This window comes from Prionailurus bengalensis, chromosome B3 (assembly GCF_016509475.1).
Source record: "Prionailurus bengalensis isolate Pbe53 chromosome B3, Fcat_Pben_1.1_paternal_pri, whole genome shotgun sequence".
NCBI classification, from domain to species: Eukaryota; Metazoa; Chordata; class Mammalia; order Carnivora; family Felidae; genus Prionailurus; species Prionailurus bengalensis.
Window position 1 is genome coordinate 145589788 of NC_057355.1, and position 69063 is coordinate 145658850.

At 55.6% G+C, this 69063-nt stretch overlaps 2 protein-coding genes and 1 long non-coding RNA gene across 4 annotated transcripts; 2 read left to right on the forward strand and 1 right to left on the reverse strand.

The window, feature by feature from the left end:
* Window positions 1-3526: 3526 nt before the first annotated feature.
* On the forward strand, window positions 3527-13380 carry EXOC3L4 (exocyst complex component 3 like 4). The gene is made up of 12 exons (XM_043557067.1): window positions 3527-3678; window positions 4192-4604; window positions 5518-6169; window positions 6934-7045; window positions 7317-7439; window positions 7805-7905; window positions 8143-8223; window positions 9731-9845; window positions 10404-10523; window positions 10616-10768; window positions 11350-11471; window positions 12792-13380. Exons 2-12 carry the CDS (start codon window positions 4208-4210, stop codon window positions 12982-12984), a joined length of 2169 nt encoding a protein of 722 aa, XP_043413002.1. The 5' UTR covers window positions 3527-3678; window positions 4192-4207; the 3' UTR covers window positions 12985-13380.
* Window positions 13381-19873: 6493 nt separating this feature from the next.
* LOC122469579 lies at window positions 19874-22028 on the reverse strand. Its single transcript, XR_006293540.1, has 3 exons — window positions 21744-22028; window positions 21237-21418; window positions 19874-20460 (listed from the first exon to the last, which is right to left on the reverse strand). It is a non-coding gene; the product is annotated as an uncharacterized LOC122469579 (long non-coding RNA).
* Window positions 22029-22271: 243 nt separating this feature from the next.
* TNFAIP2 (TNF alpha induced protein 2) lies at window positions 22272-35542 on the forward strand. 2 transcript variants are annotated; one of them, XM_043557068.1, is made up of 12 exons: window positions 22272-22375; window positions 25260-25626; window positions 25845-26502; window positions 28435-28549; window positions 28710-28832; window positions 29028-29128; window positions 29717-29815; window positions 30343-30463; window positions 31362-31484; window positions 31723-31878; window positions 32064-32185; window positions 34100-35542. In XM_043557068.1, the coding sequence occupies exons 2-12, from the start codon at window positions 25275-25277 to the stop codon at window positions 34239-34241; spliced, it is 2112 nt and encodes a 703-aa protein (XP_043413003.1). In that variant the 5' UTR covers window positions 22272-22375; window positions 25260-25274; the 3' UTR covers window positions 34242-35542. The 2 variants fall into 2 exon arrangements, with proteins under 2 accessions (XP_043413003.1, XP_043413004.1); XM_043557069.1 differs by lacking the exon at window positions 22272-22375 and adding an exon at window positions 22704-22876.
* Window positions 35543-69063: the final 33521 nt, after the last annotated feature.

Consider the following 69063-nt stretch of genomic DNA (forward strand, 5'->3'; position numbering starts at 1 on the left):
CTCCCCTCCCCCCCCACCTGCTGCCTGGAGCTATGGAGCGCTGCCCCTCCCCTCCCGGACTCTCAGGACTCAGCCCGAGCCAGAGCCACGAGCTGCCAGGGATCAAAGGTGGCAGTGACAGTCTCTGGAATGGGGGGAGAGTAAGAGACTTTCTGAAAGTGAAAGTCTGGGGTCAGGGTGGAGGGTGGGGCCGGGGGTGGGGCTGGTGGGCCCAGGGCAGCGTGGAACAGGCTGGGAAGTCCCAGCTGCTGGTCATTCGCTCTGGCTGACCCAGGGGCCCCACCACAGAGGCCCAGCTCCGAGGGCCCGGCTTCCCCTGGCGGCCCCGACCTGCCTGGGGCCCGATCTACTCGCTCAGCAGGTATGTTCGGGTGCAGGTGGGCACTGGGGTGCTGTGGACAGCGGGCGGGAATTCAAAGGGCCCAGGGTAATTCCGGTTCTGCCAGTGGCTTTCCGGGCCAAGGGCCTCAGCTCGGAGCCCAGGCCCGACTGCCAGCTCCAATCACAGCGTTCGTGCACAAACATGCAGAAAGCAGACAGATGCGGACATCAAGACACGCACGCGGGCACAGACACACGGACGCGGACTCATGGAGAGAGCGGCTTGCACACATACAGGGAAACACACTCAGGTCAACGCACAAAGCCCATACGCACCCCAGTGCGGCAACATACCCCCAGGCTACACTCTCACATTAGATTGCTTATCTTTTTCCCCTGGGTACCGGCCCTGGCCTGGTGGGCTCCTGGTCAAGCGGCAGATGCCCCAGACCGTGCAACTGTCCCTCCGTCAGGGGAGAAGGTACGCCCAGTGCTGGGGCCAAGCCCGGAGAGAGAGGAGCTGACGATGGTCAGGAAAGGCTGCTTGGTACTGAGGCTCGAAGGCGGCTCGAGAAGGTGGGGGTGAGGTCACTGCTGGCAGAAGGAACAGCCTGTACAAAGGTATGGAGGAGAGGCGAGGCGGTGGGCGGGTGGTGAGCGAGGGGGGACGGAGCTGAGGGGTGGGTTAGGAAGGGCCTCGAGTGCCCAGCTAAGGAGGGGTCTGCTTTTCCTGAGGGCGATGGCACCCCAGGAGGGCTATGCTTTGTCGCTACTGAGAAGAGGAAACTTTTTAGTGCCTTTTTCTGGTAGGCTTTCGTAATACACAGGAAAGCCCTTGTAAGCAGGTCTCATATCGCCTATGAATAATGACAAATTTCCCAGGTCCTTCCCAATATTCAAACCTCATTTATTCTCTTGCCTTATTGCCTTGACTAATCCTTCCTGGCAAATGTCAAACAGAATGACTGAACAGACACCAGGCCTGAGCCCCAGGTGCGGCCGCCAGTGCCTCTGAACATTCAGGGCGATGGGGCCAGAGGGCCAGAGAGAGAAAGAGCCAGAGAGAGTCGTCACGGGAATGGGGAGGCAGGTACGGACGGGGCAGGGGCCGAGGTAGAGTCAGCAGGACATCCAGTCCCGCAGGTACCCGTGTGGCGAGGGGCGACCCTGATCCTGACGGTCACTCCTCCTTCAGGCTGGCTCTGGGATGATGGGGAGGAGCAGATGGGCAGAGGCTCCCAGGCCAGTAAGGAAGTGTCCCCATCCCCACCGGGACAGTGGTGCAGCCTGGCCCAAGGACACCTTGGAGGTGGGGGCACCCATGCCCCTGGGCCCCGAAATCCAGGTCAGTTTTGGGGGAGCAGAGACAGGGAGGCTGGGAGCAGAAGCAGCCTGCGAGGAAGCTGGAAAGCTGGACATTCTAGGGACAGGGAGGTGCCCAGGAAGCTGGGTGAGCGCAGGTCAAGGAGGCGAGGCTGGAGAAAGTTCTGTCCCAGACTGGAAGGCTTCCAGTGCGGGGCTATGGGGAGCCATGGAAGGATTTAAAGCAAGGGGGTGACCTGGTTGGCTTGTGCTGTGGGAAAGTCAGTAAGAGCCTTTCTGAAAGTGAAAGTCTGGGAAATGGCTTGGGAAACTGTGGGAGCAGGGTCAAGGGGGCAGCGAGACCGTCCGGGGGCCTCGGTGGGCCTTCGGTACAGGTCTAGTTCTGGACGAGGGTGGTTGAGCAGGCTGGGGGGACCCGTCTGCTTGTGTGGCCTCAATAAGACCCAACTGCCAGCTGCTCCTCCTTCCCCCAGAATCTGCCTCTAGACCCCAGTCCTGGCATCTGAGAGCTGCCCCCACCGCGGGCCCTCGGCCGGGAGAAATGGTTCCTGGGGCAGCGCCTGGCTTCCCGGGGCTGGAAGATGTGGGAGCCCAGCCTCTGCTCGCCTTTCCACACAGGCCTGAGCTGGCTGAGGCTCCCCGTGCGGGGCTGTGTGACTAGAGGCAAGGCCCTGGCCCTTTCTGAGCCTGTTTTCTCATCTATGAAATGGAATGATACCCTACAACTCTGTTGTTACGGGCATCTGATGTATGCCAGGCCGTGGGCTGGGCACACAGTAGGTGCTTACTAAGTGTGAGCTCTACTCAACCAAGGCAGGGCCCACTTGTCCTGTCCCCACGTCCCCCTGGTGATAGAGCTTGAACTGCATCTGGGCACAGCACAGGCCCAGATGATTCTCATCATCACTCAGAGCCTGCTGGATGCTGAGGGGCACCAGGAAGAGGGGAGTCGGGGAGGGGCAGGGTGCAAAGAGCTCTTGCGACAATGTTCTGTGTGTGCATGGGTCAGTCTGAGTCAGGGCAGGAGAGGTGCCGGGAGAGGACAAAGTGAGTCCTGGCACCAGGAGACGACAAAGACCTGTGGCCTGGGCAGGGCAGATAAGGCCTCATCAATCATCTGGGCCTGCCCCTCTCTCGGTGAGGCCTCTGTCCAGCTGTCACATGGCATCTGGGAAGAGGAAGGTAGGCCTCAGCCGACCCCTCAAATGTCTGACCCCTGGACAGACATCGCTGGAGGGCATAGAGGGGTGATTGAGGGTCTGGGCCCTGCCTATCTCAATAGGCAGGCAAAATGGGGGCCTGGGAAGAGGGATTCCACCTGATGTCACCTAAGGGTCAGGTGCCGGCTCCAGCCTGACCTTTGTCCCAGGGATGGGGGCAGCCTGGAGAGGTCTCGGGGTTCTGGCCTCTGGTTGGTCAGTGACTTCAGTAGGTCCAGCCCTCCTCTTGGCTGCTCTCTCCAAGGCTTAAGTAAGATCTTGCTGATCTAACACAGCACCCCCCCCACCCCCACACAACACCCTCACGATGGGGTGGGTGGGAGGTCCCAGCAGGCTATGAAATCTCTCTCCTCTCTCCCACCCCAGCTTAACCTAAAGCCAGAAAATCAAACACCACTGGGCTGTGCTTAAAAGGAGAGTGGGTGCAGCCTGGGGAGGGCCTGGAGCTCAGGGTGGGACCTAAGCAGCCCCTGCTTTGCACCTCCATGCCCTAGGGACCCCCGCCCCACCCCCTACAGGGGAGTGGCCGGAGCCCATGAGGGGTGGGTGGTGGGGAGATGCACCGGTGAGGAACAGCCTCGGGGAGCCCCAGTCCCTGGTTAAATATAGACCTGGGGCCCCTCCCACCACCCCCGCCCACAGGGCTGCAAGGCTGGGATAAGCAGATAAGCCCCTGGGGGCAGCCACGGGTGGCCACAGACCTCAAGCCTGACCCTGCCTCCCTCCAGGTCTAAACAGAAGGAGCCTCTTCCAGGGAGGGATCCCTGAGCCTCCCTCTGAGCAGAAATAGTTGGACCTGATGGGCTGAATGGGGGTGAGCTGAGGGCTTGGCGGGGGTGGGGGGGGCAGTGAATGCTAGGTGGTGTGGAGATTGGGCAGTTAGGCCTCAGGACCTAAAGTCCAGGAAATCCTGGATGTGGTTGCCGGGTCCAGCCCTGGGGACCACGGGCTGCCGTCTCGGCTGTGCCCCCAGAATCTGCCTGTTTAACCCCCCTCTCCAACTGATGATGGCCTGGCAGAGCCAGAGAGGGTGGGCACCTGGGGGTGCCCTTCGGAAGATGGTATCAGGGAAGTTTTCCCAAAGGAAGTACCTGTCTGTCTACATCTCAGTGCCAGCTGCAGTGTGGCACGGAGAGAGCTCCGGCCGTGAGAGCTGCCCGGTGACAGCTTGGGGGTCATCTCTGAGAGAAGCTTCTCTGACCAAGCCGAGCCACTGGGCCCCTCCAGGTCTCACAGGGCTCTCACGAGGTTTCTGTGCCCATTCCCCAGGGCTGCCCCCCCCCCCCCGCCCCACCCCAGGCCTCCCGAGACTCCTTTTCATCCCCAGCTTTCCTGCTCCCAAGATGTCGTTATCACCGACAGTGACCTCCTGGCCAGAACCGCACAGCCCTGAGGAGTCTGATAAGCTGCAGACCCCAGAGCAGGACACTCAGCAGGCAAGCAGTGGGGACGTGCCCAGCACCCACCGTGAGGACACTCGGCCCGGCCTGGGCACCCTTCGGCGAGCCTTCTCCAGGGCAAGCCGGCGGGCCTTGGGCCAGGCCCCCGGGGAGGACACTGGCCTGCTCCGACGCAGCTCCCACTTCCTGCGATCCTTACGGCGCCCCCGCCCCCGGGATGGTGGCCCGGCTCCTGCACCAGGGGGGGACCGCGGCCCAGAGGGGCCCTCAGGCGTCACGGATGGTGGCAGCCGGCCCTCAACCACTGGGGTGGGGCCTGAGGAACCAGGACAGGAGGAAGGTGAGAGCTTCACAAAGGATACCAAGCATGGGAGGAAACTGAGGCCAAAGAGGGAGCAGCACAGCCCAGGCTTCCCAACAGCTCCCCCAAACACCCCCACGCACAACTGCATTTTACATTCGCCCAGCCTTTCAAGCAGGGGAGCATCCACTGGGCAGCTCAGAGAGGCCAGAGTGAGCTAAGTGAGGCTCAGAGAGGTTAGTGATCTGCCTCACATCCCACGGCCAGGAAGTGGATAAATGGGAGTTGAACCCACATCTGTAGGACTCCAGAACCCTCACCTCTCCACAGACTTCCACAGCCTGGCCCCTGGCCAAACTAGAGTGATGGATAAGGCGCTGGTCCTCTCAGAGCACAGGGCCGCAGGGGGTGCGTGGCAGTAATGGGCCTGGAGGGGAGCTCAGGAGGGCTGCGGGCGCAGGATGCATTGGCGCTGGGCTCCAAAGGGGGGGCTGCAGGTGGAAGTAAAGGGCTGCCAGGGGCTGGGGGCTGGCCCAGAGCAGGGAACAGCAAGAAGCGTGGGAGCTGGGCACAGGGACAGGACGCGCCCAGGCTGAGCTCTGACCCCAACAGACCTGCAGTCAAGACAGCAACATGAGGCCACCAGGCCCAGCTCAGCAGAGCTGGGAGCAGGGGAGAAGGTAGGGACCGAAAGCGGGGAGGGCAGGGCCTGATCCCAACTGCTGCTTTCAGCCAGGTTCGGGGCTTGGGGTTACCCCTCTTCCAGAGTGATTCCGAGGGACGATTCCCCGCAGGTGGGGGCCGTTGCTCCTGGAGCAGACCTTAGGGGAGCGCTGGGGCCAGGCGGCCCAGCTCCCGGTGGGCGAGAACGGGGCCCACAGGCCTTGGTTGGGGGCCGAGGTTCCGGCGCGGCACCCCCCCACGGCCCTCTCCCTGCCTGTCCTTGCCAAAGGCAAATCTGTGGCGGACCTCATCACGGAGCGGCAGCTGCTGGCGGCCTTCGAGCAGCTGCGGCAGCTGGAGACGCGGCTCCTGGCGCAGAAAGCCTCGGGCACCTTCGAGCAGGACCCCACCGGCTTCGCGCGGCGCGCCATGGACGTGTGCCTGCTCTACGACGGGCTGGCGGCGGAGATCCGCGCCATCGTGCGCGAGACGCTGGGCCCGGGCGGCGTGGACGCGGCCGCGCTCGCCGAGCTGGCCCGCGTGGTGCGCGCCGAGGAGGAGGCCCACCCGGTGCCCCCGGCCGACGGCGACTTCCTGCTCACGCCGCGCCGCTGGCGGCGGCACTGGGAGGACGCGGTGACGCGGAGCGCGCAGGAGCGCGTGCGGCAGGCGGGCGCCGGGGACGCCGCGGGGGCGGCCGAGGGCGCGTCGGGCCTGGCCCGGCTTCTGGCCGAGCTCGGCGGCTCGGTTCGCCGCGACCTGCGCCAGGTGCGGCTGCAGGTGCAGCCCGCCTACTCGGCCGCCGGCCTCCCGGCGTGGGAGGCCTACCTGCGCGCCTTCCACGGCGCGGTGGCCCAGCGCCTCCAGGAGCTCGCGCGCGACGCCCGGGGCTGCGAGCAGCTCTACGTCCTGCTGGACTGGACCGCCAATGTCTACGGCAGGTGAGGCCCCAGCCAGAGCGCCGAGCCGGGCGAGGGGAGGCCGGTATCGCCCACCTGGCCCTGCCCACCCGGAGGCCTTTGGGCGCCCGCCCCGAGGAGCCCTGGGCACCTTTTCCCTCTTTCTAACCGGGAGAGGGCTGGTGGGTGGGCGGCAGAGATCCCGGGGACTTTGACGTTCTTTTCTTTCCCCTCCTCTGGGCCGCGGTATACTCTGCCACCGGGGGTTCCTACGGTGCTACCCAGGCACCCGGTCCCGCGAGCGGGACAGCATCCTAGGGGAGGTTGCTTCCCTGACAGGGAGCCCAGATGGAGGCCTCTGCTAGTCCCCAGGACGCCGTTGAGCGTTTAGAAAAGGGCCCCCCACCCAGGCAGGACACAACCGTGGCTCACAGATGCCCGGCGCGGGTTGGACTTCACCCGCACTCTTCCCCTTGGATGGGCACCTGGGTATGGGGCCCGGCGGGCTGACAGCTCCCAGCTCCAGCCCCGCGCTGCGGGACGGGGTGGGTTTCCTTCGCTGCTGAGCCCTCCTCAGCTCCGAAGGCCAGAGAGCGGGTGGGAGGAGGGTGCCTAAGCTCCGGGGCTCATTAATTTGCTGTGTGGCCTCGGACAGCTACCTGGGCCTCCCTGGTGCGGCTTGGATAGTGGCAGGTCCCTGAGCTGTGTGGTGCTTGGGTGCCTAGGTTTTGGCCAGGGGGAAACTGGGGCAGCCACTAGTGCATCAGAGCGGGGCCCAGACCCTCAGCCCCTACCCTGCCTTCCAGTCCTGACTTCCTCGGTGCCCCGGACCTGACTCTGTCCACGGAGCCGCTGCCCCCACTCCTGGCACCCAGTGTGTGGGCGCGCCTGGAGAGCGACTACACCAGCTTCCTAGAGGTGAGGCCCTCGAGGGGCAGGGCCTGAGGGGCGCCATCCAGGCTGAATGTGGCTGCCTCGCTGTGGGGAAGTGTGGAGCCCAGAATCACCCTGGGTGTGTGGCCTCGATCAGGGGAGAGCCACTCCTCACCCTGTGGCCTTCAGCATGGGCCTGGGCCCCAGCAGGGTGGGTCAGTTTCCCCCAGGGCCCAGGACAGGGCTCCGAAGGTAGGGGGACCCACGCCTCCCTCTTGGGAGGGGCTCACTGTGCCCCTGTCCCTACCTTGCACAGACCAAGATCACAAGCTGCTTCGAAGGCATCCTGCAGCTGGAACAGAGCCGCTGGGGGGCCACTGAGGCCCCCGATGTGCTCCAGGGCCTCTACCACACGCCTCTGTCCATCGACATCCACATGGTGAGTCTTGGGAGGGGGGACGTATGTTTGGGCCTCAGGTGGTATCTGTCCCCTTCCAGGTGGGGACACCCAGAGCTATACAATCCAGTCCCGACCTCCCTTCCCCAGTAGGCGAGAGCCTGAGGCCCCCACCTGGGTGGAATCAGGGACCCTGGGTCGCCAGCCAGGCTGGGAGTGCCAGGGCACAGCGCCCAGCTTAGCAAGTGGCCCGCGGATGTGGGGGTGCTGGGAGGCTGCTGGAAGCTAAAGCCGAGACCACTGGAGCAGGGCAGGTTGGAGACGTCATTGGGCCACAGGTGAGGGACAGGGGGCATCAGGTGGGATCTGGGCTTCGACGTGGGTTCAGCATGTGGCGTCTCTTACAGCTCGTGGCTGAGCATGTGAAGGCGGCTGGTGCCATCTCTGCAGAACTGGAGGCCACCACCCTGCGCATCTGCGCGCGGGCACTCGGCCTCTTTCTGCCCAGGTGCAGGCATATCCTTGGCCCAGGGTGGGGTGGGTGGAGGGACCAGGGTAAGGATGGTGGTCGTCCCTGGGGAAGGGCCACCCTGTTTGCTCAGAGTCCGAGATCCAGGGACAGATGAGAGAGAGGAGCCTTCTTATAAGGCCCCGGGTCTGGATAGGGACCTGAGGAGGAGGGCAGACCCCAGGTCATCGCGCCACGGGTAAGGGTCCCTAAGGCTTTTGCGTACTTCGCCCCCAGGTTTGAAAAGGCTTTTCTACAGTCGGAGGCGGTGAGCGAACCTCATCTGGGCGCCAGCATCAACGCCTGCGAGGAGCTCAGGTGGGTCTCCACCCTGCTCCTCCGCAGGGAGGTGCCTGGCGCGGCCAGCAGGGGGCGCGCGAGCTCGGGGAACCGGGAAGCCGTAGGCTCCCGTGGCGGCCGGCGCGCACTGAACAGTCTGGACCATGCGCCCGGCGTTGGAGGGACTTCCCGGAAAGCCTCCCAGGAGGGCACCCGCGTCTCAGCTCCCGCCCCCGCTGGAAGGTCCTCCCTCCTCCCCGCAGGGGTGAGGCCCTGGAAGGGATGCAGGGAGTTTCAACGCTGAGCAGAGGCTAACAAATTCCAGCCACCCCAGTTATCGCCTGTTGTCTGCCCAGTGTGTCCCAACCCCCCAACCCCCCCCCCCCCCCCCGCACCCGGCCCACGCCACCCTGGGCTCCTTTCTTTCCTCCCTTTACCCAAGTTGGCCGGCTTCCTTTTTAAAGACCCTCCCTCCTCTTCCCCACTACCCTGGGTCCCTCTGCCCCCAGAAGGCAGATGCAGGCAGTGGCTGCCCCCCTCCTGGGCCTCCGGTGTACCCCACATTATGGATGCACCAGCTGCAGCAGGTACGGCCATGGACTTTGAGCCGCGCAGTCTGGGTTCTGATCCCAGCTCTGCCACCTGCTCCCTGTGTGCCTAGAGATAAGTCCCTTCCCCCTTCTGTGCCTCCTTTTGTCATCTGTCAGAAGGAGCCGTGGGGCTCCACGCCCTAGAGGGAATCATTTCGTATTCACTTTTTGTGAGCGCTTGAGATCCAGGCACTGAGCTGGAGCTTTACCCGCCTGATGTATTTCGTCCCGAGGGCAGTGTCCCCATGTACTGGGACAAGTGGAGGCTCAGAAAAGGAGTGCCACCGGCCCACCATCATGCACCGTCCAGTATGTGCTGGACCTGGGACCTGAACCACACTTGTCTGAATCCAAGCACGACCATGACGAGGACCACTTGTCTAACACTCTCTCAACCCTGATCGATGCCAGGCTGGTCCGTCCCCTTCAGCCCCAGGAAACACTCTCTGCCCCTTGGTAGGGAGCCTCTGACCCAGCCCCTGATGGAACTTTTTAGCCTGCCTTTCTGTGTCCCTGTTCTGAGGACTGGGCATAGCCTGGCCCTCAGTCTCCTTGAAAGTGTGTGACGGGTTTGAAGTGGGGGACATTGTCACCTTCAGAGAGGCAGTTATGAGGCTCAGGGGAGGGCCTCTGTGCCAGTCATGGCTAGGCTGCCCTGTCTCATCACCAAGATGGTTGGAGGTTTGACCCAGAGACACCACAGGGGGGTTCTGCGATGCAGTGGGGACACCACCATCACCCTGCTGACCTACCCTCTGGGATCAGCTCCTGGGGCTTTGGAGCCATCTTCTCACCTGACTGTGCCTTCGGGGCTACTACACTGTACAGCCCCAGGGGCTGCCCTTCACAATATAGTCTAAGTGAATGGCACCTGGCCTCCTCGGCTGTCTACCGGAGCTTGTTCCACAGCCTGCTCCTCCTCGCCCACTCCATCTCCTGTCCTGGCCCCTCCCCAGGACCAGTCTTCTGGCCAGGTTCCCAGGAACCTTTGAAGAGCTGGAGAAACCTCTAGTGGCTGCCATCTGTGCCTTCCAAAAGCGGCTGCTCCAAGGCTTGCAGTATGATGTGCAAGTGAGTGGGACAGGCCCTTCTCTCCCCACTTTCTACACCCAGCAGCTGCTTCCTGTAACCTGGAGCCCGGGGCCCCCAAGTCCCAGCATAACCTCACCTCAGGGGCAGTTTCGGGGGTGGTGTGTTGGGGGGTGGGCAAGGGACCCAGATAAATTCCTAGTTGAGCAGGGAGGTCAGGAAACGCCTACCTACTTGAGACTCTCAGAGAGGGTGTGTTCAAGGAACCAGACCCCTCACCCTGCCCCTCAAGGCCTCCCCAGGCTCCCCTAAGCAGGGCCTGCCTAGAGGCTCAAACTCAAACCCTGTCCCCTGGAGCTCAGGGCTTGGAGGAGTCATCCTTGCAAGAGGCTTAATGACATTCATGGCTGAGAGAGATGTTACTCGGGTGACATTAGAAGGGGGTCAGTCCCCCCAAAGTTTCTTCCTGGCGACAGATTGTCCATCGGCCTGAAACACCTCTGTTAGGAACCACGCACTGGCTCTGAGGAGAGGGTCTAGGGGATGAGGAGGAGACGGTTTGAGGAGTGTTAGAAGACTCCTGTCCCCCTCTGCCCCCAGCCGCTTTTCAGGGTCCTGTGTACCAAGGCCTGGCTGACACACGACGTGCTGCAGCCCCTCATGGACAAAGTGGTGGCCTTCGCCCATCACCTGGAGCACGTGGCCCCACCGCGGGCACAGGTATTTCGGGACAGGGCTCTGGTGGGGCCGTGCCCTGGGCTGGGGCCTGTGACTCTGACTCTGACCCTGGCCCTGATCCCCCGACGGCCCAGGAGACTCTGCAGGAGGCACACCGATACGTGGTCCGTGAATACCTGGCACAGGTGCTGAGGCCTCGTGAGCGGTTCCGCGGTGTCGATCGCGTGACTAGCTCCCAGAAGATGGGCCTCGACGCCCAGGCCATTGGCAACACCTTCCAGGGCTTGGTAGGAGCATTGACTGACTGCCCCCAGTGCTCGCCTCCTCCTAGGGCCTCTGGCGTGAGGAGCCTCCCCTGGCACCCCCTATTCTCATTTCCGGGAGGGGGGGCTCCGCAAGAGCCCCCTGGGGCGGGCTTTGGCAGAGGTGGTTGTCCCCACTCTGCAGCAACCGGGAGAGGGTTTGGGAGCGCTGGCACAGCGGGGGCGGGGCCAGGTGGGATCATTTCCATATATTTGCATACGGCCCTCGCGATGTGAGCAGCCAAGGGGCGGGGCCTCCGGGAGGCCCCTCCAGCATCCAAGACCCAGCCTTTGGAGCCTGGGCACCTGTTGCTTACGCCGGCGCGGATGCGCTGTAGGATTCCCGGCAGGACTTCCGGGCCTGGGTCTCGGTTTACCCACCTGCGCAGAGACCGGAAGACCTCTCTGAAAGTGCTGCGGCTCCGTCCACAGCGCCAAGACCCCCTAACGCCGCCCGTGCAGTCACAGCGGGTGTCGGTGCCTTAGTGTTGGGGCTGCAGGCAGGGGTGGCAAGGGGGCTCCCGCGGGAGGCGGCCCGTGCCCTAGGAGGCTCCCTGTCCCCGCAGGGCTCAGAGGCCACGTGGCTGGGCCAGGCTATCCCATGCGTCGCTGACATTCTCGGCGAGACTTACAAGGACGACATCGGGCGGCACCTGGAGACACTCATCGGGAGCTACCCAGACATCAGGTCCGTTCCCCACCTGCTCCCTCACTGGGCGCCGCCGGCCCCGGGGTCGGGGGACCGGGGCCTTCAGAAGGGTCCCTGTGGCTCTGGCGGGGGGGGGGGGGGCAGGGGAGGAACCAGAGGGAGGTGCAGCGCGTCCCGTACGGAGCGGGGCCGGCACCGGGCGCGGGCTCGTGCGCAGGTGCGTGAGGTCCCGGGCGTGCGGGGTGGCCCTTGACCTTCAGGCGGGGGCGGGGCGTGAGAGCCGGGGCGGCCCCTCCTTCTACCGCTGTTCTCGGATTTGGCGTTCGGTGCCTGGGGTCCCGAGGCCTCTAGAGTGTGAGGGGGTCGGGGCCCCTCCTCATGCGTCCGAGGATGGGGACAAGTACCCGTCCCGGAGTCTGAAGGGGAGACGCCCCCTCTACGAGAAAGCCCTATTGGCAGCCCGGGACTCCTGAGACCTGGCCAAGAGGAAAGAGGCTTTGATTCCGGGGTTTGGAGGGGAGGTGGGGGGGATGGTGAGTCATCGAACCCGTGGAAATTCCAGCCCGAATCTCTCCATAGCCTTGGAGATTCCGGGATGGGGAGGTCGCAGAGAGCCTGGGACAAAGCCCTTTTCCCCAGCTCGGACTGTCTCTGCCTTTGGCCGGGAGTGACTACTTCCCCCACAGTGCTGCGGGGTCCCCCCCGTCCCTGGGGCTTGTCTACTCTTGGCTGCCTGCCCCTGTCTACCTCCCCCCACCCCCTCCCCGCCCCCATTCCTGGAGGCGGCACTTCTAGTGCTGTGCCTGGGCCTCTCTTCTCGCTGCCTGTCGGGATGGGGAGGTCGCAGAGAGCCTGGGACAAAGCCCTTTTCCCCAGCTCGGACTGTCTCCGCCTTTGGCCGGGAGTGACTACTTCCCCCACAGTGCTGCGGGGTCCCCGTCCCCCCCCCCCCCCGTCCCTGGGGCTTGTCTACTCTTGGCTGCCTGCCCCTGTCTACCTCCCCGTCGGTGGCTCCCGGCACAGTGCTCGCAGGAAGAAGCCTCAGACACCTCTGGGCCTGGACCCGCTGTCCTTGAGGCCTTATCACTTCTCTCACTCCACTGATCTTTGAACCTCTGCTTAGACTGTGTTCCCCCACGGGCATGCCCTTTCCCCTCCCCACCCAGCTCAGCCCCCCTCGAGGCCCAGCCACGCTGTCCAGGGCCCTGCCCCTCCCGCTTCCGTCATTCGCAGCCTTTCTCGGGCCAGCTTCCGGGAATGCTGGGGGCACCCGCACTTGGGCCCAGGGGCTCGCCTCGCTCAAGGCTGGAAGTGCCACGGAGATGCGGGGCCTACAGCGATAGGGGCGTGTCTTTGCAGGCGGGACCACGTGCTGGCCATTCTGGCGCTGCGCAGACTGGGCCGCCGTCGGAACCAGCGCCTCTTGCAGCATGCCCAGAGCCTGCTGAGGGCTGCGGCCAAGGCAGAGGGCTCCGAGGCTGCTGGCGGCCATGTGCTCTTCGAGGAGATCCAAGTGCCTACCTCCGTGGACCTGCTGATCACCTGCATCTGATGCTCCAGGTCTCGGAGGGAGCGGGCCTCAGGTGGGGGGCCGCATTAACTGAGGGGTCAGCACCTTCACCCAGGCATCACCCTCACCCAGACGCTAAGCCCCAGGCTGGGAGTCTAGGGAGGCGCTCTCAGCCCTGCCCCCAACCTTGAAGCCCGTGATCACACGACGACGTTCGTCCTCAGCTGTGCGTGGTTGCTTACCAGAAGGAACAGCACGAAGAGAGGCATTTCAGGCATTTGTGGGGGAGTGTTTGGGGGTGGCGGAGGTTCCTTTCAATACTGCCTCCCGGCCTAACGGTCCAGCACCACCCCCAGTCTGAAAGTGAAGCAGAGAGTATTTATTTTTAAAATAAAGGTGAATTAAAACGGTGCCTCCCTAAAGAGGGGGCAGGGCCAAGTTGACGGTCTGAGTCTCCAGGTACCAAGGGGTCGGGATGGAAGGTTCTGTGGTGACTCCATTTGGTAGATGGTCCTTTCCTGTGCATTGCACAAATGGGGAGACTGAGGCAGGCCCAGAGCTGGGAAGGCTTGTGCCTGTGGCTGCAGAGAAAAACGGTCTTCAGCCCTGGGATCCTGGGTGCACTGGCCTCATGTGCCAAGTGCGCCTCACCCAGCAGGAGTTGGCACGGTTCTGTCCTGTTCTAACAGGCCTGGGCCCCTAGGAGACAAGAAAAGGCCGAGGCTTGTTCTGCAGCCTGAAGTATTTGGGTTAGACGTGAGAGGGACTTCCCAGCAGCGAAAGCAGTAGAATTGGTGGAGGGCAAGTGTCAGCCCTGGAGAGTGGGGGTGGGGGTGGGGGTGGGGGGGGTGGGGTCATGATCCTACCGGTCTCAGCTTGGCCGGCAGGGCTGCAAGGAGATTGCCCCACCGTGCACCTGTTATCTACCCCCATCGCCTGGTTCTTCTCTCCCGAAAAGCTGGCACTGAAATCTGACTCTAGCCTCTGGCAAGGCTGCTGAGAAACCCATTTGCATTGGCAGCCTCCAGCTTGCCAGGGAGGCTGAGTGCTGAGATGGTGTGTGCGTGTGGAGGGGGTGGGGTAGACGCCGAGGCAGACAGTGATAGGTGCCTTCCTGGCCCATCCCTCTGCAGCAGACCCCCCATGAGCCTGACCGTGACCTTGGCAGAGGTGGGGAGCAAGGAACTGCAGGTGGGCCAAGGTTCTAAGAACCCAGTGAAGTTGAGCCTCCCAAGGACAAGGTGAGAGGTCTGAAAGGCTGCAGGGCCAGGCCTGTGGGGGATCTGACTCCCCTAGCTCCTTTCAGGCCCATCTCCCTACACTGTGGACAGCCAGGGGCGGGTCTGCCACAATCCCTACACCAAGGCTGGAGAACTGCGTCTTGTTGGGGTGCTGAAGGGAGCGGGAGCAGGTACCAGGGGCAGCCCCCTCCGTGGATACATGGGGGTCAGGGGTGGGCGGGCAGGAGGCCTGGGTGTCCAGCCCTCCCTAAGCAGGTAATGCAGAGGGGTGGGGTGGGGTGGGAGGAGCAGGAGTGAGGATCAGGAGTGGTTGGGGCTCCCGGGCTCCAGGCTAAGGATGGGGACAGTGTGTTCCAGTGTCGACACTGACGAGCAGTCCTGTGTCTTTCCTTTGTGGGGAAACTGAGGCCAGCAGAGGGTAGAGGTTGCTTCACATCAGGCCCCAGCACAGGTAGCCTGAGACCCTCACAGTCAGGAGGAAGGGAGGTATCAGAGGGGTACCTCCTTCCGCAGGAAGGGCAGGGACTGACAGGCCAGCCTGACTCCACATTTGACCTCAGTAGCCATCAGTGGCCTGGGTGAGTCCAAGGCTGGGTGGGGTGGGGCATAGAAGGTTTGATTTGGTCCTGGCCGGGTTCTCCCTAGGGAGCCCATACCCCATGTTTGAGCCCCAGTCTCCTCACAGAAACTGCCCCCCCACCGGCAGCCCCTGCCCTGACCCCGGCCCTAACACGCCTGCCCTGACCCCCGCCCCCCTGAGCCCCTGGCTAGGGTGAGAGCCCTGGGGCTGGGTTCCCAAGGCAGGCTGCAGAGGTGGGGAAGGGTGCAGTCCCAGCCCTGCCACTTTCCCGTCATGAGACTGTAGGCACATTCCTTTACTTCTCCATGCCTCTGTTTTCCTCGCTGTGAAATGGGGGTGCTGTCTGTGCCCCCCAGGCTGGGAAGGGTTACATACGAGCCAGCCAGAAAACCAGATGCCTGGCTCTCTTGTAATGCCATCCCCAGGGCCTGGCCAGGCCATGCTCTGCAAGCAAAACTTAAAAAGGCCCTGGTGCAGGAGTGGGGGCCAGCGAAGCCTGAGGCCGGTGGGGTCGGTGAGTGGGGAAGGCGCCCAGGAGGAGGCTGGGAGGAGGCGCCAAAGTGGGGGAGCCCCTCGCTGACAGGAGCATCCTGTTGCAGTGGAAAGGATTCAGGCTGAGACCCAGGGCCATCTTCCGGAGTGTCTGGGCCTGGAGACAGGAAATCAGATTCTCCTGGAATGCCAGGCGGGTATGTGTGCCTCATGTGTGTTCCTGTGAGCCCAGCAGCGCCTGGAGGCAGGGGCTGGCTTCCCGAGGCCAAGCTGAGATGCACAGGAGGCTGGACAGCAGCTCCTCCGAGGCTGTGGTCAGGACGGTTGGGGCCCAGAGGTGGGCCAGGCCAGGGGCACCGGACTCTGGCCATTGACCATTCTGCCTCAGACCCCCTGGCTCTCCCATCCCGCCAGGTCTTATGAGGCCTTGCAGAGAGCCTGGAGTATTTCGTTGGCCATCCTGTTGTCTGGGCCAAGTGTGGGGGAGGGGCTGGCCCTCAGAGGGCAGCTTCCTGACTTGTAGGCCAGGTTGTCTGGCTGACAAGGAAGCATGTGCGCATGGCTGTTCCTGGAATGTGCCTGGGGACGGAGGGCCCTTGCCCCGTGTCTGCACTCCCCAGGTGGGGCAGGACATCCGATCTGCCCCTAGAACTCGGGTCCTGGGCCCTCCCAGCTGATCCCTGGTTCCGTCCCTGTCTGGCCACCCTCTTTCTCCTGCACGGCTCCCTTCTCTTTCCTCTCCAGCTCAGCCTGGCTTCCTTCAATGCTCACGTTTCTTGGGGTTCCTTCCTGCCTTGGGGGTTGCTTCTGGCCTCTGGCCCCGAGCCTGCGGGCTCTTGAAACAAGGCTTGCTCTGAGAAGTTTTGGGGACCCCAGCCCAACCTGGGGAGGGCAGTGAGAATATGCGGAGGGCCACCCTGCCCAAGGCAGAGTGCCCAGGTCCCAGGACATGGTGAGCCACAGCCTGAGAGTCCTGCTAGCCCCAGGACAATCCTGGGGTGACAGACGGGGACTGGAGTGTCACCTAGGAGCCTCGCCCTAGCTCAGCCTCGGACTCGTGCCTTCTGTGGGCTCCTCTCCCTGCTGGGACTCGTGACTGGGCCCAGCTCCCCTGGAGAGTGTTGTGCCGTACGAGCCCACGGGGCCATACCAGGCAGCAGTGTTTTCGGGTCTCGGCTCTGCCCTCCTCGCTGGTAACCCGGGGCCATCTCCTCCCTGAGGCTCTGTCCCCTCATCTGCAGCACCCCATAGGTGAGGGAGGGCGGGAGTAGATGAGACCGTCCTCAGATCCGGGCACGCTGTGAGTGACAGTGTGTCGCCTCTGTCCCCGTACAGCCTCTCTCTCTCTTCCTTGCTTTCCTGGTGACCCCAGCCCCTTCCTTCCTGGCCCCTGACCACATGGAGCCCCCGTACATAGGGCGGCACCCTCATCGGCCAGCAGGCAGTCCTTACGGGGCCCCCACCCCTTCAGGGGAGGGGAGAGGAGGCTGCAGTGTTCCCAGAGTCACCCTCCAGCCGCATTGTCACTTCCTTCCTTTGCTGCCACCAAGTCCCTTTGGGAACTCCAGCAGGCCAGAGGGGCCCTTCTCCCAGGTCAGGGCCCGCCCTTCCCCTGCTGGCTGTGGAGCCCTGGGTGCTGAGGGGCCCGTAAGGATGCTGCTGATGAGGGCCAGCTCCACAGAGGCCTGGGTCTGGGAGGACCAGGCCCCCCTGGTGGCAGCGCAGGCCCTCTTGTGGGAGAGATGTGCCCGGTGCCGGGAGCTCCCCTGGGCAAGTGCTGCCAGGGTCTCAGCCCGCGCCCCCCCCCCCCCCGCCCCGGGCCCTCCTCTGGTGAAATGGTTCGAGGGGACCAAACCCCAGACAAGTCAAGCCCACCCCTGGGTCCACTCCTCTCCTGGGGCCCGTGGGGCCTGGACTGGTCCATTGCAAAGACTTTCCTCCTCTCAAGATTCCCCTACTCTGCACAGTATAGCTCCCCACCTGTTAGTGGCCTTTAACATTTATTTGTGAAATGTTTTCATTTTTAACTCTCATAATATTTTGGATAGTGACACAATCACACAGCTCAGAATTTTTGTTAATGTTTACTTACTGATTTTGAGAGAGAGAGGGAGAGAGAGAACCCCAAGCAGGCTCGGGGCTGTCCGCACAAAGCCTGACGCGGGGCTCGAACTCACAAACTGTGAGATATGATCTTGATTTCAATCAAGAGTCAGATGCTTAACTGAGCGAGCCACCCAGGCGCCCCCACATAGCTCAGAATTGTAAACGTACAAAAAGGTTATAAGGTGAGATGTCTCCATATTCCCATCCCCTATATCCTTCCCCAGAAGCAACCAGGGGATCCTCACAGGATACTGGCATTTGTAAAAAGCGATGCTCATCCGAGGAATATACGTGAATAACGAAATGTCAGGCATCCATGAAGCCTCTTGCTGGAGGCGGTTGGGGACGCGGGCAGTCGTGTAAACAGAGCAAGCGATAAAGAACCTAACACGTCAGATTGCCAGAGTCCTCAAATCATGGAATCTCAGGATGTTGGAAAAGAGGAATGTCATGAAAAGCCCCGCGGTTTCTGGGGCACCCACTGGGTGCCTGCCTGGCTGTGCTCCGTGACTTACGGCTTCCCCCCTTCCTGTGGATTCGGGGCAGCGGTAAGAGTCAGCTTCTGGATTCAGACACCCCGGGCTGGGACCCCAGCTCTGCACCTTCTTGGCTGTGTGACATTGAGCAAGTTACTCTCCCTCTCTGGGTTCCATCTCCTGGTGTAAAATTGGAAGCATTACATGAGAAAACGCAAATATGGTGCCGGATGAGAGCCTGGCTTGTGGCTTGCACTCACCAAGAGGAGCGTTACTGCTCTGTGCACGCACGTCTCTCGTAAGCCTTTCCTGGCAACCTCCTGAGCGTGTGTCCCCTCCACTTCCAGGAGGGAAGACTGAGGCCTGAGGGATGGAGCCACGTGTCTGAAAATACAGATGTGAGTGACGCAGCTCCCCAGGGGCCAGGTGGTCTTCGCGCCCAAGCCCCCATCATCATGCCTGCCTTCTCCAAAATCCAGAAGCTCGCAGCTTCCGGTGCCCTGTCGGATGAGGGGGAGTTCTCAGCACCCAGGCTCTGAGAGGCTGCGGGGAAGCATCCCTCTCGTCCCCGCCTGGCCAGGCCCGTGCGGTGCTGGGATTCCCAGAGAGCCCCTGCCATGTGACTTGCCTCTGCCGCTGGTGGGGCCTTTGGGGGAGCAAGCCTCCTGGCCGTTTTCCTGGAAATCCTACGGACTCAGAGAAGGGCCCCAGGGCAGCCCCAGGCCAGAAGAGACAGGAGCTGAACTTGACTTGCACTGCCCTGCACTCCTTGGAAGAGTGCTGGGCTGGAGGTGGGCCAGTCTCATGGAACAGCTGCAGGAGCCATTGCCCCTTGCCTCAGTTTCTCCATCAGGCAGACGCTGAAGGGATGGTGCTGCCGGCTTCCTCTGGGGGAGGGGGGAGGGGAGAGGCTTCATGGGTGATGGGAGGGGCACTATCTATTGGTAAACATTTGGCCTGGTGAGTGCGCGCGAGGGCGGGCATGCCCTGTGAGGGAGGTTCCCGGTCAGCTGTCCTGGCCATCCCGTGGTCCCTGGGGAGGTCAGCAGACTCCAGCTGAGGTCTGGTGCAACTTCAGACACCCTTGAACAAGTGACTTCCCCTTTTGGGAAAGGTCAGTGGCAGCAGGGACCACAGACTCAAGGCCTCAAACTCTGTGTCCACTTACACTCTGAGACTCAGTTTCCTCATCTGTCAACAGGGGATACAATGGCTCTGCCCAGTGCCGTTGGTGAGTGGGGTGTCCCCAGGATGAGGGAAGGGTCCCAGGTCGGGTGATGGCCTGAGGCGGACAGGGAGAAGTAGAACTGGAGAGCTGGTTTAGGGTGGTGGTAAATGCATAGTCTTCTCGCAAAAGGAAGTGGCCTGTGCCATGGGGGAAGGGCTCAGTGACATCCTGGAATGCCCTAGACACCCGGTCCTGGGGAGTCCACCACACGGTCAACACTGCCCTTGCGACCAAGGCACTTTGGCCGGGTCTTCCCAGTGAAGCCCAGCCCTTCATTCCTGTGCGATCCCCTCCCTGGGCCTTTGCACCTGCTGACCCTTGCTCCAAGCTGCCCCCTCCTTCTGCACATGACTGGACCTATCTGTGCCTCTGTTTCCCTCGTCTGTGAAGGAGAGGGAAATGCATGTAAAGCACTTAGAACAGAGCTCGGCACCTGTGGAGGCCAACACACGTCAACTGACCACCCTCAGAATTGCAAGCAGGGTCTCGAACAGGTATTTGCACACCCACGTTCAAAGCAGCATCACTCACGACGGCCACAGGGTAGCAGCAATCCAAGCGTCCACCGACAGGCCGTGTTGCATAAACAATGAAATATTCAGTTGGAAAAAGGAAGGAGAGTCTGACCCAGCTACAACACGGGTGACCCTTGGGGGCATCGTGCTGAGTGACATAAGCCAGTTACAAAAGGAATAATAATGCTGTTATGATTCCACTTCTATGAGGTGCTTGGAATAGTCCAGTTTACAAAGAGAAAGTGGAACAGTGATTGCCAGGGGCTCGGGGAAGAAGAAACGGGGAGTTAACGTTTAATAAGTACAGAATTTCATTCTTGCAAGGTGAAAAATGTTCTGGAGAGGGATGGTGGTGAAGTAATAATATTGCATAAGAATGTACACACCACCGAACTGTATACTTAAGATGGTCAAAATGGGAAATTACGTTATGCGTGCTTCATCACAACTTTAAAAACCAACCAGCTGTCATTTCTGAGCAGAGGGGAGGGAGGCCGACTCACTTTGTCCCGGGCTTCTGAGCCCTGGGCTGCCGGTGAGGAGCTGACCGCTACTGCTGGCCGGGGGCTGATACACCTGACTTCCGGGCTAGGCTGGAGGGGTCTGATGCCACTCTGCTCTGCCTGCTGTCCACCCCTCTCTTCCGGGTGGAGCTGGCCTGCTCTCCCCTACCCATCCCTCAGGGAGGTGGCCACTGGGACAGCAGCTGGCAGGAACACCCCCAACCAGCGTCTGATGCTCATTTCCTGCTGAGGGTGGAATCCTTGGCTGGCCTTCTCTGGAAGTGTCTGGCCTCTTGGGGAGGTTTCCTCATCTCTCCAGACGGGATAAAAGCAGCACCTGCCCCACTGGCTGTCGTCCCCTGGCCGTCTATGCAGCCCTGTTTTCAGAGGATTTCCCTTGTGTTGGGGGCTCCGTGTAGGAAGCACTTGACCTCCTATCTCAACTCAGGGAAAGGGGAAGGCAACTTTTCCCAACTCGTGGCTGCTGCCCAGGGTGAGGCCATGGAGAGGGAGCCCAGGCAGCCTGGGCATCCAGGGATGAAGCTGGCTGCCCAGCACCTGCCCGGTGAAGTGTCCATCCTGTCTCTGCTGATCAGGATCTGGGGCTCTGATGGGTGGTGGGGTGTGTGGGCCTGACAACCCCCTCCCCCGGACACACACCCGCAATGACCCAGAAAACTTCAGATTCTCCAGTGATTTCCCAATCTGTTTGGGGAGAGGAGAGGAGGGCTGGCAGGAAAGTGTGGGGATTGCACAATGTGGCCACAGGAGGCAATGAGCCAGGACCCCTAGGCTCCCACCCTCCTGGCCCCTGTCTGGCTGGATGAACTTGGGGGAGTGGCCTTTCATCCCCACAGTCTGTTCACCAGGGAGGAAATGGAATGACCCTCCCAGCCCCGGGGCACTGTGGCTCTGTTGGCTCCTCTGCAATGGTCACCGCCCCCCCGCCCCCCCCCCCCCCAGGGACTTAGGGAAAGAGAGTGTGGAATCCGTCTTACTGCCATTTCCTGAGGTCCCCCCACAAGTGCCCCCCAGGGGCAGGATCTGCAGCCAAGCCCAAGCCTGGTACTTGACCACCACTCCCAAGGAGGAAGAGGAAGTTCTTAGTGCAAAGGGCACCCCCAGCTCCCCTCTACCCCACCTACTCCCTGACCTCAGAGATCTTTGCCCAGCTGGTACGGGGAGCAGGAATCCACACGTTGGGGGAGAGAGACCAAGGGCAGAGGCAAACAAAAGGTTGGAAGGGGCAGAGGCTCTAGCAAGAAGTAAAAGGGAAGCCGGTGCCCAGCTGGGGAATTCCTCAATGACACCACTCTTTCCAGAAGGCAAGAATTCCTAAAACAAGAAATGGGGAAGGGGGTGAGGCGCTAATGGTTGCTCTTCACCAGCAACGCCCCCCCCCCACCCCAGCTCCCCCAGACCCAGAGAGAGGGAGAAACTGGGTTTGGATGAGGAAACTGAGGCCCAGAAAGGGGCCTGGCCTGCCCAAGGCCAGTAAGGACAAGACTGCACTGCGTGAGGATCAAGCCTGAGCTGCAGGGGTCTGGGCCTGGTGCCTCGGAAGACGTCCCGGCCCCACCCCAATCCCAGAAAGGGAAGGTGCCCCCGCGGGAGTCCGCAGCACGGTGTGCAACCTCGGGCGACTTGGAGGTCACGTCACCTTTCTGAGCCGTTACCCCCTTTCGAGCCAGGCTTGTGAACGAGCGGATGCCAAGCCCCCAGCACGGTGCGCCGCGTCAGTAGCTGGCCAGCCCTGCGGCCCCCTTCCCCTCCCCGCCTCCTCCAGCAGCGCCGCCCCCCTGCCTCCCGGACACCCGGAGCGGGGACGCTCTACCCAGAGGGGGCAACCCTCGCGCGGCCCAGGGAGTCAGGGTGGGACGGTCCCCGGGACCCCGCGGGGAGAGAGCTCGGGAGCCGGGGCGGGTGCTGGCTCTGTGACGCGGGACAGAGGTCCCGAGCCCCTTCCAGCCGGCCAATCAGAAGCCGTGGTCGGACAATGCCAGCGCCTGGCGGGTCCCCGTCCGCCCAGGGTGCGGTTCCCGCGCCCCCAAGCCGCGGCGACGCCCGGCCAGCCCCCCCACCCCGCCCGGGCTGGTGCCAAGCAGTGCCGCCCCCACTCCCCTCGGCGGGGCGCGCGCGGCTCGGGACTCGGGGACACTCGGGCCGGGCCCCCGCCCGCGGGGTTTCCGCGCCTGCCGCGGGCGGGGCAGGAGGGCGGGCAGGGGCGGGGTCTGCGACTATTTCAGGCGGCGCCGGGCTCTGCGGGAACAGCGGCGGCCCGGCCCGGACACAGTAAGTGACCTCCACCCGCGCAGCGTCCGTCCCCCGCCGCTCCGCGCGGCTGCCCGCCCGCCTCCGCCCCGGGTTCCCGGCCGATCCCCCCCGACGGAGCGGCCAGGGCACGTCCGGACCGAGGGGGCAGAAGGCTCCGAGGGCCCCAGGCCTCCGGCGGCCGCACTTCTAGGGAAACTGAGGCCCCTGCGCTGAGCGGCGGCGCGTCAGGGTGCAGGGGGCCCGGATTTGGTGCCCCCAGCCAAGAGCTCCGTCCTGCAAGAGGCAGGGGGGAGGAGTGTGGGGGCAAGGCGCAGGGGTCTCTGATCCTTCCGCAGTAGGGAGGCTGAAGGCGGTGGGGCTGGCTGGCTTGTGTGACCTAGACCAAGTCACTCTGCCTGCCTGGGTCTGGGTGTCCTCACTTGGGGGGATGGCTGTGCCCTCCGTCTCTGGGCCAGGACAGAGGAGCCAGGGACAGAGGCCGTGAGAAACTGTGGACCTCAGCCCTGACCCAGAAAGGAGGTAAAGGGGTGTGCGGTGCCTGAGAAGAAGCTGGGAGGCAGGGATGGGGTGGAGGGGGGGTGCTGCTGGGCCACAGGCTGTGGTCACATGATATGACTGAGCCGGTCCCTTGTGTCAGCGTACCTAGCCTAGAGCCCAGGCTTGAAGGGACGCCTTTCCTGCCCTCCTCCGCTCTACCCCAATGCTGAGGTTGGCTTCACAGACAAGGGGACACACGACAGCCTCCCCTTCCTTACAAAGGCTGGCTGGGGGCCAGCACATGGCGGTGGGGTTTTGCCACTTCCTTCAGCAGCCCTGTGAGGTGGGGGTCGTCATCTTCATTTCACAGATGGGGAAACTGAGGCCAATGAAGGGAGTTATTGCCCACATGCTAGTGAGTGGTGCAGCTGATCCCCTATCCCGTTAACTTGCCACTGCACCAGCCGCCTCTGAAAATCGAGTCCCGGGACCCAGCCAAGGGGGCTGCTGCAGGACCTCAAGGTGTGAGAAAGATTTTGTGTCATAGAGGCAAGGAGGCAGCGATGTCGTGTGGGGACCCGCAGGAGCCCGGTCTGGAGGCCAGATAGAGCCTAGCATGTGTGGGGACCGAGGAGGTGTGGGACAAGGAAGGGAGGGCAGAAGTGGGGCCTGGCCACTCAGGGTGGTGCCCAGTAGCCCCGGCCTGCTGGCCAGACCAGCTCCTGAGGGTGTGCAGTGTGACAATGGGACGGATTGGGAGAGGGCTGGGGCAGTGGGTGGGAAGGGCGGGAGAGCCTGGCGGCCTTGCGCCTTGGCTTTGGGGCTCCCCGGAGCACCCCCTGCTTGGTCCTGGAGCGGAACCCTCAGCCCAAATGGCACAGGGAGACAGCTGAAGTCCAGCGGTGTCGGACTCTGCTGAGGGCACTCGGTGAAGCCACTTGGGAGAAACTCAGGCCATCTGCCCCCCAAGCGGCTCTGGCCAAACTCAGGGGTTTGTGATGAGGCCCTGGAGGGATGTGGGGCGAGGGGTAGTTGGGCTGGTGGGGATGCAGCAGGGGCTGTGAAAAGGGTCTGACAGCCCTGATCCATGCCTGCTAAGGGCTTGTGGCAAGCATCTCCCACACCCTTCCTCGCCTCAATTTCTCCTGCATGATGGATCATTCCATCTGCCTTGCGGAGTTGCCGCAGAGGTGAATCAAAGTCATCGTGTTCCATGAGTCACAACTTGTCGTGTTTGCTCTTGGGTGGTGGGGCAGGCACCAGGGTGGTGGATCGCCCCAGTCGTCAGGGAGGCCTGATCCTATCTGCTCCCCATTCCCAGCCCTGCCTTGCTCCTCTCTCCTGGGCTCAGCCATGTTCCCCTCCACCGGCCTTGCTCTGATAATGGTTACGGTGCTGGGGGGGCGGTGGTGCTGGGCACAAGGGGGTCCTGCCTCTCTGAATGCAGCCTGCGAGGCGGTGGGGGACAGGGAGGCAGGAGGACGCAGAACCAGGTGATCTGAGTTCCAGGCCCAGGCTGTTGACCGCAGGCACATTTCCCCGAGTCAGTTCTGTGTGATGAGGACAATAAATCCCCCCCTTGAAGGGAATGAGGAAGAGGCGTGATGGGCACCTGGGGAGGGCGTGGGAAGTGGAGGCTTTTGTGGTGACAATGTCACCAAGTTTGGGACCGGCGGGGTAAAGCAAGAGCCAGGAAGCCTGGCTTCTGGTCTGAGTTGCTGGGTGACCTCAGATAGCTCGGTGCCTCGTCGGGCCTCTGGCCTCTGCTGGCGTGTGAAAGCCTCTCTGAGGTCCCTTCCCACCCCTGGAAGTTTGAGGGGCACTACGCTTCCCAGACCTGAGCCCCAAAGCCAGGATGGCGGGTGGGGCTCTGCTCCCCTCATGGTCCCAGCAGGAGCAGCAGCCATGTTTCTGCTCAGAGCATCCCTCTGGGACGCCACACAGACAAGAAAAGAACCAGGCAAGATGGAGCGGCCGCTGGTGCCGTGACCCTTGTGGACTTCAGTTCTTGCTCTGTGCAGAGGCACAGCAGCCCGGGCTCTGCCTCCTCTCCCAGGGTCTCACGGGATGCAGGATGGCACTCGCACCCTCCGGTCCTTTCTCCTGGCCCAGGAGGATTTGCCGAAATGAAGTGAAGGCCCCCTCTGCCTGGGACACCTGACATGCCCAGATTCCTCCCTGCCTCTGGTGATCTCGGGAGGGACTGGGCAGTACTGGAAGAGAAACCACAGGTGCTGAGAAACTGGTGTCCGGGGAGGGAGCTGAATTGTTCGTGCCGCTCTGGGCCGGGATCACCAGACCCGGAAGGTCACACGGTGAAAACAGGCCAAGCAGGCTCATGGCTGCCCCTGCGGCTGTGTGCTGGGGCCTGTCTGCTGCAGCCGCTCTTACCTTCCCTCTCCCCTTGCCTGTTGCCCGTCTGCAGGCCCGAGTCGGGGTGATGCTGAAGATGATGACCTTCTTCCAAGGCCTACCCGGCCAGCAGACTGTCCCAGGGGTTCCCGACCTCCCCAGAAGCTCCCAGAAGTTGCCCCCCGCCTCAGAGGTGGAATCAGAGGCCTCCATGTCAGAGGCCTCTTCTGAGGACCTGGTGCCACCCCAGGAGGCCAAGGGAGCCCCGGACAGGGATGAGGAGGAGGCTACCAAGAAGAAGAAGAAGAAGAGGCCAAAAGGACTGGCCAACGTGTTCAGCGTCTTCACCAAAGGAAGGAAGAAGAAGGGTCAGCCCAGCTCAGCAGAGCCAGAGGGCCAGCCCGAGTCCCAGCCTGAGCTGAGTGGCCCGCTGCCCACAGGTAGGCCGGGGCCCCGGGCGGCGTGGGTACCCGAGATCGGAGCCGGCGGGGGCGCCCCGGGCAGGGCTGGGGCGCATCCCGGCGAGCGGGGCGCGAGCCCGGGAGAGACGGGCTTGGCCCCGCCGCGCCGGGAGGAGGCCGACCCGCTTCCGCCCGGGCCCGGGGCGCGCGACGCCCCCTCCCGGGCGCCCGCTGACGGCGTGTCCCCGGCCCCGCAGCGGAGGAGCTCAAGGCGGACCTGGAGCGCGGGCGGCTGGAGGCGGCGCGGCCGCTGCTGGTGCTGGAGCGCGAGCTGCAGGCGGCGGCGGCGGCGGCGGCGGCGGGCGGCGAGAGCGCGGAGGAGCTGGTGCGGCGCCAGAGCAAGGTGGAGGCGCTGTACGCGCTGCTGCGCCACCAGGTGCTCGGCCTGCTGCTGCGGCCGCTGGACGTGGCGCCCGAGAGGCTGCGCCAGGCGCTGGCGGTGCTGACGGAGCAGGAGCGCGAGGACCGCCGGGCGGCGACGGCGGCGGCGGCGGCGGCGGCCGGGGGCTCCGGGGCGCTGGTGTCCGCGCGGCCCCGGCGCTGGCTGCAGCTGTGGCGGCGCGGCGTGGAGGAGGCGGCCGAGGAGCGCCTGGGCCGCCGGCCGCCCGCGGGCGCCGAGGGCCTCTCGGAGGCCGAGCGCACCTTTCTGCACATGGGCCGCACCATGAAGGAGGACCTGGAGGCCGTGGTGGAGCGACTGAAGCCGCTGTTCCCCGCCGAGCTGGACGTGGTGGCCGCCTACGCGGAGAGCTACCACCGGCACTTCGCGGCCCAGCTGGCGGCCATGGCGCAGTTCGAGCTGTGCGAGCGCGACACCTACATGCTGCTGGTCTGGGTGCAGAACCTCTACCCCAAGTGAGTGAGGAGGCCGCGCTGGGAGCGGTGCTCGGCGAGTCTCTGCGTCTGTCTGGCCCCAGAGACTCAAAGGAGCAGGGCCCCAGCTGCTTTGCACTCGGAACCCTTCGTTTCCTGGCTTCGGCCACCTTCCACGGCTGGGGAAACTGAGCCGCCGAGAACGGCAGGGACTTCGTCATTCGTTCCTGAGCTCCCATCCTGAGGAGGGGGCCAGGTGGTGACCATCCGGGGCAGGGAGGGCGGTGGCAGAGGAGACCAGGGACCGTGGGAACCAGGAGCAGGGGCCCTGACCAGCCTGAGTCACTTGAGGAAGCCGTCCAGGAGGTGGTGGAGGAGGAGGAAGAGGAGGGAAGGGAGGGGGAACCAAATTCTGTCCGTGGCCGGAAGTAAGAGAGGCAGGCAGGGGAGGGGACACGGCAGGCCTGGAAGAAACTGGAGAATGATGTCCCCGCAAAAGGAGTCATCTTCCACCGCCCAGAGGCTGAGCCCTGACACGTTCTGGCAGCTGTGCAGAGCTTGCCAGTGTTTGGATTTACCCGGCAGGCTATGGGACACTCCCAGGGGTGCAGCAGGGCTGTGTGGCCATCGAGCCGGGTCACCCCGTGAGCCCACTGCAGAGCTGGGTTCTGGCCACTGAGGCCCAGGGCTCCCTGGGTGGGAGGCTGGCTCTGCTAACAGAGTGCCTCGGGGTGTCTCGGGTCTCCTCTGATTGACCCAGACTCCGCGGGGCCCTGAGCGCATCTGTCATTTGTACAAGCAGGGTGAGGAAAGACTGGCAGCACCGTGTGGAAAGGTCCAGGGCACAGAATGCCGGGGGCTCCTATGGGGGCTGACCCTGGTCCCCAGTGTGAAGCCTGCAGGAAGCCTGGAGGTATAGACAGCGTGAGCAGTGTCTGAGGGTCTCGGAGATAAATCTGGGTGGCCAGGGGTCTCAGCTGGTGCTGGTGGGTCGGCCTCCAGCGGGGGGCGAGAGGAAGGGCCCTGCGGGGGCAGTGGGCGAGGCAGCAGGGTGCAGGGAGATTGGCATAGGGCAGGAGCCGTGGGAGAGACAGGCCGGTCGTGAGCCAGTTTCTTCTTGCTTATCCTAACTCACCAGGAAACGCTGGGCACTTGCACCTCAGCCTTCCTGTCCCAGTGACCTCGGGGCTTTTGGCCTGGGGCCCACTGGGGTCAGCGCAGCAGGAAAGTGAGGCCAGCTGAGTGGAGCCATGGGGAGAGGGAGTCTCAGGAGGTGCCGTCGTGGCCTTTGTGGCCAGAGTGGCCAGAATGCAGGGAGCAGAGGCACGCAGCCACATCCAGACAGGGGAGAGGGGCAAGTGTCCAGGCGGATAAAGGCCTCTGAGGAAGTGCCAGGGCTGGGCAGTCCCTGGGGACCCGGGGTCCCACACAGGCGCCACAGAATGAGTGGAGTAGCTGGGGTGGGGCAGCCCTTCCGGCCGGGACTGACCCACCCTCCGGGGGCAGCAGGGCCAACCTGGGGGTGGTGGAATAGGGCTGGCAGGATGCCTGAGGCCAGCAGTGAGGGGATGAGGTCGGGGCGAGGCCGAGAGCGAGTGGCTTGTCTCACAGCTGCCACCAAAGGAGCCGGGTTTTATCTGTATGAGACGGAGGCCTTGTGGCAGGGAGGAGGCCGGAGTTGGGTTCGAGAGGCAGTTCCGCCTGCCGGCTGGAGGAGGGATTGCTGGGGACGAGGGTGGGAGCCAGGAGGCTGGAGAGGAGGCCTCTGCCATGACCCCGGGGAGAGCTGGTAGAGGCCGGGCATCGGGCGGGCTTCTGACCTGAGCCAAACTGGGCAGAGACGAGAAGGAGGGATGGGGGAGGGCGATCGAGTTCTGGGCCCGCCAGGGACTGAGGCTGCGAAGGCGGGCTCTCGCTCGGGCGAGGCGCCGAGGGGGTGCAGGCTTCCTCATGCTAGCCCCCCTTTGCCTGCAGTGACATCATCAACAGTCCGAAGCTGGCCGGGGAGCTGCAGAGACTCAACCTTGGGAGCCTCCTGCCCCCCAGGCAGATCCGGCTGCTGGAGGCCACGTTCCTGTCCAATGAGATGGTGAGTCCAGCGCCGCGGCGGGGGGGGGGGGGGGGGCAGGAAGGAAGCTAGGGGAGGCTCGGAGACAGGACGCAGGCAAGGAGCTTGACAGGGACTCTTCCACGTGGGCAGGGTGATGGGCTCCGTGCTACCTAACGTAACCTGCCTCTCCTCCCCGCAGACCAGTGTGAAGGAGTTGATGGCCCGTGCCCTGGAGCTAGAGTGTCAGCGCTGGGCCCGGGATGTGGCTCCCCAGAGGCTGGACAGCCACTGCCACAGCGAGCTGGCCATTGACATCATCCAGGTAGCACAGCCGGCCCCTCGTGCTCTCGTACAGGCTGCGTGCGAGAAGCCGTGCACCGTGCGGGGCCCACACCCATGGGATGCCCGCGTGTGCGCACGCACGTGTCCACTCCAAGCACCACCGCCCCTTGTTCCCGCATGTTCCCCGGTCCTGGTCCAGGTGGGCTCTTGCTCAGCTCTCCCCTCACCCCTGCAGATCGTCTCCCAGGGCCAGGCCAAGGCCGAGAGCATCACCCTTGACCTGGGCACGCAGATAAAGCAGATGCTGCTCCTGGAGCTGGCCACATTCCTGAGGAGGTGGGTGTGCGGGGGGTGGGGGGGGGTGTCTGCCTAGCCACTCCTCTCAGAGCCGTCTCTCCTCCCTTGTGGCCCAGGTGGGTATCCCTTTCCTACCTCTGGGGTGTCTGTCACTATAAGCAGGAGTCCTTTCTGCCCCCACACCTCTCCTGGGACCCCTGAGTGCCCCAGGTGATCTGACCACCCACCCCCTCCCACTCAGCAAGAAGCTCTCAGCACTGCAGCCTCCAGCTGCAAAGAGGACCCCCCCCATGAGGCTGCTGACTTCCCTTCTGGTGGCGTGCCGTGTCTCCAGCCCTGCATTTCTCTTGGCTGCTCCCTCCCCACCCCTCACCCCCTCTCCAGTCCTCCAGCTATAGAGGGATCTGGAGGGAGGAGTGGGGGCAGCGGGAGCCTTGACCCCACTGGCTTTAGCGTGTGAAGCCCGTTCCGTGATGCTCGGGGGCCAGCAGCCCCTCCCTGGACTGCAGGGAGCCTGTCAACCGGAAAAGCACTCCGTAGACCCAGGGAGGCTGCTGGGCTGGCCGGAGGCTGCTATTGTCCGGGTGTTTGTGCGGGTCCGGCATGTGCCCCTTCCGGTTTCAACAGCTACCAGCGAGCCTTTGATGAATTTCTGGAGAGAGGCAAGCAGCTGAGAAATTACAGGGCCAATGTCATTGCCAATATCAACAACTGCCTGTCCTTCCGGTAAGGGCGCTAGGAGGGGTTTGTGGGAGCGGGAATCACTGGGCCTGCCAGCCTATTGGAGGGAAGGGCAGCTGGAAGGGGGAGAGGAGGTGCGGGGTTCGGGAGGGGGTGGGGGGTGCAGCATAAGCGAAGATGTGGAATTCGAACGAGCATGGCCTGTGAGTTGATCGGGGTCTGTAGGGGCAGCGGCAGCAACGTTTATCAAGTGCTGGTGGGCCAGCACTCCTGCGGAGGATTTATTTCTTATTTTATTCTCATGACACCCTTGTGAAGTAGGCGCAGTGGTTACATCTGTGAAGCAGATGTGGGTTAAGAGCATGTGGTGCAGGTGTTTCCAGGGGCTGAGAAGGGCTGGGTGCTGCCTGGGGCACAGAGATGGGTTGACTTGGACTTGCTTCCACAGGGAATGGGGAGTCACGGAAGGTTCTAAAGTGAAAAGGTGGTTTAGGAAGATTTGCCGAGGGCATTGGGCTCTCTGGGTGTGGGGCTGTAGGTTGACCTCCCTGCCTCCATCCCTGTCCTTCCAGGACAGCCATGCAGCAGAAATGGCAGACACAAGACCTCCCCGGCCACCTGCTGGGCCCCCTGAGTGAACTCAAGAGTCACGGCTTTGACACCCTGCTCCAGAGCCTGTTCGGGGACCTGAAGGTAGAGAGAGACCCCCCGCCCTGGGATGCACGCTGAGCTTAGCATTGGAGGGGGGGGGACGGCGGGGGCCCGGGAGGGGAGGAAGGGCAGAAGCCAGTGCCTGGCACTTGTGCGGCCAGCTGTTGAGGCCCGTGCTGCCCAGGCGATGGGGGCCATGAAGGGCCTTGACCTCGTCCCCACCACTTCAGCCCGGGCTTGGCCTCAGAGGGGTTGCCCAGGGCTGGGAGCACGCAGAAAAGCTTTAGTGCCCCTCCCCACATCAAGACCCCGTCCTGAGCCTGCACACTTTTTCTCCAGCTCCGCCAGACCCACCCGCCCATGCCGTGTCCCCATGCCCGACTCCCAGCTGTGATGCCCAGAGCCTTTGATGGCCACTGCCTCATCTGTTCTGGGCCAAAAAATATGCAGAAAGCCCTTGGCTCCCGTAGCAGAGGGCGAGGCAGGGGTCCCTGGAAATGAAGAGGAGGGTTCCCTGCCTGCTTTCTGTGGGAGCCCGCCTTGTTCCTGCTGCTCAAGACAGGCGGCCATGAGTGGCCAGCCAGTGGTGAAGGCCGGGCAGTGACCCTGGGTGACTTGGCACAGGTCTTTAGAGGCTCAGCCAAGCACAAACCCTTGTTTATGCAGGAATTTATTTATTTCAGAGGGGGCGGTGGAAAAGGCCCCAAGGCAGACAGATGGTTGTCCTGGCTCCGGGGCTGCAGCTGGTTGTCCTTGGAGAAGGGTACACGGACCCTGTCTCCACTTCCCGTCTGTGAACGGGGACTTGAGTTCCCTGGGGAGTCCTCGAGACCCCCCTTGCCCCTGCACTGGGCCCTGTGTGTCCGCGTGCGTGTGTCTGCGGCTGGTGGCCCTTCCTCTGGAGGGCGTGACCAGACATCCTGCCTCTCTCCTGTCACAGCCGCTGTTTAAGAGGTTTACACAGACCCGCTGGGCCGCCCCCGCGCAGACCCTGGAGGAAATCATCTCCACCGTGGGCGAGAGGCTGCCTGAGTTTTCGGAACTGCATGACTGTTTCCGGGAGGTGAGGAGGTGCCGGGCTGATGGCTGGGCCCGGCGGGGAGGGGCGGGAGGGACAGTCTGGACACACGCTATCATGCACATACACACTCAGAAAACACACGCACACACACACATGCACACGTACCACTCTTTTGCTTGGCCTCTGCCCCTCCCCGGACTCCTGGCTTCAAGGCTTCGAGGGAAGGTGGTGAGCTCCCCACCGGTGATGGCTCACGCGTCCCCGCCTGCTCGCCTCCCAGGAGCTCATGGAGGTTGTACACCTGCACCTGGTGAAGGAGTACATCGTCCGCCTCAGCAAGCGGAGCCTGGTCCTCAAGTCCGCGGAGCAGCAGCAGCAACTGGCGGGTCACATCCTGGCCAATGCCGAGCTCATCCAGCGTTTCTGCACTCAGAATGTAAGCTCCTGTCTACCCTTCCCAATCGCCACTGGGATGGGCGGCCCCTCCCCCCAAGTCCCTTCAGGGCCAGGCACGACCCCAGGCCACTCCAAACCCGATCGGTTCTGACCTGAACTTCTCTGAGCCCTTGGGTGCCTTTTGGGGAAGGGGCAGCCTACGTCCAACCACACCTGTGCCTGCAGGGCTCCCCAGCGACCTGGCTGCATCACGCCCTCCCCAAGCTTGCCGAGATCATTCGCCTGCAAGACCCCAGTGCCATCAAGATCGAGGTGGCCACTTATGCGACCTGGTACCCTGACTTCAGGTGAGAAACAAGGGCGCCACGGGACCTGGGCAGTCAGCATGGCCCTGCTGGACCTGGTCGGAGCCTGGTAGGGCCGGAGTCGGTCCCTGCAGGGCTGGTAGAGCTCAGATACTGGCCTTGAGGATGCAGTCCCAGCAGTTAGCCTGTGCTGAGGGCTGACTGTGTGCCCGATGCTGCCAGGACCTTTACAGCAGCTCATGCGTCTGAAGCTCACTGACCACCTTATGATGCTGGTGAGGCCTGAGCTTAAGGAACTTGTCTAAGGTGACACAGCTGGTCAGTGGTAAAGCCGAGATGGCAAAGCCAGGTAGCCTGGCTCCACAGTCCATGGTTCTAGCCTAATATGATCCTGCCCTCAGAGGGGAAACTGAGACCAGAGAGACTAGGGACCTGCTAGAGGTCATGGCAAGTCAGGAGTGAAGCTGGGGTCCACCACTGAGGTCATCCTAGGGATCCTCAGAGTGGAGGTGCAGCCCCCCGCTGCCTGAAGGTCTGGTGAACTAGGGCAGTTTTTTCTCTAGGCTGAGTCTTCTGACATGACAGGGAAAGTTTGCACAGTCTTGAGTTGGAGTGCTTAGCCTAGTCCAGCCTAGTCTAGTCTCTGGCTGATCCACTCCATCCATCCACCTACCTGTCTACTTATCTATACACTCACCCATCCATCCATCCAATCATCCATCCATTCACTCATCAACCCATCCACCCATCCATCCATCCAGTCATCCAACCAATCAATTATCCATCCACCCATCCATCCATCCATCCATCCAAACACCCATCTACATGTCTACTCATTTACCCATCTGTGTAGCTATCCAGCCATCTGCTCATCCACCCTTCTACCTATCTCCAACTGTCTAACCTTCCACCTACTCATTCATCCATCCATCCATTTAGCTACCTATTCATCTACCCGTCTACATCTACCCATGCATCCATTCATCCCATCCATCTACCCCCTAACCTACCTATCCATCCACTCATCCACTTACCCATCCATCCACCCACCCATACAAATACCAATATACTCATCTACCCATCCATCGAGGTATCCATCCATTTGGTCACCCACCTGTCTACCTATCCAACAATCCATCTACCTCCCCACCCACTCATTCATCCATTTATCCATTCACCTACCTAGTCATCCATCCATCTACTCAGCCATCCATTCACTGATCTGCCTATCCATCCATTTATCCGTCTACCCATCCGTCTACTCACCAACCCACTTACCCATCCCCTCATCCATCCACCCCCTCATCCATCTACCCACCTGTCCCCCATCCATCCATCTATCCATCCACCCACCCACCCACATGCCCATCCATCTACCCATCCATCCTCCCTCGCTCCCTCCATCTACCCATTATTGAGTGGTCTCCTGCTTAGTGCCAAACTCTGTTCTAGGTATATGCGTTACTCCTGCAACGAAGTAGAAGACAGAACAATCTCAGTCCTCCCTCGTGTAGGTTGCAGCGTGATGAGAGTTAGTCATAATGAAGTGATCAGGCACAGAAATAAACTTACGAGCTGTAAGGATTGTTTAAGCAAGGTTGTGAATGACAGGAGGTGCTGACTTTAGAGATGGGAAATCTTGGGGGAGGTGACATTTTAGCTGAGACCCGACGAGTAAGAAGGAGCCGCTCACCTCCAGAGTGTGGGGAAGAGTATTTCAGGAGGAACAGCCAGTGCAGAGGTCTGAGGTGGACAGGAGTTCGGTGCACTCCAGGGAAGGACAGATGTCCAGTGTTGCTGGAGTACAGGGGGCAAAGGATCGAGTGAGTCCCCCTCACGGGCAGGGGCTTGGCTGCGGGGCCCTGTGGCTTGGGCCAGGTGTCTGGGGAGCTGGAAAGAGGGGTGAGCAGGGGTGTTGGTGACTAGACCGGACTGACAGGATGCTTTCCTTGCCAGCAAAGGCCACTTGAGTGCCATCTTGGCCATCAAGGGAAACCTATCGAGCAGTGAGGTCAAGAGCATCCGAAGCATCCTGGACGTCAGCACGGGGACACACGAGCCCTTCAAGTCCCTATTTTCGCTTATAAAAGTTGGTTAGCTTTTCCTGCCACCTGACCTGCTTGTGAGCACACAGTGAGCATCGGGCACCACCCCCCTTGGTGGGCAGCCACCCACTTGAGGGCTGTTCAGACCAGCCCCCGCTTCTTGGCTCCTCGACAGGCTTCCGGCCTACTGCTGCTGCTTCTGCCCAGCCTTGGCTAAGGCACAAACCCCTGGGCAGCTAGAATTGGATAAGTCCCAATTTGTTTACCGGTCCAGCTCGGGGCGGGACACCCAGTGTGGGGAGCTGCATGGAGCTGGGCTCAGCACGTCTATGGACTCGAAGGCAGAATTGGAAAGGCAAGGAGGCAAAAATGAACTCTTATCTGGGGCCTCAGCCTCCTGGGTCCTCCATGCACTGACAGGGGTGCCTCCATGGGTCCTCCTGGAAGTCAGCCTGAGGTCTGGACAGGGCAAGCATAACCTCTGACCCCTTGGCCTCTGTATCAGTGTCCCTGTTGCTGCTGGAACACATTTCCACAAACGTGGCAGTTTCAGTTGGAACTTATCCTTTGGTTCCGGAGGTTAGAAGTCTGACACAGGTCTCATGGGCTACAACCAAGATCCCAGCAGGGCGGGCTCCTTCTGGAGGCTCTGGAGGGGATTTCGTTGCTTTTCCCAGTTTTTAGAGGCTGCCTGAATATCGTGGCCCGTGGCTGCCTTCCATCTTGAAAGCCCTCAGTGGCCAGTCAAACCTTTTTCACATCACAGACCTCAGACCTTCTCTCCTGCCTCCGCTCCCGTCTTCCAGCTTTAAGGACCCTTTTGATTACCTTTGGCCCACCTAGATAATCTGGGATCATCCCCATTTTAAGGTTAGCTGATTAGCAGCCATAATTCCTTAATTATGTCAGGTCTCTTGGCCGTGGACCCTGACATAATCACAGCTCCAGGAGTCAGGACGTGGGCATCTCTGGGGTGGGGGGGCACTATTTTGCCCACCACAGCCTTCATGCATCCCTGCCCTGTAGGGCACCTTATCCTACCCCTCTGTCGCCCCCACCCCCCCCCGGCCTCTGCCCACCCACGAGGCCCTCCAGTTCAGCCAGTGCAGTTCAGACTTAGGCACGCCTCAGCCGCGTGCCTCTGACAGTACTGAGCTGGGGTTTGTCCCCTCTTTCCAGGTACTGTGGCCAGGAGCTGGCCTGTGTAAATGGTGCACAAAGGCCTTTGTACATTTGTAGGAGTTAGTGTGTGTTAATAATGTCATTAATATTATTTTTGATAGTACTGCTTTTGTATGTATGTACTCAGGACATGGTCCGGATTTTTATAGCTTAATATAAAAAACTGATTTCAGAAGTGGCTTGGAGTGATTTATTTGGGGAGCAGGAATGGGGAGCAGCAGTGGCTTTCTTAGCCTCCGGGGGCCTGGGAAAAGCCCGTCTCCCAGGCTCTGGGTCAGATCCCCAATGTGTCCGATCTACAGCGCCCCTCCCCCTTCTCACCCATAAGCATGAGCTTTGGAAGGGTTTGCCTTTGGAAGGGGCATGACCAGTCACTTCACTCTCTCGTGCCTCAGTTTCCTTACCTGTAAATAGAGGACCATAAACCAGTTTGGACTCCCCACTGTCCTTCTGAGGATGCAGGGGTAGGCAGTGGACCCCAGACAGTCATGTCAGCCCCCCACCTCCGTAGGCCCCTGTGGGGACTCACCCTTGTATTTCTGGAACCGATCTCACAAAGCTGCAGCTGTGATCAGGGGAGCCCCACAATCTACCTTCAGAGATGGCCCCAGCTCACCTGGACACCAGTTCGCCTGGCCCAGGATTTGGGGAGGGGCAGAGTCCCTGGGACCAGGGTCCCCTCCATTCCACATAGCTGAGGGAGGGTCCCCAAGGGAGCCATGTGTGGCGTCTGGGGCTCCTTGGGTGAATTCCAGAGGAGGGGAGAGGGGCCTGTGGAGGTGGGGATGGGATGGAGCCAGCCTCTCAGTGGGGAGCAAGGAGGGAGGGGGACAGTGGCCCCTGGACATCCTACTCCCCAGAGCTGGGGCCCCAGGTCCACGCCACGCAGATCGAGGGTGGGTTGGAACCTCGCTGCTCCCACGGAGCACGGGGTGGGAGGGGCAGGGGGTCCTGGGACCAGCGCGCCTGCCCCCCACTGGATAGGGCCTGCGGGGAGCTATGGCACCGGCACCCGGGACAAGCTGGAAACTTCAAATCCTTTGGGCCAGGCCGACCTGATGGACCTAAAAGCCCACCCTGGCTGCGGCTGGGATGGGTGGGGGTCCTCAGCACGGAGCTCCCCTCCCGGCCCCAATGCGCCCCTGCACCCCCCACCTCCAGGAAGCAGAACTCCAGGAGGAATGAGGAAGAAGAGGCACAAGGGGTGGGGAAGGGACCAGGTCGCTGGCCCTGGCTACCACCAAGGGTTCCACTTCAGGAACTTCCCCATCCCGCAGGAAAATCCCCTTAAGGGAAGAATTTGACCCTAGTGGTGGAGTGAGTCACCAGGCTCAGGGTACAGAGGGGCGGCCTGGACAGGGGGCCTTCTGTGGCCACCTGCTCTCAGCTGTACATGGACATGGGGCCCCGTGTGAACGGGGAGTGAGGGGCACAGCATTGATGGGGCCCTCCACCCCTCCCCCATCCCTGCTGGGGGCGGGGCAGCGGGGAGAGCTGGCCAAGGCCTCCCAGAAGGGCTGACATTCCCTGAGGCCCACAAGAAACACAGAGCCACTAAATAAACAGTTCAGGTCCAAGTGCAGTGGGGTGATGGGTGGGAGTGACTCAGTAGAGATTAAAGCGGGCGGAGGGGCAGTGCTCACGCAGGAGGCGATACTTGGTTTGGGACCCCAAACTTGGCAAGGCCACTTACACAGTCCTCGACAGAGCAGTGCAGGGGAGGGGAGCAGCCCGGCAAAGGACGTGGGGTGGGGGTGGGAGCGGGGTGCTGGCAGGGTTCCAGTTCTAGGAGGAGCTCCAGGGTTGGGTGGTGAAGGTAGGAGGTGGAGCAGATCCCCCCGGAGAGGCAGGCGAGGGTCCGAGAACCTTAGCTGGGCCTGGGAGTTGGGGTTCACTCCAGCTGTACGAGGAAAACACTGAGGGTTTTGAAGAGGCAGTTGGGACTGATGTGATGTAGGACTTGGAAAGACCTCTCTGGCTGCTGCATGGACACTGGAGGGCCGAGGGGAGGCCAGGAGACCCCTTAAGGGGTGTGGGGTTGCCTGAGGGAGAGATGACGTTGTCAGTGAGGGCTGCGGTGTGAAGGGAGACAGGGCTGGCCCCGGGGTGGCGTGTGAGACGAGCAAATCCCCGAACCATTGAAAAGACACTGACTCAGACATGGTGCCACCTCCCACACGAGGAAGGCCTGAAGGGGAGAGTGGGGAGGACCCAGGAGAGACATCTGGGGGGTTAAGTTTGAGAGGTCTGCAGAAAGAGTACGTCTCCTAAGATTGTCGAAAGCATGCGAGGCCGACAGCCATCAGGTGCTCTCACCCCCTACTCTGGGAGGGCGATTTGACACCCCCATGGAGGGCCATTTGACAATATCAGTCAAGTCAACAAAAACTCTCTGAACCAATCATTCCCCTTCCAGCAATGTATCTTTTTTTTTTTTGAGAGAGAGAGAGAAAGATAAAGGGGGGGAGGGGCAGAGAGAGAGAGAAAGAGAGAGAATCCCAAGCAGGCTCCATGCTCAGTGAGGAGCCCACCGTGGGGCTCGATCCCTAGGATCTTGACCGGAGCCGATCTCAAGAGTCGGTTGCCCAACACACTGAGCCACCCGGGCACCCCCTTCCAGGAATGTATCTTATCCATGTTGGAAACTCCCTACATGTCCATCAGTAACCCCAGGCAGATAATTGCAGTGCACCAAACAATGGAGTACTATACAGCCATAAAAAGGAAGTTCTCTCTGTCCTGATGTGGAAACTGTTCCAATATATAATGTCAAGGAGAAAAAAAGCACACTGCATAACAATTTGTGGTATGTTACCTCCAAATAAACAAACGTGGGAAAAGAGATCTATAGAATCTCATATTGACATACCATACGTATATGCATATGCATATACATATGCATATGCATTATATTCATTTGCATTTGCCTACGTGTGCATTGAGGCAGCCTGGAGGAATACGCCAGGAACTGAGAGTGGTTACTTGTGAGTGTGTGAGCTCACAGGTGTGTGTCTGCACACCGGAAACGGGGAGGGGAGAGCAGGAGGCAGGGAGGTGATGGGGAGGGAGATGGGGAGGCAGACATTTCACTGTATATCCTGTTTAAAATTTTTATTACTGAACCACATGAACGTGTTACACATCAACATGTTATAATATGACATTTAACTGAGAAATGCAAGCCAGCGTGGTTGGAGGTTTGAGGGGAGACTAAATGAGACCCGGGGTCTCAGGTGTAGGGCTGTCCAGCAATGTCAAGTGCCCTCTGAAGTGTGTTCAGCAGCAGCCTGAGACCTCCTCCAGCCAAGTTCAGTACTCAGGTGCCCGCCTGGAGTCCCAGAGTTGGATTTAACTGAGAACAGGGCTTTGGTCAGACAGTCGCATCAGGGGATGAGCACAGCTATGGCGTTGAGGAGGGCTCCCTGGGGAGGTCATGGCCTGGGACCTGGGGGCTGGGGAAAGTGGGAGGGGCTGTGATATCAGGCTGGGTCAGAGGGGGTGGAGCCAAGGGCTGGAGTGGAGTCACAGGAGAAGAGAGTGACGGGAAGAGGGCTCTCCGGTCACGGAGGAGGACCCTTACAATTGAGGTCGTGGCAGTGACGCAGTTGCTGGTGAGGACGCCCCCGGGGGCATGACCTTGAGAGAGTGTGGCTGACATTGGCAGTGTTGAGGGCTCAAGGAACAGGAGGCAACCGGTGGGTGCAGAAGCCCCCAAGAACATTGACGAAATCATGGAAGGGATAATGGGCGGGGGCTGCTGTCCTCTGAGGGTGCCACGGAGGGACCCAGCGGGGAGCAGAGGACAGCGGCGGGGAGGACAGGGGAGCCCGCAAGCTTGCCAGCGGCAGGGGGCGCGATCAGCTTAACCCCCCCCCCCCCCCCCCCCGGCGTCTGTCCCTCACCCTAGGGCAGCAGACAGTCCTTGGCTGAGCGGACGCATTGGGCTTGTGACGGATCACGACGCCAGAGCTCGGGCGGGAAGGCTGAGCCTATGGAAGGAGCGGTGCCTTCTTGTGGGTGGTGCCGACAGTGGACCTGAGGACTGCGGGGGAATCAGGTGGCCGGTGTTCCCTAAGGACAGTTACTGTCCCTGCAGAGACACCCTGAGGGCCTGGGGTTTGTCAGGGGCAACTAGCCCGGGAGGCTAACCTGGGCTTGTTCACAGACCGCCAGAAGGTTCTAGTAGCAAGTGAAGACGAGCCTGGGTGCACAAGTGCATTTCCAGCTTCTGTTCGTGTCACGTTCGCTCATGTCCCCGTGGTCAAAGCCAGTCACTCAACCAGATCCAGATTCAAGGGGAGGACTAGGTGCCCTTCTGATGGGAGGGACTGGAGCGCGTGGTGGCATCTCCTCCAATCTGTGTTGTGACTACAAGTACTTACACTCCCCCTCGTGAAACTCAGGCTCCAGCTGTCCTCAGGTCTCCCAGGGTTCTCCAGTTACGGGTCAGACGGACCAGGTGTGCGGGACCGAATGGTGACAGGCTTCTCACGCGTGTTCCTTGGGTCAGCAACTCCAGACCCACACGCCGTGAACTAAGAGGACAAGTCAGTTGCCGGACACACTCGGTGGTGGGCCCAGGGACAGGACGGCCACCGTTGGCGACATCACTCAGAAGTGGAGGGGCAGGAGACGAGGCGCGGTCTCCTCCGCAGCCCTAGACTCCCCGGCTTTGGCCTCCGACGGGACTTCCTTTGCCTTTTTTGTTTTAATTTTTTAATGTTTATTTATCTTTGAGAGAGAGAGAGAGAGAGAGAGAGAGAGAAAGTGAGAGGCAGGGAGGAGCAGAGAGACAGCGAGATACAGAATCCGCAACAGGCTCTGAGCTGTCAGCACAGAGTCTGACATGGGGCTCGAACTCACGAACCATGAGATCATGACCTGAGCCAAAGTCGGATGGTTAACCGACTGAGCCACCCAGGCACCCCGGGCCTTTCCTTGCCTTAACGCACAGCCTGTTTGGTAGCTGAGCAATTTCCTCAGTCTTTCTATCATTCAGGGTCCAACCAAGAGGAGGAAACCCCCCCAGTCACTGGAACAGGGGACGCTTAAAGGAGGACTGTGGCAGGGGGTTGGGGTAACAAGGGGTTGGCTACGGAAGGTGAGGGGAACTCTTAAAATGCAGGAACAGCAGACATGTGGCCGCCACCCCAGAGCGGAGGCAGAGCTCCAAGGAAGGAGCAACTCCGGAAGAGTCTCCTCACCCCCCAAACCCGCACTGGGATCCAGTCAGGTCTCATTGGATGCAGCCTTGGTGAAGTTCACGGGGGTCTTCTGCCAGCAGAACTGGCTGGAAAGCCACTCCCTGGGATGCCAGGTATGCCACGTGCAGGCAAGTGCCGTGCCCGGGACTTGCTACAAAGCCCCTCGAGGAAGTGGTGGAAGAAGTCCCTGGGGAGGTGTGGCCGGTGCCAGCCCACAGCCACGAGTGATCTGGAAGAAACCCCCCTCCCTCCGTTGCCGTCCCTCCAGTGCCCTCTACTGACAAAGTTTAGCACTCTGCCAGCAGGCAAGGCAGAAAAGTTCCAGAATGCCCAAGAGACAGATGAAAGATGAGTTTGGCGCTCAGTTTCCAGACACACTCCTCTAGGCGCGTTTAACCTCTGTGAAAGTGCCCAGCAAACACTATACATCTTCCTACAAGTGAAGACCCTCCCCGATGCGGAGACGCAGTCCCAAGAGTAACCACCCGTCCCTGGGGGTGTCTGTAACTCCTCAGGTCAGGTCCATGGCTGTCCCGTTACCTACAGACTCACTTGCACAGTTAACCTCTGACGCGTTGCACCCACGGGGAAAATGTCAAGGGGAGGAGAGCGGGAATGGTCAGCATGGGCGAACAGGCACGTTGAACAAGCAAAGAACACAAAGCAAAGCTGCCACAGCCCCTGTTTCTGGGACCCTCCTCGTCCCAGAACTCCCCCCTCAGCCAGAGCCTCAGGAGTCAGGGATCTTTACTCGATGAGATGGCCTGGACCTTCATGCCCGAAGGGTCTGAGTCCCCAGTTACACTGTCTTCTGTGCGGGGCAGGGGGTAGCCTTCCATGAACCTTTCTTCTGGGTCATGGAAGTTACAAGAAGAGCTGCGGAGAAGCCCTGCTTTCCTGACGTGACCCTCCTGCCCTGACTGTGTGGAGGCAACAACACAGCTTCCCCTGAGGGAGCGGGGCCAGGAGAGCAATCCCTTTGTCCCCGCACCCGTGTACTTGGCTAGAGGGGAGACATGCCCATATGATGGTCTCTAATTCAAAGTATATATGGAATCCTGTGGAACAGAGCCCCATCCTCCCTGAATGTGGTCTCCCAGCTGGCGCCATAACTGAATCTTCAGTAGGTCACTCGGCCTTTCTGTCAGGCCAGCCGCTTCCGGGGGATACGGCATGTGGTAGGACCAGTAAGTTCTCGGCCATGAGCCCGCACTGCTGGATTTCTCTGGCAGCGAAACGAATTCCTCGGTCAGAAGCAATGCTGTGTGGATACCACGATGGTGGATGAGGCGCTCTGTGAGTCTGTGAATTGTGGCGCCAGGAGCAACATGATGGGCAAGGAAGCCAAAGCCACGTCCAGAATGCGTCTATCCCAGAGAGGGTGAATCGTTGCCCTCCATGATGGAGGAGCTCCACTGCAATCGACCAGGCTGGCTGCTTTCCCCAGAGAATGATGCTGGCAAGACCTACGCACTGGTCTGTGCTGTTGTCACATAAGCCACTCAGCAGTGGCCAGAGCAGCATGGGAAGAGGATGGCCATGTTGTTGAGCCCACGAATAGCTCTCATTCCTGTCACCATAGCTACTTTGTTTGTGGGTCGATTGCGAAAGCACTGGGGTGATTGGGAAAGAGGCTCTTATGGGCTGGATTGTGTCCCCCAAAATTCATGTCAATGTCCTGATGCCCAGTACCTGAGAATGTGACAGTAACAACAAAGAACAAACCCTGGAGAAGGGGCAGAATCTGATTTCCAGAGTTACTACATTATTACATTTAAATGTCCATGGTTCTAAATAAATAAATAAATGCCCACCATTCAACAAAAAATTATAAGACATACAGAGAAACAGGAAGTAAAGGGGCGCTTGGGTGCCTCAGTCAGTTGAGCGTCTGACTTCGGCTCAGGTCATGATCTCATGGTCCATGGGTTCGAGCCCCACATTGGGCTCTGTGCTGACAGCTCAGAGCCTGGAGCCTGTTTGGGATTCTGTGTCTCACTCTCTCTCTCTGCCCTTTTCCTGATCACTCTGTCTCTCTCTCTCTCAAAAATAAATAAACATTAAAAATTAAAAAAAAAAAAGAAACAGGAAGTATGCTTTATTCAAGGAAAAAAAGAAATGAATCAACAGAAAATGTCCCTGAAAAAGACAAGATGACAGATCTACTAGACAAAATCTTTCAAACAATTACCTTAAAGATGTTCAAAGACCTAAAGGAAGACATGGAGAAAATCAAGAGAGTGATGTGTGAACAAAATGGAAATACCAAAAAGAGAGAGAAACCTAAATAGAAATCAAGAAGAAATTCTGGAACTAAAAAGTCCAATAACTGAAATGAAAAATCTCTGGAGGGATTTGAAGGCAGATTTGAGCCAGAAGAATCAGTGAAGCTAGAACAATAGAAATTATCAAGGCTGAGGAACAGAATGGAAAAGGTGGAAGAAAAGTGAGCAGGACCTAAGGGACCTGTGTATGCAGAGGACCGATATACACATCGTGGGAGCTGCAGAAGGAAAAGAAAAAGAGAGACAAAGAGAGAGGGGGTAAAGAGAATATTTGAGTATTTAATGGCTGAAAACTTCCCAAATTCGATAAGAGACATGAATATGAACAATCGAGAGGTTCAACAAGCTTTAAGTAAGATGAACTCAAAGAGATCAACACCATGAGACACATTATAATCAAACTTTCAAAAGAAAAAGAGAATCTTGAAGGCAGCGGGAGAAGGAAATCATTACATCTGAGGGATCCTCAGCGAGATCCCAGTAGATTTTGCATCAGAAACTTTGGAGGCCAGAAGGCAGTGGGTTGATATATGCAAAGAGCTAAAAGAAGATCATCAGCCAAGAATCCTGCATCTGAGAAAAGTGAGAGAGAAATGAACACGGTCCCAGAAAAACAAAAATTGAGACTTTGTGACCACTAGACCTGCCCTGCAACAAATACCCAGGGGGGTGCCTGGGGAGCTCAGTCAGTTAAGCAACCGACTCTTGATCTGGCTCAGGTCATGATCTCATGGTTGATTAGATTGAGCCCCGTGTCGGGTTCTGTCCTGACAGCGCGGAGCCTGCTTTGGATTCTCTCTCTCTCTCTTCGCCTCTCCCCCTTGCTATCTCTCTCTCTCTCAAAATAAATAAACTTTAAAATAAGTAATACATACATACATACAATATTCAGGGGAATCCTACAAGATGAAATGAAAATACATCAGACAGTAACTTGAAGACATATGGAGAAATAAAGATCTCGATAAAGGCAAATAATGGGCAATTTTAAAAGCTAGTGTTGTTGTAACAATGGCTTATAACTGTACATTTGCTTATTTTCTATGTGATTTAAAACAATTACCAGTGTAAAAGCTAGTGTTACTGTAACTTGGTTTGCAATTCCAAGTCTTGTTTTCTACATAATTTAGGACACTAATGTCTTTAAAAGAATTATTAGTTTATGTTTTTGAGAATGCAAGTGTAAGTGCCTGGCATTAAGCTTTTGATTGCTGAGACATTCATTTCAAAATACACCATTTTTTGAAGTTTATTTATTTACTTTGAAAGAGAGAGAGAGCGTGCATAGGGGAGGGGTAGAGAGACAGAAGGAGAGAGAGAATTCCAAGCACACTCCATGCTGTCAGCACAGAGCCCAATACGGGGCTCAGTCCCACAAACCGTGAGATCATGACTTGAGCTGAGATCAAGAGTTGGATGCTTAACCAACTGAGCCACCCAGGTGCCCCAAGACACTCATTTTGAATAAATATATTGCCAGCTATAAGACACAGCATAACAACCAGATAAGGAATGAGGCCACCTACACCCATGAAGTGTTCCTTGTGGAAAAGTGTGGGCACGTAGATAGCTGACCACTTGATTGGCCCTACCACCACCCTCCCCCACCTTAATTCCCACTCCTATGCTTCAAATTAGCCAATACTGAGTGACCCCACAAAATCCCAGACACCCCACCCTGGGACCCTGATAGAGGCAGAGTCCCAGGTCCACATTCTCTCTCCCTCTCTCTGTCTCCCCATGACCTCACTTTTTGGCCCTCGGGTATGCCGTGTACCCTCCAGAACCTGTAATAAAGGTTTCATGATTTTTTTTTTTCTGAACTGCATCTTGGGATCACAATAAGAAATCCAGGGCTGGCCCAGCTATATAATTTGCCTCCTCAAGGGAGATGTCTGTGGAGCTCTCTGTGAGCAATACTGGTCTGGGCCAGTGCCCCAGATGTTCCTAGCTGAGGGGATTACTATCGGTGCTGGGACTGACACCACAACAATGTATAAGGATGTAATTTTGTGATATCAGTAACCAAAGGGGTGGGGACAGAACTGTAAAGGAGCAGCATTTCTGTATGTTATTGAAATTAGGCTGGTATAAATTCAAATCAGGGCGTTATAACCTTAGGACGTTAAATGTAATCCTTACGGCAACCACAAGGAACATAGCTATGGAATATACACAAAAGGAATTTAAACATTTCACTACAAAAAAAAAATCACCTAATCGCAAAAGAAGATAGTAACGCAGAAAATGAAGGATGAAACAGCTACATGGCATATAGAAAACAAACAGCACATTGACAGAGTGAGTCTCTTATCAGTCATTACCTCAAATGTAAAGGGTTAAACTGTCCAATCCAAAGACAGAGGTGGAGGGAAAGGATAAAACACACGACCCAACAACATACGGCCCACAAGAGCCTCGGCTGAGATCCAAAGACACAAACAGGTTTTTCAAGGGATAAAAAGGGATAAAAAAAGATAGTCCATGCAAATAATAACCAAAACAGAGTAGGACGGTTCTACCGACATCAGACAAAATAGACTGTAAATCAATCAGGTTTATAAGAGACAAAGAAAGACTAATTTATACGTTAATAAAAGGTTCATGTATAAAATTGTCAAGTCACTAAATGGGACATCTGCAACTAATGTAGCATTGTGTGTCAACTCTACTCAAATAAAAAACTTTATTAAAAAATAAAAATAGAATCACAGATAAATAAATAAAAAGTTCAATACGGCTAGATGATACAGCAATTATAAATATTTACACGCTTAATGACAGACCATCAAAATATATGACCTAGGGGAGCCTGGGTAGCTCAGTCAGCTCAACGTCCAACTCTTGATTTCAGCTCAGGTCATGATCCGAGGGTTGTGGGATCAAGCCCTGTGTTGGGCTCCGTGCTGGCAGCATGGAGACTTCTTGGGATTCTCTCTCTCCCTCTCTCTCTCTCTACTCTCTCTCTCTCTCAAAATAAATAAATAAACATATATATATATATATATATATATATAGTAAAAATTGACAGAATTGAAAAAACAGACAGTTCTACAATAACAGAGTCTTCAATACCCCACTCCCAATAATGGACAGAACAACCAGACAGAAGATAAGTATGGAAACAGGATCTGGACAACACAATAAACCAAGCAGATCTGACACACACACGTGCAGAGCACCCCACCCAACAACAACACATACCTTCTTCTCAAGTGCACCTGGGCCTTCTCCAGGATGGACCATAAGTTAGGCCATAAATTAAGTCCCAGTAGATTTAAAAAGACAAATATCACACAAAGTATCTTCTCCAACCATAGTGGGATGACGTGAGAAATCAATGATGAGGAAAACTAGAAAATTCACAACGTTGTGGAAATTAAATAACACACTTTTAAACAACCAGGGGATCAAAGAAGAAATCATAAGGGAAATTAGAAAATACCTAGAGATGGGGTTCCTGGGTGGCTCAGTTGGCTAAGTGTCTGACTCTTGACTTCAGCTCAGGTCATGATCTCACAGTTTGAGTTCAAGCCCTACATTGGCTCTATGCAGCACAGAGCCTGCTTGGGATTCTCTCTCTCATCGTAAGTCTCTCCCCGATTTGTGCACTCATGCTTGCATGCTTTCTCTCTCTCTCTGCCCCTCCCCTGGTTATGTGCATGTGTTCTCTCTCTGTCTCAAAAATAAATAAATAAATAAATAAATAAAACAAAGAAACTAAGAAAAGAATAACAAACTGAACCCCCAGGTACCAGAGAGAAGGAAACAATAAGGATTGGAGCAGAGATAAATGAGAGAGGAAATAGAAAGGCAATAGAGAAAGTCAATAAAACTAAAAGTTGGTTCTTTAAAAAAAAATCAACAAAATTGACAAACTGTTAGCTAGATAGATGAAGAAAAAGTGAGAAGACTCAAATTTCTAAAATCTTAAATGGAAGTGAAGACATTACTATTTATTCCTACAGAAATAAGAAGGATTAAAAGAGAGTGGTATGACCAATTGTACAGGAAAAAATTGGATAACTTAGATGAAATGGATAAATTCCTAGAAACAGGAAACCTACCAAGACCCAGTCATGAAGAAATAGAAATGTGAATAGACCAATAACTAGTAAGGAGATTGTATCAGTCATCAAAAATCTCCTAACATAGAAAAGTCTTGGACCTGATGACTTCACCGATAAATTCTACCAAACATTTGAAGAAGAACCGATACCACTCTTGTTAAACTTTTCCAAAAAAAAGTTGAAGAAGAGGGAACACTTCCTAACCCATTTAGTGAGGCTAGCATAACCCTGATGCCAAAGCCAGACAGACACCACAGGAAATTACAGACCAGTATTCCTTACAAACATTGACGCAAACATCCTCAACAAAATATTACAAACCAAATTCAGCAGCACATTAAAAAGATCATGCACATGACCAAATGGGATTTATTACTGGAATGCAAGGGTGGTTTGACAAATGCAAATCAATCAGTGTAGTACACCACAGCAACAAATGAAGTTTAAAAACAACATGATCTGGGGCGCCTGGGTGGCGCAGTTGGTTAAGCGTCCGACTTCAGCCAGGTCACGATCTCGCGGTCCGTGAGTTCGAGTCCCGCGTCGGGCTCTGGGCTGATGGCTCGGAGCCTGGAGCCTGTTTCCGATTCTGTGTCTCCCTCTCTCTCTGCCCCTCCCCCGTTCATGCTCTGTCTCTCTCTGTCCCAAAAATAAATAAAAAACGTTGAAAAAAAAATTTAAAAAAAAACAACAAAAAAAACAACATGATCATCTCAACTGATGCAGAAAAAGCGTTGGGCAAAATTCATCACCCTTTCATGATAAAACACTCATCAAAGTAAGAATAGAAGGAAAATACCTCAACATAATAAAAGCCATATGTAAAAACTCCACAGCAAACATCATACTCAATGGTGAAAGACTGAAAGCTTTTCCTTCAAGATCAGGAACACAGTAAGGATGCCTGTTTTCACTACCTTTCTTCAACATAGTATTGGAAGTTCTAGCCAGATCAATTGGCAAGAAAAAGAAATAAAAGGCATCCTAATTGGAAAACACTTAAGAATTAACTAGTGGCAGGGGTGGTGGTGGTGGTCAGAGATTTGCACAATGTAAACTACAAGAGTTGGCCAAAATAATTAAAGAAGACGTAAATAAATGGAAGCACAATGATGTTCATGGATTGGAAGACTTAATATTGTTAAAATGTCAGTACAACCCAAAGTAATCTATAGATTCTATTATCTGCAGAAATAGAAAAAAAACATTCTAAAATTCACATGGAATTTCAAGGGACACTGAATAGTCAAAAAATTTTTGAAAAAGAAGCACAAAACTGGAGGACTCACACTTACCGATTTCAAAACCACTACAGAACTACAGTAATCAAAACAGTGTCGTTTTGGCATGAAGATAGGCAAAGACCAATGGAATAGAACGCAGAGCTCAGATATAAACCCTCCCATATATCATCAAATGATTTTTTTAAGTTTTTTTTTTTTTTAGTACCCTCTACATCTAATGTGGGTCTCAAACTCACAACCCTGAGATCAAGAGTTGCTTGTTCTTCCACTGAGCTAGCCAGGCACCCCTCATCAAATGATTTTTAATAAGGGTTTCAAGACCATTAAATGGGGGAAAAGACAGTCTTCTCAACAAATGGTGCTGGGGAAACTGGATAGCTACATGCAAAAGATTGAATTTGTACCCTTACCTCACACCATATACAAAAACTAACTCGAAATGGATCAAGGACGTAAATGATAGACCTAAAACTATCAAACTCTTAGCAGAAAACATAGATCAAAAGCTGTACATTGGAATTGCCAGTGATTTCTTGGATGTGACACTAAAGGAACAGGTAACAAAATAAGATATCTACAAATTGGACTTCATGAAAACTTAAAAAATGTGTGCATTAAAAGACACAATCCACAGAATAAAAATGCAGCCCAGAGAGTAGGAGAAAATATCTACAGATCACAGATCTGATAAAGGATTAATAGCCACAATATGTAGGAAACTTCTGAAACTCAATAATAATAATAATGAAACACAACCATTTGGTTCAAAAATGGGCAAAAGACTTGAATAGACATTTCTGCAAAGAAGATACATCAATGGCCAGGAAGCACATGAAAAGGTACTCACACTATGCAAACCACAACTGCAGTGAAATACTAGTTCTATCCAGGAGGGTGGCTACCATCAAAGGCAAAATAACAGAAACCAGGTGTTGGTGAGGATTTGGAGAAATTGGAACCCTGGGCACTGTTGGTAGGAATGCAAAACGGCACAGCTGCTCTGGAAAACAGGATGGTGGTCCGTCAAAAAATTAAATGGAATATGATCCAGCAATCCCATTTCTGGGTGTGTTCCTTCAAGAGGAGGAAGCAGGATCTCAGGGGGAAATTTGCACCCTTACGTTCAGAGCAGCAGTATTCACAATAGCTAAAATGCGGAAGCAGTCAAAGTGTCCATGGATGGATGAATGGATAAGCAAAATTCAGTATATACATTAAATGGAATTAAATGGAATGTCATTGAATTAAAATAGAATTAATCACTCAGCTCAACACGGGGCTCAAACTCATGAACTTTGAGATCATGACCCGAGCCGAAGTCAGACACTCAACTGATTGAGCCACCCAGGCGCCCCGGGACTTTTAGAAATCTACAAATAGAATTAATCATTCAGTCTTAATTATTTTGCAATATGCTACAACGTGGACGAAACTCGAGGGCATTATGCTAAGTCACAGAAAGAGGAAGACTGTATGATTCCATGCAAAAACAGAAAGAAAAGCAGAACAAATTTAACAAATAAAGGCGGAGATAGAGAGACTCAGTGCCTCCACCCGACAGCCAGTTGTGAGTGCTTTCTCCTTCTCTTGAGGTGAGGGAGAGGGGAGGCTAAAGAGGCGAGGTCAGGGTCATGGCTCTCATGGATGCCTCCCGAATGCCTCTGCACGCACACTTCCCCTTACCTTGTTTCTTGGAGCAGTTTCCACATCAGAACAGAGAACTTCCTCATTCTTTTTACGGCTGTATAGTACTCCATTGTCTGGTGCCCTGCGATTATGTCCCTGGTTTTTGCTGATGGACATTTAGGGAGTTTCCAATATTGTGCTGCTACAACCAAAGTAACTGATGTGATACCTGTGTCATTCCACATAAATGTTAGAGTATTGATAGGGTAAATTCCTAGAAGAGGGATGGCTGGCTCGCAGGAGTCTTTGTCAGTGGGACTGATATGGCCAAATGGCCCTCCACAGGGGACGTGCAAAATTACACTCCCGGAGCAGCGAGGGAGAGCTCTGGTGGCCGTCAGCCTCACCACTAGAAAATGTTAACTGATCTAGTTAAGAAAGCAGATGGGTCCGTGTCTGTGCACGGGTGAGTAGGGAGGGCCAGGGGCAACTTTCAGTAATAATGGACATGTTAATTGTCTTTATCATTGTGATAGTTTCATGAGTATATGCACATACAAAAACTTATTAATATACTTTAAATATGTGCAGTTTATTGTATGCCAATTATATCTCTGTAAATGCAAAGACATGATAATTTTTTTTTGTCTTATTAGATTGTCAAAAAAGAAACAAGATAATTGCCTCCAGGTCTGGCAAAGCTGTGAGGAAACTGGCTTCCCTACCCGTGGAAAAATGATTTGGCATAAGTCTTTTTGGAATGAATTTTTGCAGGAGCCATTACAAAGTGTTTCTATTCTTTGGGGAAGAAAAAATATTATAAGCTCTTATTAAGATCCTATTCATTTGTTTCTTTTTTGTCTCAGTAAATTTGAATTCCACAGGTTGTAAGGGCAAGTAATGAATTTCCGGAGCCTGGCTTTTTTTTCCTTTAATCTATGCTTTTTAATTTTTTTTAAGTTTATTTATTTTTGAAAGAGAGAGAGATAGAGTGAGAGCAGGGGAGGGGCAGAGAGAAGGAGACACAGAATCCGAACCAGACTCCAGGCTCTGAGCTGTCAGCACAGAGCCCGATGCGGGGCTCGAATTCATGAACCGTGAGATCATGACCTGAGCTGAAGTCAGACACTTAACTGACTGAGCCACCTAGATGCCCCCCCAGAGCCTGGCTTTAAAAAATGAAAGTCTACGTAATTAACAAAAGGCAAGGAAGGCGCCTGCACGACTCAGTCACTTAAATGTCCATCTGACTCTTGATTTCGGCTCAGGTCATTATCTCACAGTTTCGTGAGTTCGAGGCCCACGTCGGGCTCTGCACTGACAGTATGGAGACTGTTTGAGAGTCTCCCTCTCTCTCTGCCCCTCCCCGGTGCATACTCTGTCTTTCTCAAACATAAATAATACATTAAAAACTTAAAAAAAAAGGACCTAAATGTTAAAGATGTCTCTCTCCCCCTGAAAACACGGAGGGAAAGATATCATTCTGAATTATAAAACTCAAAGAATTTGATTTGGTAAGGTGTTGAATCAGGTCACTTAACAAGTGTATAAATCTTGTTTTCCTACAAAACTGGGACCTGTCTGCACATTCATAACTGTTACCAACCTGCTCATTTCTCAGTTTCAACCTGTCATTTAAAGAAAAGGATCTTAGGGGCGCCTGGGTTGCTCAGTCAGTTAAGCATCTGACTTCGGCTCAGGTCATGATCTCCCGGTACGTGAGCTCGAGCCCCACGTCAGGCTCTGTGCTGACAGCTCGGAGCCTGGAGCCTGCTTCGGGTTCTGGGTCTCCCTCTCTCTCTCTCTGCCCCTCCCCTGCTCATGCTCTGTCTCTCAAAAATAAATAAACATAAAAAAAAATAAAGAAAAGGGTCTTGCAACCTTTCTAAGAAGATGCCTTCAGACGGAAAGCTGGAACTCTGCTCACTTGTCTTACTTGGTAACTGTTGTCCTGGAAATGTGTGCAGTCATGTTTCTGGATTCCTACACCGTGCAAGTACCTGGCAGATTTCTCCAACAGAAGACAGTTTGCATCCCTGCTACATTTCTTACCGTAATAAAGACATTGAGTCTTGGCTCACCTTAAATGAGATCCTTGAGGTATTAATTCTACTCCTAGGGAATATATGTTTCAAAACAATAGGACAAACGTGTCATACAGATACAAGACTTTCATTGTAGAGAAAACTGGAAAATCCCCAACTATCCAGCAAGAGGGAGGGAGCCAAACAATTACACCACCTATGACGGTGTGGCCATTCAGATGACAGGCTGGGTCCATTGTCACTGGTGGGGAAAAGGTCCGTGACAAGGCATTCAGTCAAAGTTCAGATTTGCAGACCAATGTCGATAGCAGAATGGCTACATAAATATGGATGTGTTTGTGCCAAAACGCCAACACGGCCTGGGGTGCGGACATTGGGCATTGCACGGACTGAGGGGAAGGATGACATCCAGTGTATGCTTCACATAATTCCTTAGAATCTGTTATTTCTGAAACATACATTCCCTAGAAGAAGATCTTGTTTAAGGTGAACCAAGACTTTCAGCCGAGGAGACTCTTCCTTGTTCAGATTTTTGAAAACAGTATTTTGTACAAACAGAGGGGCCGGGGAAGGCGTTTAAGACCTATGTTTAGTGCTTGAGTCTTTTGGGATTTGTGAGTAATTTTAAATTCCTTATTTTGATATTTTATTGGGTTTAGACACTTTCTCCAATGAAGTGCTTTTGAAAGTAGGAAAAAAAGGTGAGGGGGAGGGGTGGTTCTTGCCCAGGAAGGTGTCATCGGCCGTGGAGTGAAAGGGGACTTGGGTCAAGTGTGGCCAACAGTTGAGCTCCTGGACTGGCAGGGTGTCTGTTTCTCAGGGATGGGCAAGGTCTGGACCTTGAAGGGCAGGAACGGTCTCCCAGGACCAGCCCCATCAACCCAGCCCTGCCGGCCTGTTGCGCTGGCCGTCATCCAGCTCCCTGAGAAGTAGAGACACAGCCCTACTGTGTGCAGGAGCCCTTGGGTCCTCCTCCAGCTCTACCAGAGGCGTGAGAGTTCCACTTTAGCCCAGAGGGCCTCTGCCTCAGGTCCCCCAGCCCCACAGGGAGGAGACGGCAGCTCTGTCAGGTGCCCCAGTGCAGTGAGTACAGCAATCCATGTGGAACTTGGAGGAACAGGAGAAAGGGGAACTCTTATTTTTTCCAAAGTGTCCATGGATTGCTTCAGAATTGTTTAGCAAGGGCTGAGCTGCCTTGTAAGCATCTAGACGGACTTAAAGACGAAGCAGTGTTGGGATTCCCAAGGAAAGAGGGCACCATGGCTGGACCGAGCAAAACCAGGTGGGCAGAGGGGCCCAATGAACCCCAGAAAGAGGAGGCCACGGGAGCCATTAGCAGCCCCTCCCTCCTGCGCTCGTGGGGAGCGGCCCCTAGTCCCAGGGACAGAGAAGAGGCTGGGTCACCCATGGGGACGCCCAGGGATTGTGGATGCTGGGCTGGGAGCCCCCCTGGCCTCCCTTTGGTAGTTTCCTCACTGGTCAGATGCAAATATGTAAAACCACCTCTCCAGTAGTCTGTGGGGACGATGGGTGGGCCAGCTCCCGGCTGGCCAGGGCCATCGTCACTCTGGGTTCCTCAGGCTGTTGTCTGAGGGTGTTGTCCTGACGACATCATGGTCCACATCCACTCTGTTTGCATCACTCAGCCCTCAGATCCGTGGCCCTTGGGTCAAGGCACGGGACCTGGACCGTGCCACCTTTCCTGTGTGTCCACGTGCTGCCCTGGGCAGAGGGCAGCCCAGGTTCCCGCCTCGGGCAGGCATCTCCAGGGAAACGTGCGGCCACCAGAAGGAGGGTGTCAGTCAGGCAGTGGCCCCAGGGACTGTCCCGGACTGTGGGACACTCAGCTTCATAGAGCAGTGCCTCTGGACGCTGAGGAAACCGTGGCTGTAGAGAAAGCTGGGGGGGGGGGGCGCTGAGGGGATTTCCAAGAGCCCTCTCCCCCTCCCCCAGGGGAGCCCCAGAGAGCAGGGTCCCCTGGCCACCTAGGTTTTGCAGGAAGCTGTCTGGGGATGGCAGGCCCTGGCCCGATACCCTGATGTGGAAGCCGTGCTGGTTCTGCCCCCTCGTGTTGGCAGCTGGGGCGGTGCCTCTCCTGGACACATCCCTCCCCCTTCATGGGGCACGTTGGTTACTCCCCTTGAGTTAGGGATTTATGACCCAGTTCTCACTACAAGGTCAAGGCAGCTCTCATCAGCACCCAATGGCGTAGAAGGTCAGTCCAAGGGAAAGCATGGAGTAGACTTTGACACCTGTTGCTAAAGTACTCGCTGAAACAATTTTGAAACCCGTTGAACTCAATTTTTTTTTAAATATGAATATACAACCTTTTTAAACATAAGTTTAAATTGTTTCTAGGGATGTGATTTCTGGGATGGTGCCAACCTTGACACCTTAAAGTAAAACAGTCGTATCACTCTCCTAAATGTATCTAACTGAATCTAAATATCTCAGTGATTTATGGAGCTGTAACTTAAGTGCAGCAGAGTGCATGAATGTGGAGTGTCATTTTTACATCTGTTTGGCTGGTAGAACCAGATCAAGACGTGGACAGTTTCCTGACCCCACTATTCCTTTGTGCCCCCATCCAGGCAATATGTCCCTACCCCCCACTGAAGGGCAGTCCTCATGGCTTCTATCACAGATTGACTGGTTTTGATCATAAAACTGGAATCATACATCGTGTTCTCTCTTATGTCCCACTTCTTCCACTAGAACTGTGTCTGTGAGATGTATTCCTCTGTCCCTTGTATCTGCACTTAATTTTTTTCCACTGTTGCAGATTATTCCATTTTATGACTACACCACAATTTATTCATTCTACTATTGATGGGCATTTGGTTTCCAGTTTGGGGCAATTGTGAATAAAGCTGCTATGAACATTTTCACACACGCCTCGTGGGACGAGAGCCCTAATTTTGTTAGTCACACATACACCCAACCGGGAGTGACATGCTGGCCTGGGTGCCCACACGCTTCGCTCTAGGGGGCGCTGTTGGCTCTTCCCCAGGGTGCTCTTGTCTTCTGCTCCCCACCGCCATCCATCCAATTATACCTGATTTTTCTTTTCTGTGTCTTCTTATATCTCCTGGACTCTGGGCCAACAGAAGTTAAACTGACAAAAGTAATAAAGCAGGTGACGGAAGATCGAAACAACATAATCAATAAGGTAGATCGTGTACACGTACACTGTGCAGCCAAGTAAAAGAATGGCACATCGCCATGCTGGCTGCCATGTCCCAGGGAGCCACAAGGAAACAAGCAGATTGCTTAGCACATGGGACTTCTCTGGATAAACTGGAAGGAATTTTCCTCAGTGCTTCAGAGAGGCAGGAGAAGGAGTTTATCTGCCTAGATCCTTCCCATCTTTGGTTTTCCATTGGTCAAACTTTGCCCTATGAGGATCTCACTTCTTCAAGCTTCTAAGTTGCGTCATTGGTCCTTCAGGGGCCAGACCACAGATCCCACCGCAGGGGGTGTGGCGTTTCATCCAGAGGAGTAGAGAGGAGGCCAACAGGCCACATGGGTGTTGGGTGTGTTTGACCACAAAGTGGTGGCCAAGGGGGAGAGTCCAGCATACCCTGGGCACACAGCCAGTCTGTCACGGGTGCCAGAACGATCTGGGCCTTGGGGGAGTCAATCGAGGGTGGAGACAGCTAAGGACGAGCAAGCAGCAGAGGAGTTTAGGAGGTGAGTGGCACGTGGGGAAGTGCATGACACTTGTGTCCATCACAGTCCTCCTCCTGTTGCTTCATGGGCTCGTCTCCTCCTATATCTAGCTTCCACACTGTACTATGGGGTCTCCTTTTTTTTTTTTTTTTCTTTGTAATGAGAACAGGATAGTGTCATTCCAAATAATCACAGATTCCCTTTCAGGATGGAGGCCAGTAACTACCTCTTGGAAGTCTTAAGATTAGATGTCCTGGTGAATCCCCACGTTCCAGACGATCTCTTGCTGCCCCCATCGCATGGGAGCAGCCATAGCATCTCGTGGTAATCAGGATCTAGTACCTTCCTGCCTGTTGGTTCACTAGCATGAGAAGCTGCATGATATTCAGAGGAAATCTCACCAGTGATAACTCGTGGCCAGGTGACAACCAGCAAAACCGATAGCGTTAAGAGCTCTTTCCTGGGAGAGACCTACAGACCATAATTTGGCAGACTTTTAGGGGTGGGAAGCACCAATTTCACAGGTGGGTCACTGGCCCAAGTCCATCTTTTCCTGTCAGTTGGACTCCTCATGAGTCCCTAGGTGTGGGTGGACCGAGAAGAGGCGGCACATGTACTGAGAGAGTATATTCGTGTCTTCTGGACTGGTTTGAGCCTGATGTTGAAATATATTACATGATGGATTGCTCCTGTGCGTGCCTGTCCTATGACTCTGCTATGACTCAGTGGGTCAAACAACAGCTCACGCTGGGGAATTCTGGTTGCATAGTCACTTGCGTCCCGTGACCCCCTGCTGTTTGTCTTCTAGTGCCTGACAGCTTGCTAGCAGCTGGTTCTCAGGTGCTCGAAAGGGCACAGAAATGCTCCATATGCTAGATGGCTTTGTAGCAATTCCCTGATCAGGGATTGTCAGAGAATCCAAACAGTATTCAAATCCAATCCAGATACTTCGATTTCCATTAGATCCGTTGGGTCTGTGACTCAAGAGGCATCCTGGACCTTTTGCAAAGCTCTCCCTCCCTCTCTCTCTTGTTCTGGGCCCTATCCAAAACTGGAAGTCTCTGGATCACTAAATAAATAGATGCGGTGTTTGTTACCTCCTAAACCCAAAGGGCCCCCTCAAATAGCTGTACCTCTTACGTAGCTACCTAGCTGTACCTCTTTTTCAGTGGTAGGAGAAGGAAGAAGTAGCAACTTGTACTTTACCTTAGGAGACATGGTTCAGAAGGTCCATACCATTGAACCCCTAAAAATGTCACCATTGTGGCAGTTCACTGATTATTCTTTAGGATTTCCCTTCTCATTATCTGTACATATGAGACTTACTAGCATACCCAAAGTAGTTGCCACTTCCTTTTTAACAGGTTTTTTTTAAGTTTATTTATTTATTTTGACATATTGGGGGTGGGAGGGTCAGAGAGAGAGGGAGAGAGACTCCCAAGCAGGATTTGCACCGTCAGCGTAGATCGTGGCACGGGGCTCCAACTCACAAACTGTGAGATCATGATCTGAGCTGAAACCAAGAGTCGGCCGCTCAACCGACTGAGCCATCAATGCACCCCCTGTTTAACAGGTCTAATTAGCATGATGCCATCAATAGGGTGGACCACCATGATGTCATATAAAACATCAAGATGATCAAACCTCTATAGACTCTATATCACTGAGGCAAGACACAGAGGTAAATTGCTATCCTTATCACACAGAGATGAACTCTCTTGCCCTTCTGTCTTCATAGGTATTGAGATAAAACCACTCACTAAATCAATAACCATTTATCAAATTCCAGAGGCTTAGCTGATCTGCTCCAGTGAAAATACCACATCTGGAACAGCAGCTGTAGCTGGAACCACCACCTGTTTAAGTTAACATTAGTCTATGATCATCTGCCATCACCCACCTAGGCCAGACAGGGGAACCGAATGAATATTTTGGAGGGGCCATCACCCTTGTATGTTTTAAGTCTTTGATGATGGTGCTTTTACTTGGCTCTTTCTACCATACTGGCCTGCACTCGGTAGGCTAAGGAATGACTGGAAAGGCAGGTCTCAGTGAACAAGTACTTTTCAAGCCTCGGTTGCTGATGTTTGCTAATGTCACCTTGGCCAAAGGGACTCACGTGTCCAAGCCTGAATTCAAGCAGTAGAGACAGACAACGCCTCTTGATGGGATGAACTTCAGAGAATTTGTGGCCATTTTTAAAAAATTGACTCCAGCCCTGCTGTAGAGTGGAAATATCTCAAAAGTACCCTCTTGACTTGGGATGAGTCTGGGGTGAGTCTCAGCTTGCACGGACTCCTCCATTGCACTTGTGGCTGATGGTCTGTGACATGGGGCATTGGAAAGGTCAGCCACAGCAGCGTCTTGCATCACTCAGGTCTTCTCATGCCACCTGTGAGTCCAATTTCTCAGTTTCTTTCAATTCCTCTAAAGGCTTAGTGCACAAAAACCAGGGGAATAAGCTAGAACTGTTAATGCAACTGAATCTCCGATTGCAATTGATATTGTCTTCCTTCTCCACCAGTCACTGTAGATTTCCCTCCCCTTCAACAATAACATTAGTTGGTCTAGGTTTCTTGCTTGGTAGCATGTCCAAGTCTTTCAGACCTGAGGAGTCCGAGACTTCAGATGTCTTTCCTTTGTCAATATATGCTTGCCGTGATGCCCATTCATCATTTTAATTTAGTACATAAGCACCAAGCGATGCCCTAGAGAATCCTGAGTTCCAGACCGATTCCTCTCTGTCTTCATTGTATGGTAGCACCATAGCTCCTCATGGTCATTAGGGTCAATTACCTACCCAACAAAGTAACTCCTTTTTTTTTTTTTTTTTTTTTTTTTGCCTGTGGGTCCATCAGGATAGAGTTCAGAGTGATGAGACGGTAAGCATGGCTTCGAAATCTTACAGCTCCTGGAGGAGGAAGAATTCACCCCCCAGACAGTAATGTAGTAGAGCATAAGTTTTCAGTGACTGAAAGCACAGACTCTTCACGTGGGTTCTGGGAGTGATGTTGAGTGTGGTCACTCCTATCTCCACCCAGGGTCTTCTAGCTATTTGGATATGGCACCGTATGTGGCAATTCTGCATCCTGGCAGACAGAACCGCAACCCTGCAGGGTGAGGACCTCAATCTGGTGCCTCAGCTGAAAATTCCAGTCTTGTGTCTGGCCAGCTGCTTCAGGGTGATATGGTCTGTATTAGGAATAGGTCACAGCCATAGCCCATTGTCCCACCACTGACGCTGAGGTGACGTTATGTAAGATCTACAAAAATCTATATCCAGGGTAGGTGTTGATTCTTTTGAGGGAGAATCTCTTCCCCTCCTGGTTGGAAGAGGCCTGATGTAATAAATGGTCAAGGGAGTGGTCGGTCTCCTCAGGGGACAGTGCCACACTGAGGGCGACGGTGGAAGATGCCATCTCTTCAGCTGTAGGGCAACATTTGGCGACTTCACCAGTGAGATGAATCTCAGTGAGGAGTCCACGCACAGCCTCAGCCTCTGCCAGCATCGCTCTCCTGGCCAGGGTCCCGTTGTGCAAGTGTTTGGGTCGAGGAGGACAGAGGCTGGCTGACTCCTACTGGAAAAGTCATCTTGTCTGCCAGGTTGTCAGGCACTTCCTTAAGGGAAGGGGCTCTAGGGAGGGCTCTGGTGAGATGCAAAGATCTGCTCACTTCCTGCCCAGCCCCCTCATGTTCACGTGTTCTTCCCCAGAACCCCTGATCACCAGTCTTCCAGCCTTGTTCTTTTCTCATCCCTAACCCAACGGCCAACCATTCAGCGCTGCCCAGGAATCAGGTATAACCTTACCCGAGGCCTCTCCCCCTCCCCTAAATCAGATGGCCATGTGTATTTCTCATAGCTCTGCCTGCTGGCAGGGGTGGGGTTCACTTCACCACTGTCCCTTAGGGACAATCCCGAGTGCGGGGGCAATCTATCTTTAGCTTACAACACAATATCAAGCATTTCTATCTATGAATCAAGCCAAGTTCTGTCCTCTTCTATCAGCCAGTCTTCGGAAACGTCTCATGAAGGCGTAGGTGTGTGTATTGAACGAGAAGTGTTAGCACGGGAGAGCTGGGTCACATGTGGGTCTCGACCACCTGCCCAGGGAGCTTATTGGCTTGATCCCACTTTGGCATCGTTCGCTGCCTGATGAGTTTCTGCTGGTCTACCTGACTCTAGGACTTGGTAGTACTTCTAATGTCCCATCCAGAACACCAGTTATGTCCTCACAGTTACCTAACGTCCTGTAGCCAGGTGCTCAGACTCTACTAGGACCCAGTGGCATGCCAGGATCTCGTTCTCAAACCTGCTCTGTGTGTCATGCCTTCACCCCAGAACCCTAGGGGCTCTGCCCTGTGACTCCCCCATTAGGCTCGCCACAGATTTCCCACAGCATCGTTACCTAGTGTAGATATTTTGAGTACCGTGGGACCTACTGTGAAAGGGCAGCTCTGGGCCCTACTCATGCTGAAGGGACAACGTATAGGACTTCTCTTTTACCTCAAAGGGAACATACGGACACACTGTCGACCACCGGATCCCTAAAAACATCATCAACGTGCAGGACCCAGAATTTATTTAAGGTCTGTGTCCCACTCCCTGGCACACGTGTGACTTAACAGTGCATCCAGAGTGCTTGCTACTTCCTGGGCGACACGTGAGTGTGAGTTATCAAAACAGTGAGTTTGCATACTCTTCTGCTCAGCGCGAGGCCTTGGTGCAGGACGTTGTGACGGGGAGGATTAAGAGTCCTGGGAACAGTAAACGTGTTACTGTCTTTTCCATGCTGTCTTTTCCATGTCAATGCAAATTATTTGAACCTCTTTACTTATGGGGATTGAAAAGATCGTATTTGCCACATCAGTGGCCGAAACGCAGTGCCAGAGGCCGGGTTGATCTGTTTGGGTAGAGATAACATATCTGTCACAGAGGCAGCGATCCGGGCTACCACTCAATTAGGGCGACATTAGTCTGTCATCGCTGTTGATCATCCTGGCTATTTCAGGAACCATACAGATAAACTAGACAGGCAGACATCCTCCAGTGCTACAGAAGCAAAAGCGTGCCCAATGCTTAAGGGGGGACATGTCAAAAGGACATTAGTCTGAATAAGGCTCTTACTAGTAAGCTGTAGGATTATTTTAGAGTCAGAAGGAATCACAGCTGTAATCAATTGTAAACCATTCACTAAATAAAACCCACGACTTGATAGTTATGCTGAAAAAGTAAAAAGGAAAGCAGAGAATGTTTATCGTTTTGGAAGGATGCCAGCTAGTGTGGGCAGAAGTAAGGATTACGAAATCACCATTTCTGCAGCCTCCCACGAGAGGATCGACTGTGGCACAGAGCATGTGCCGTCGGGTTTCTGTAACAGCACCGATGGGGCTGCTACAGAGCAAACAACCTCGCCTCCAAACAAGAAGCGTCTGGTTCTCATTCACAGGTTTGCAATTCTCACGGATGCTTGTTCGCTGGGCTCATCTCCAGGCTGTGGGTTAAGTTCGGTTTTGTCTCTTTATTCTCCATGGACCAGCCTCCACCTGGGACATGAGCCCAACCCAAGTTCACAAGCATATTTTAATTTAAAAAATTTTAATGTTCGTTTATTTTTGAGAGAGAGACAGAGCGTGAGCAGGGGAGGGGCAGAGAAAGAGAGGGAGACACAGAATCCAAAGCAGGCTCCAGGCTCCCAGCTGTCAGCACAGAGCCCGACGTGGGGCTCAAATGCACGAACCATGAGATCATGGCCTGAGCTGAAGTTGGACGCTTAACCGGCTGAGCCACCCAGGCGCCCTGAGCATGGTTTTTTAAATTCAAGCTCTTTTATTTGTTCATTTATTTTTGAGAGAGAGAAAGCGGGGGAGGGGCAGAGAGAGGGGGACAGAGGATCTGAAGCGGGCTCTGCACTGACAGCAGAGAGCCTGATGCAGGGCTCGAACCCACGAACTTCAAAATCGTGACCAGAGCCCAAGTCGGGTGCTCAACTGACTACACCACCGAGGCACCCCTACCTGTGTGCTGTCTGCCCGTGTCCTGTCTGCTAACATTGAATTAGCTAACGTGGGTCGCATGGCCGAGCCCAGGATCCATGGGAAGGGGAAATATATTTCCTGTACTCCAGTGAGAGATACTGTGAAGTCACACGGCAAGGGAAATGGAGGTGTCATTCTAAAACTGGGAAGGGGGTAAAGAAGTGAGAACGATGATCTACCAAAGGACGCTAAAGGCACTTGGTGAAATTGTTGAGAAACAGCGTATTTGCAAGATGTAAAAAGTGTTAACCCCCAGACACTAGCTAATTTCAAAGAGAAAAGCCATGTGGTCGAGATGCACAATGGAATATTCCTGGGTCATAAAAAGAACAACACCATGGATGGCCTAGAGGGTGTGATGCTGGGTGAAATAAGAAAGAGGGAGACAAATACTGTATGCTTTCATGTATAAGTGGGATCTGAAAAATAAATGAGCAAATAAGATGAGACAGACACACTCATAAATACAGAGAACAAACTGGCGATTGCCAGAGTGGGGTGGGGAGGAGGGTGGTTGAAACAGGTGAAGGAGGTTAAGAGGTACAGCCTTGGGGCGCCTGGGTGGCGCAGTCGGTTAAGCGTCCGACTTCAGCCAGGTCACGATCTCGCGGCCCGTGATTTCCAGCCCCGCGTCGGGCTCTGGGCTGATGGCTCGGAGCCTGGAGCCTGTTTCCGATTCTGTGTCTCCCTCTCTCTCTGCCCCTCCCCCGTTCATGCTCTGTCTGTCTCTGTCCCAAAAATAAATAAAAAACGTTGAAAAAAAATTAAAAAAAAAGAGGTACAGCCTTCCAGTTACAAAATACATAAGGCGCTGGGATGAAAAGTACAGCTTAGGGAATATCGTCAGCAGTATTGTAACAATTTTGTATGGTGACAGGTGGTAACTAGACTTCTTGTGGCGAACATTTCATAAAGTATATAAATGTTGAATCACTACGTTGTACACCTGAAACTAACATAATATTGTATGCCGACCATACTCTGATTTTTTAAAAGTAATTAAAGAAAAGTAAAATACTCTTACATTTCCATTGAGAGCCCTTCTTTGACCCACGGGTTACTTAGAAGTGTGGTTTTCATTTCTAAATATTTGAGGATTTTTTTTTCAGAGAGCTTTCTATCATTGTTTGCTAATTTAATTCCACTGAGGTTAGAAAACATACTTTGTATGACTTGAATACTTGTCTGACTTTTAAATTCACTGAGACTTGCCTTATGGCCCAGAATATGGTTTGTCTTGGCAAATGTTTTGTGTGCACTCACAAATACATGCCTTCTGGGTTGTTGTCGGGTGAAGTGTTCTATAAATGTCAGTTAGGTCAGGTTTGTTGATAGCGATGTCTAAGTCTGTTTCCTTCCTGAATTTCCGCCCACGTGCATTAGAGGGGCGTAGAATTCTCCAGCTATCCTTACGTGTGGATGCGGTCTGCTTCTCCTGGTAGTTTGATCAGACTTTGTTTCATTTATTTTGAAGCTTTCTTATTAGGTGCATATACATTTAGAGTTGTTATGCTCTTGATTAATTGACCCCCTTTGCCCTGTTTATTCTTTCCTCCGAAATCTATCTTGTCTGATGTTTTCAGAGATACTCCGGCTTTCTTTGATTTAACACGGCATATCTTTCCCCATCCTCTTGCTTTTAAGCTACTGTCTTTATAGTTGAAGTGTTTCTCGTAGACAGCATATAGTGGTGTCTTGCTGTTTTTTTTTTTTAAACAATGTGACCATTTCTGCCTTTTCGTGGAGGAGTTTAGACTATTTATGTTTTGTTTATTTACTTACTAAAAAAATTTTTTTTAATGTTTATTTTTTGAGAGCCAGAGAGTACAAGCAGGGGAAGGGCAGAGAGAGAGGGAGACACAGAATCCGAAGCAGGCTCCAGGCTCCGAGCCATCAGCACAGAGCCTGATTTGGGGCCTGAACCCACAAGCCATGAGATCATGACCTGAGTTGAAGTCTGACGCTCAACCGACTGAGCCACCCAGGCGCCCCTTATTTATTTATTTATTCAAAGAGAGAGAGCACAACAGGGAAGGAGCAGAGAGAGCGGAGGACGGAGGGTCCGAAGCAGGCTCTGCACCAACGACAGGCTGACAGCAGTGAGCCCGTTGCGGGGCTCGAACTCACAAACCACGGCATGACCTGAGCCGAAACTGGGAGTTGGACCCTTAACCGACTGAGCCGCTCAGGCGCCCGCCCCTGTGCCTCTGTTTCTGAAGGATATTTCTGCAGAGTGGTGAATGGGATGTCAATTGGGCTCTTTTTCTTTCTTTTCTTTTTTTTCTATAGAAAGCTGCCCAGCACCCTCCGATGGCATCGTCTCCGACATTGGCTCCATCTACCTTCTGAAATACGTGTCCCCCGTTTACACTGTGTTCTATCTCCTGGTGCTTTTCATCTGTGCCATTGTGGGTCCGTCTTGATTGATTTTTCTCCTTGGTATCGGGTCTATTTCCTTTCCCCTGCACACCTGGTGCTTCTAATGGGAAATCAGACGATGCGAAGATTACCTTTCCGGTGCTGGATATTTCTGTATCTGTAAATATTCCCCCTCTTTGTTTTGGGGTGCAGCCGTTACTGGGTGGGACCCAAGAAGCACATGGTCTAGGGTTAATTTTCCCTACTCCTGTGCTAAGACCCCGTTAGCACCCTTACACTGTCATGTGAAGGATGAGTTTCCCATCTGGAGGACGGGAACGGACAACTGTCCCTGCTGTGTCCGGTCCCCGTGGGCAGTTCCTGCCCCGTGGAGGGAGGTTTCCCTGCGTGTGCCGGTTCTCAGCTGGATACGGCAGGGAGACCCTCTGCAGGGCTCTAGCACTCTCTCTGTGTGCCCTTCGGTACTCTGCCCCGCGGGCTCTAACCCTGTGGGTTCCCTGGACTGCACTCGGGAGACACTGGGTCCCCCCCCCCCCCCCCGCCGCCTCGTGTCCTGGAAGCGCTCCAGACAACGTGCAGCAGGGAACACAGGCCCCCTCACTTGTTCCCACGGTCCGGCATTGCCTGAAGCCCACGGACAGGGAGGGGGGTCTTGACCACTGTCCTCTCGTGTATTTCTGTCAGGTTTTTAGGTGTTTAGGTCAGAGAGGAAACCTGGTTCTTGTTGTTCCATTTGACCAGAACCGGAAGGCCTTTTGCATGTTTTTAAGCGGAGTCTGGGAGCCTGATTTTAAAATCTGAATTGAGTCTGCCCAGCTCCGAATTGGCAGAAATCATTGGTGACTCCCACAGCAACCGTGAGAAGTTGGCTCCGGCCCATTCCTTCAGGTTTGATGGCTCTGAGAACAGTCACAAAGAACCGAGACTCCCTCACCTGTCACATGGCGGGAGGTGTGCGCGGTTCTGGGGAGATTTGCAAAGCCAAGCTCTTCTCTGGGGGCCGGGAGTCTGGGAGACCACTTCGAAAAGACCACTTAGAGCAAAACTCCATCCGCTTTGGCTGCACTTTTAGCCCCTGGAAGCTTCCCGGACACCTGCCTGCCGGCTGATGCAGGCATCCCCATGCTGAGCGGTGATCCAGACTCCCGCCCCGGGGCTCCCCCAGAGCCCAGCACCTGGGCTCAGACCCCGAAATCAGAACAGCCCTGCCGGGGAAGCAGGACCTTGTTTTCACACCCTGGCCCTGCCCACGGTGAGTCTATGACGGATCAGGCATGAAGCCCAGAGACCTCAGAGGCTAAGTCCCTGACCCCAGACCACGACAGAAGTCCCCTAGCACCTGCACCCCGCTCACTGCTGGTCTACAGCAGTTACAGCCTCCACTAAAGACTCCTCTAACTGGTGAGTTCTCTGACCGGTGAGCTCACAAGAACTACCTGGGGTCCCGGAAACCACAGGGGAAAGTCGCCAGGTCGCATCCCAGCTGGGGCCGTAGTGTTAGTCTACCAAGCAGACGTGGCTTGTAGCACATTCCTGAAATTCTTCAGACTCCCATCCAGAGGAGAGCCAACAAGGGAGCTGCCGGCATTTGCAGAGAGAAAGTGCAGGCGGCCGGGTTCCGGTGACCGTTAGCGATGGGGACACCATGGGCTGTCAGATCCTCTCGGTCCTGGATAGGGTGCGTGCAGCATCCATTGCAAAGCAGATGCCAGTGAGAAGCCAGGGAGGAAACATAAAGCCAGTCAGGCAGCATACGAATGACTGAAAGAAGCCAGTCTGAAAAGGCTGTTATTCCAACTATAGAACATTCTGGAAAAGGCAAAACTATGGAGACGGTGGAATGATCAGTGGTTGCCAGGGGCTGGGGGCAGGGAGGGGACAAGCAGGCAGAGGATTTTGCTCGGTATGACATTATGATGACGGACTTATGTCACCACACCTTTATCCGAACCCATAGAATGCGCGACACCCAGAGTGAACTCTAAGGTAAACTTTGGGCTTTGGGTGACAATGACGGGTCAGTGTAGGCTCACTGTTGGGGACAAATGCACCCCTCTGGCAGGGGAAGCCACACGTTTGCAGGAGCAGGAGATGGGTGACAAATCTCTACTCTGCTTTCAATTATGTTGGGAACCTAAAACCGCTCTAAAACCGTAAAGGCTTAAACAAAAAGAAACCCAACCAACCAACCAAAAAAACCCCAAAGAGATGCCTCTTGTCTTTCCAGAATTCGGATGGATGGGAGTCCCCACAAAACCTCCAAAATTCAGAATGCTTAGACATTTTGGATGAAATATAACAAAAGTGCTTTAATTCTTAGTTGGTTTCCTAATGAAAGGAACATTTCTCGGAAGATGTTTGTCTTGGCCTGAGCTTTAGATGGACAGAAAGGCTCGGAAACCAGGGACCCTTCATGTTGGCCTGTGGCTCAGGCTCCCACCATGTGTTGTCTCAGAAACCTCAGGCTGTAATACAAGGGAGGGGCCTGAGGACGTGTCATGACCAGGCCTTCCAGATTCTACATTTGATGCTTCGACATCTAGGGTCCCGGCTGACCTTGGAGGGACTGCCTCTCCCAGGGTCAAGAAAGCAGTCCCTGGGAGCACATCTTGGGTACGCAAATCACCAAATCCAGAGCTGGCACCCCAACCACCGCCTCTACCAGGCCCCCTCACTCTGGGCCACCATTTCCTGCCCTAGTCACCCCGGAACCAGGTTCCAGACAACTAGGGACAGTCGCCATGCCCCCAGAACCCACCAAAAAGATTCGATCTAGCCAATTCTAAACCCACTGACCCGCCATGCCCATTCCCTCTGGTGGAAACCTCTGGTGAGATCCTGCCCACGTCTCCCCTCCCCCTCTGCTCGTGACTGACCCTGTGTTTCCTGACCCCTGGTGCAGACCCTCTTCTTGGGAGCTGTGTGTCCTACAAGCTACGTCTCAATGGCTGTCTGTTGAGGACTGAATGCAAAATCCTCACAGATGGGGAATCAATGCCCCAGAACAGGGAGCCCAGAACATTCTCTGTGCCCCTCGGCCCTTCTGCCATATGAGGAGCACAGAGAATGTTCAGGGCCAGCCCGGTCTGACCGGAAGGGACCTACTCTGAAGGACGCTCACTAAGAGATCTGTCATAGAGGGGCCCAGCAGTCTCACTCATGACAGCCAGAGCATGACAACAGCCAGATGCCCGTCCCAATGAAGGCCTCGTGGCAAATCGACACAGCAGAACGCCACACGAGTGACCATAAAACGACAATTTACCCCCAATGACGTGGATGAATCCCACAAGCAAAATGTTGAACAAAACACCAGACACAACCCAGACATGCACTGGGATTCTATTTACAGAAAGTTTCCGGGCCCCTGGATGGCCCCATCAGTTAAGCGTCCGATTTCAGCTCAGGTCATGATCTTATAGCTTGTGAGTTCGAGCCCCATGTCGGGCTCTGTGCTCACAGCTCTGATCCTGCTTCGGATCCTCTGTCTCCCTCTCTCTCTGCCCCTCCCCTGTTCACTCACGCTCTCTCTCTCAAAAATAAACATTTTTTTTTTTAAGTTAAAAAGTATCGTCACTAATAACTGATATTGGAGGTGGAATTTCTGGGTGACTTTTTACAGCTTTCTCTCCTCTGCACATACTTGCAAACATTTCTTTTATGTCTTGAGTGCACAAGAGAACAGACTATGTCTGACTATGAACAGACTATAGCCAGTCAGTTCTGTTGTCTGTGGGGCTTCTGTCCTGGCTTCTGTCATGGGGCTTGGTGACGTTGGTGTCCTTGAGAAGAACCGGCAGCGAGGATTCAAGGCCGACAGAGAGGGCGCCTCCCCGAACAGGATTGACATGTGATTCTGCCAGGCCCTGACCAGAGTCCTTCTGATTGAATTGACCACTGAGTGCACTGCCGGGTTCGGGTCTATCTGGGTGACCCTCACCCTGAGGGCGAGGCCCTATGTCAGCACAGTACAGCGTGGAGGGGGTCCCCTTGGACGCCCACTTTGGGCAGGCAGGGGCTTGTGTCCCTAAACCCAGAGGCAATCAAATCACTGTTCTGATTCACCCGGAACCCTCATGTTCTCCTGCCTCCTTGTCCTGGCCGAGCCCACTGGGCCCTGTCTCCCCTCAGTGTTGAGCCGGTGACTCCCCACTCCTGTGGAATTCCAGAGATATTTTCTTTTCTTTCCCTTTGTACGGAAATAGCTTTACAGACTGCGAACTACTCTGTGGAAATAGCTCTGGGATGAGTTAGCCATTTTCTTTTCTTTTTTTTTTTTTTTGTGTGTTTATTTGTTTTGAGAGAGAAAGTGAGAACGGGGGAGGGACAGAAGGAGAGGGGGACAGAGAGTCCCAGGCAGGTTCCATGACATCAGCAGAGAGCCCGACACAGGGCTTGAACCCACAAACCATGAGATCATGACCTGAGACGCAGTCGGATGCTCAACTGACTGAGCCCCCCGGGCGCCCCTCGTAGTGTTTGAATTTCTATTTCCCTAATGAAGTAAGACATGAAGCATCGTTTCCTGTGCTTACTTGTCACCTTTGTACGTCTTATGCCCATTTTTATATCCAGTTGTCAGTTTTGTCACTGTTGACTTTTAAGAGTTTTTTGGAAATTTTGGACACCGCTCCTTTATCAGATGTGTCTTTTGCAAATATTCTGAGTCTGTGGCTGGACTTCTCATTCTCTCGAAGTTGTCATTCACAGACGGGTTTTTATTTCTAATGAATTCCAGCTCATCAAGTCACTGTACAGTCTCCTTTTCCTATCTGGTCACCAGTCACCTGCATCCGGGGGCATAGAGGTCACTTGCCTGGACCCAGGCAGGCTTGGCCTGGGAGACTCGAGCAGTGACCTGGCCTGTCCCCCTTCTCACTCTCGTGCTGGGGAGTCCCCGTTGGGCTGGAAGTTTGGTCTAAACATACTGTGGGGGTGGCTCCTGGCCAGACTCTGGGACCTGGGCCTGCAGAGGGAAGGTGGCTCCCGAGACTGGGTGCTGGTCACTGTCCCAGCTGGCCACCACCACCTCCGGGCTGTTTGCAACCTCCTCCCCCACCACCTCTGGGGCCCTGCCCTAGTTCAGGCCTCGTCTCTCGACTGTCCATTCCTGTCTTCTCCCTGACTGCCCACCC

Bases quoted from the DNA above. Each gene is read 5' to 3' on its own strand.
- EXOC3L4 (XM_043557067.1), top strand. From the start codon at position 4,208: ATGTCGTTATCACCGACAGTGACCTCCTGGCCAGAACCGCACAGCCCT. The intron at 4,605-5,517 runs GTGAGAGCTTCA...TCCTTGCCAAAG, and splicing joins GGAACCAGGACAGGAGGAAG to GCAAATCTGTGGCGGACCTC. The intron at 7,440-7,804 runs GTGAGTCTTGGG...CGTCTCTTACAG, and splicing joins TGTCCATCGACATCCACATG to CTCGTGGCTGAGCATGTGAA.
- TNFAIP2 (XM_043557068.1), top strand. From the start codon at position 25,275: ATGCTGAAGATGATGACCTTCTTCCAAGGCCTACCCGGCCAGCAGACT. The intron at 29,816-30,342 runs GTAAGGGCGCTA...CTGTCCTTCCAG, and splicing joins AACAACTGCCTGTCCTTCCG to GACAGCCATGCAGCAGAAAT. The intron at 31,485-31,722 runs GTGAGGAGGTGC...CTCGCCTCCCAG, and splicing joins TGCATGACTGTTTCCGGGAG to GAGCTCATGGAGGTTGTACA.